At 37.0% G+C, this 72,089-nt stretch overlaps 1 protein-coding gene across 4 annotated transcripts; it reads right to left on the bottom strand.

The window, feature by feature from the left end:
- Nucleotides 1-32,318: 32,318 nt before the first annotated feature.
- On the bottom strand, nt 32,319-68,186 carry LOC126829656 (uncharacterized). Of its 4 annotated transcripts, XM_056102443.1 has the most exons (10): nt 68,080-68,186; nt 66,242-66,321; nt 64,851-65,587; nt 64,480-64,526; nt 63,561-63,703; nt 40,332-40,554; nt 38,996-39,126; nt 37,082-37,292; nt 35,158-35,272; nt 32,320-34,644 (listed from the first exon to the last, which is right to left on the bottom strand). In XM_056102443.1, exons 2-10 carry the CDS (start codon nt 66,305-66,307, stop codon nt 34,638-34,640), a joined length of 1,680 nt encoding a protein of 559 aa, XP_055958418.1. In that variant the 5' UTR covers nt 66,308-66,321; nt 68,080-68,186; the 3' UTR covers nt 32,320-34,637. The 4 variants fall into 4 exon arrangements, with proteins under 4 accessions (XP_055958421.1, XP_055958418.1, XP_055958417.1 ...); XM_056102442.1 differs by lacking the exons at nt 66,242-66,321; nt 68,080-68,186 and having other exon boundaries at nt 64,851-66,233; XM_056102446.1 differs by lacking the exons at nt 40,332-40,554; nt 66,242-66,321; nt 68,080-68,186 and having other exon boundaries at nt 32,319-34,644; nt 64,851-66,233.
- Between the last annotated feature and the right edge of the window lie 3,903 nt (nt 68,187-72,089).

Genomic DNA, 72,089 nt, shown 5'->3' with positions numbered 1-72,089 from the left:
ATTCGAAAGAACCACCATATGTTTGGCGCAATATAGCCCGGTTGGAGCTGACGTCCCATAAAACCACATTTCATTCATTCATTCTACACGTGCTATTGCCAGACACTTCAATTGTCATCAGTCCACTATTGTAAGGTTGGTGGAACGTATTCGAGTTACTGGATCAACACGTGACCGTCAACGTCCTGGTCCACAACGCGTTACAACCCAGGCTCAAGACCGCTACATCCCAGTCACTCATCTGCGTGACAGATTCCGCCCAGCGACTCGAACAGGCGCAGCAGTCGTCGGAAGACAAGGACCAGTAAATGGCAACACCGTAAGACGTCGTCTAAGAGAAGTAGGACTCCGTGCACGACGACCTTATGTTGGAGCTATCCCCAGGGATCATCACTGTCAGCGGCGTTTGATATGGGCTCAAGGACACCAGACATGGAGAAGAGTAGATTGGCAAAGTGTGCTCTTCAGTGATGAGAGTCGCTTTCATCTTTATCACGCTAATGGCCGTCAACGTGTGTGGACACGTCTTGGGAAACGTCTTGCAGACTGCTGCGTCTTCTTAACGAATCGATGGGCTGGGGGAAGTGTAATGGTGTGGGGAGGCTTCACATTTCATCACCGGACCGCCCTACACATTTGTAGGGGTCGCGTTAATGCTGTAGCCTACCGTGATGATGTCTTCCAACCAATTGTTGTTCCGATGTTTCGAGTGCACCCACAACTTCAGTTCTTCCAACAGGATAATGCACGTCCGCATACCACCCGTTTTAGTATGGACTACCTGGCTGCTAACAACATCAATGTCTTGGACTGGCAGCCATGTCTCCGGACATGGCACCGATAGAACATGTCTGGGATGAGATTGGACGCCGTCTGTATCGGAAACCACAGATGCACACCATTGCTGCTTTAGAAGCTTCTCTTGTCGAAGAATGGAACAATTTTCCCCAGGCCTTCTTTCAAACATTGGTAAATTCCATGCGACGTCGCTGCACAGCGTGCGTAAGAGCCCGTGGAGGACACACGCGCTACTTACATCTGTGTCGTACTTTTGGTTTTGACCCCTCTGACTTTGTACCCTTGATTACAGATTAAACATCCATAAGTGTACAAATGTGTTGTTATTGATGTGTTCCCGTTTGAATATTGTTCACAATAAGAAGCAAAATAAATAAGACATATTTACATGATCATTTTGTTATACGAAAAACTAAGTGATGCGTTTTCCATGGCACTCAGTATATAAACCAACTTATATCCTATGAAATGAGATTCCTCACAACCGTGAAATCTCTGGGAATAGCGTAACAGATCAGTAAAATACATTATCCAGAAATATCCCACTCGAACACCTTAATAAAGCCTTGCTGTTCTTTTCACAGGGATATTTTCTTTGAATTGGTTCACAATACAATCAATTCATCTCCTTTGGAGCGGAACAAATCTGGCAAGTGATATAAAAAAGAAAACCACCCCACTTGTAATGTACGGGTTGTAAAACATATCTTCTTCACTCATATTATTCCTGATGTAGTGTGATATATAATGTAAATATAATCCATGAAAATCAATTTTGGAGTTCCCAGCCCATTAAGTTATTGTTCAAAATATCGTGTAACGACGTTCCCTATTATACATGTAACTCAATATTGAACTCGTCGATATTATCAATAAATCTAAAAACATTAGTCCGAGATAAGTTTTGTTCTCGACTGATCTATATAATATCGGCCACGCTGAATCTATTTTGCGCTACTGGATGACTGTCAGTAGTAGCTAATTAATAATTAAACAACTTATTAAATCACATGTATAAATTGACACATGTATGTCGAAATATGCCGCTTTAATAATGGTTTCAAATAATAGCGCGCCCTGAGAAAATTATTATCGTTCATGAAATAAAAACATTTTCCTTGCACATAATATCTACAGGGTGAATTTTAAGGGTTAAGAGGGGTCTGGGCAGCAGACATTTAGTTTTCGTACGTTAGTTACGTACGGTGTTTATTGAAACAAATGTGATTTAATTAGTAATTTAATTAATAATTAGCTATTATTCAAAACCCCACAGACTGACAGTGATCCAGTAGCAAAACATGGATTCAGTGGGTCCAGTTCCATACAGGACCGTCCAGAAAAAAATTATCTCGAAAAATTTGGGTCTCCTTGTTATTTCGTAAACGGAAACTATATGAAACACGTTTTCACTTTAAACTACAACTTGTATGAATATAAATTCAAGTGTACTACATATTTAATATAAACCAATTTAACCATATATGGCCCACCAAGACAATATGCGGTTAAATCGTATTTCATTATTCCCGATGCAAAGTTTGAATAACAAAAAAAATATAGTAATTGACGATGTATAGCGCAATGCAGTGTACACGAATAGTTATTCCGCAGTGTCTTATATAGAAAGTATAGATGCGTCAGCTATTAGGGTGTGACAATTAAAATTTTGCGGTAAGTGTTTCGTATGGACACCGATTTACGTCAACATTATTCTATTTATTTGGACTAATTTGTGCAGGAGATAACTGACGGATAGTATCCTACGTTCAGCAATTGAATCTTACAAAATACCTACTTAGCCCATTTTTCGTTGTCATCAATTTGTTTAACCCCTTGAATATATTAAACAGAACCCCTTTCTTTCATTGAACTAAAATAAACCCTATAGTATTACATCTAGAATTATCATGGTGGTCTCAAGAACCCAGGCGTGTCTAACACAAAATAATCTACATGATGTCTAAAATTATTCTAGCCCAGCTCTCTTATAGACGTAGGGTAATTAGTAATTTTCCACTCAAACAATAAAAACTTATCCTTGAAATTTTTTTACTAAATTATTCCTCTGTTAACGTATCAAAATAACCAGCATACTTTCTATATATTTGGTTATGAACTTAGAATCAATAATTGATAAAGATAATAGACAATAAAATTTATCCTTGGCCTTAGACGTCATGACGTTGCGTCTATTGTGTTACGTAACCTTTCATAAATACAAATGGCCTGAAGATGTTCGGTACGAACAGAAAGCGCTAGCCGTTAAATTTGTATAGTTTAGTTTAATATATACACACACCAAAACATATAAATGTTTTTGAAAAAAGAACTACATTAATTGTTGATTACTAGCACTTTCGCTTATTTTATTTAGCTCTTCAAGGAAACAACATTTAGATAATACAACACAAAGCCGTATATAGATAGGCAGTGTGCAGTTAGCTCGATTTTTGTTTTTCGATATTGGCGAATCGCGAAAAACAAATAGCTCGTTTTTCGATATTCAAACTTGAATCACAGTTTTGTAAAACAAACTAAAGATATCATAAATGAGGATGTCTGAGCAGTGGATTCACGTAAAAAAATATTTTCTCCTTGTTTTTTGAAGTTGGCGAATGTCGAAAAATTTAATGGATGTACATCTACAGAATTTTGTAAAACGAACTAAAGATATCATAAATGGGGATGACTGAGCAGTGGATTAAACAAAAAACTGCTCTTTCTACATGTCATTTGATATTGGCGAATTGAATCTCAAAATAGCAGATTTTAAACATGTATACCGAATGTCTCCAAAACACATTTGATTAAATCAGGTTTCTAAAACGAACTAAAGATATCATAAATGAGGATGCCTGAGCAGTGGATTCACATAAAAAAAGATTTCTCCTTGTTTTTTGATATTGGCGTATGTCGAAAAACCAGCTTCGATATTCAAACTTGAATCTCGAAAAAGCATATATATTGGATGTATACAGAATGTCTCCAAAACACATTTGATTACATAGGTATTCTAAAACGAACTAAAGATATCATAAATGAGGAGGTAATCATTCAGGACACGAGCGCGGTGGGCACGGGCATTATCATCTTGAAAGATGAAACGTTGAGCAAAGGACAGAACTATCGGTGACCCTTCCTTGAACAATATGCAAGTCCGTTCTGCCAGTCATGGTGATTCCTCCCCACACCATAACAGATCCACGCCCGAATCTGTCATGCTGTCTGACGTTAACGTTAGCATGACGCTCATTTTCACGCCTCCAAACGCGAGCACGCCTATCGGTGAAATCCAGAGAAAATCTTGACTCATCTGAGAACATTACACGATTACCCCAATTTCTACGCTGCCTACACCATTGAGGCCAGTTTGCCATGTGCTGGCGAGTTAATGGAGGCACAACACGCGGTCGTCGCGCATGCAAATGGGCTGCATGTAGCCGATTTCTAATCGTTTGGGGGGCCATACTATATACCGGAAAACACCATTTTATACTGAATACCGGAAAAACACTAAATACCGGAAAACATCCTAAATACCGGAAAACACCCAAAATATAGGTAACCCGGAGCCCAAGTTAGCGCCAATGAAGGAAGGTCAAGGTCATTACTATGTTCGTTTTACAAATAGCCCCCCCCCCCCGCCAAGAAAAAAAACAATTCCGATTTTTTTTCTCCAAAATTTTGTTGATGCCTATTATGTTTTGAATGTTTTAAAAGACGCAATCAGTCTACCTCCATCATTGACCATATTTTTTATAATATTTTAATTTTAGTTTTCAGTAAATGTCAGTGTTTCAGTATTTCAGTAGATTAAACACTGCCCTCGGAGGGCCTCATTATATGCCGGTTGCGCCGGTCTCCTGATTCTTACCAGTAACGCTGGCATCAGGGTGGTACGAATTAGTGGAAGGCACGACTAGGCCAACTCCTCCCTAGGTAACAAAAAATCGCATCATAAAAAAGCAAGTATCATCAAAAGCGAGTTAATAAATCTCTGAATAGTTCGGGTTGAAGTTCCAGGTTTAACCGCTATGTGTCCTAATCACCAAACGAAATGGGCAACGTGAAGTTGGCACGTTATTCGGGATTCGTTATTCGCGAATCCCGAATACCGTGCTGGCTCGTTATTCGGGATTCGCCAATAACGAATAACGAGCCAGCACGTTATTCGGGATTCGCCACTAAAACAGAACGACCTACGTTGCATCCGACCATTTCCTCTCTACCCCCGGCCGTAGGGGTAAGTGAACGTTGGGTGACTAACTCACAAGGAGACGACCGTTTGTCGAACGAATAGGGTGTTGGCTGGTTTGTTGGCGTGCACGGGGCTGTCATCTCCAGCAATCACCTGTTGTATTGCCGAATCCCGAATAACGTGGTGGTTCGTTATTCGTGATTCGCGAAACCCGAATAACGAGCCAGCACGTTATTTGGGATTCGGGATTCGCCACTAAAACAGAACGACCTACGTTGCATCCGATCATTTCCTCTCTACCCCCCCGGGGGTGGATGGCCGAATGGTCAAGAACGTGCGCGCTCTATCATTAAGCCTGTCATTAAGTCAACTGGCGTGGTTTCGAATCCCCCCGGTTGTACGTGGCAAGGACTAGGATCGCCTGTCCAACCTCGTGGGTTTTCTCCGGGTCCTCGGGTTTCCTCCCACTGCTAAAGACCCCTACGCGCAAGCGAATTATTGAATTCAAATTAAAACTATATGTTAGTCTCGAAATTACCTAGTTTGACTCAAAGACAGGCTTAATGATACAGGCAGAGAGGAAAATGGTCGGATGCAACGTAGGTCGTTCTGTTTTAGTGGCGAATCCCGAATCCCGAATAACATACTGGCTCGATATTCGGGATTCGGCAATGACACATGTCATCGACATGGCGGAAGCTGCTGTTTTACCAAACATAACATTGACTCGAGTAACCAGCCTCTGATTTGTATCTGTTGTTTGGTCGGCTTTAGCTGCTTTAAATTCAATGAAGACGATTGGTAAAACAATGAACCGGGCACTATGGTATCATAAATCTATCTACTTTCGGCTAAATTTAACGGGTTGATTATTACTTGTTTATTAAACAGTCAGTCAACATCCCCCGACATGGATTGTGCATGTCGCTAAGGAATCGCGCGTCTCCGACGCTCCGTATGAATTCCAGGTACCGGTAGATATTAAAATAATAATTGGATCATACATTTAATGGTTCCGCTGACTAGTTGTTAGTTTAATTCAACTCTTAGTTGAATACAATCCTCGGATAGAACACTGAATACACAGAGAAATAGTCATTAATAATATATTTTTCCGACAGGATATCCAATACCGAATGTCCAGATGACACCTGACATCTGCTGGAATTAGGTCAATAAACCGGCGTTGCTAGTTTTTGTTTTAAATAGCGTTTACCGGGTTTTTTTTATTTTATACACTTGCTGACAGAGGCTTAGTTTTTAAAATATTGTCGCTATTATTATTGAAATTGAGTCGTATGGAATTTAATTTTAAAGCCATTTCAATTATGGGATAAAAACATTTGCAAGTTACGTGATAGACACAAACTACAAATTGTGTTATGGATAAATACCATGGTGCTGTATCAGGTTATATCCATCGAAAAAAAAACAAAGGCAATATTTTATTCATGCCTGAACGTGAATTAAATATGGAAAAGTGTACCATATGGTTTCGAGCGCAATACCAATGATCAAAGAGATACATATCTTAAATTACCACGTGACAGTAAATAGTATTGGCTAATTAATTAAAATAATAATTAAAAAGACCGCGAAGAATGGTCTTATTAGGCGTAAACGATTGTCGTTCAGTTTGGATTGTTCGCGTATTTCACTGAGCATAATTGATTAGAAATTACATTTAAAAAAAACCCAAAAAAACTGAATATAAATCACTTTATATACACTCATATTACATTAATAATGTGCTTTTAGAACCAAAACATAGAGCCATAGGCCCTTTAAGGTCTGATTTTTTATAGATAATTTCCATAGAATCTTAACTGAATTTTACTACATATTTAATGAAGTTAATAAAAGAATTGTATTATACATCTAATAATGTTACACGCAAACAGTTTTTCTTACAATCTAAAAAAGAAATTGCTAATAACAATAATAACGATTTGTTAGAAGCCAAAGAGGCATATTTATTGACAAATATCGATCAGCTTTAAATGCAAAATTGTAGAAGTTTCATTGCCTAGTTATTGTCTGATTTGATATTCTATTTATGTCGAAAAACGAGCTACTCGTTTATTCAAACTTGAATCTCAGTTTTGTAAAATGAACTAAAGATATCATAAATGAGGATGCCTGAGCAGAGGATTCAAATAAAAACTGCTCCTTCTACTTGTTTTTTTTTTATATTTGCGAATGTCGAAAAACGAGCTGCTCGAGACATTGGGGACATTCTATAGATGTACATCCATTAAATCTGCTTTTTTGAGATTCAAGTTTGAATGCCGAAAAACCAGCTACTCGTTTTTCGACATTCAAACTTGAATCTCAATATCAAATCTCGCCAATATTAAAAAACAAGGAGAAAGAGCTTTTTTTATGTGAACCCGCCGCTCAGGCATCCTCATTTATGATATCGTTAAATTAGTACGTTTTAGAAAACGTATTTAATCACATAAAAACTGCTCTTTCTACTTGTTTTTTTTTATATTTGCGAATGTCGAAAAACGAGCTGCTCGAGACATTGGGGACATTCTATAGATGTACATCCATTAAATCTGCTTTTTTGAGATTCGAGTTTGAATGCCGAAAAACCAGCTACTCGTTTTTCGACATTCAAACTTGAATCTCAATATCAAATCTCGCCAATATCAAAAAACAAGGAGAAAGAGCTTTTTTTATGTGAACCCGCCGCTCAGGCATCCTCATTTATGATATCGTTAAATTAGTACGTTTTAGAAAACGTATTGAATCAAATGTGTTTTGGAGACATTCTGTAGATGTACATCCATTAAATCTGCTTTTCTGAGATTTCACAAAACGAGTCGACATTCGCCAATATCAAAAAACAAGGAGAAAGAGCTTTTTTATGTGAATCCACAGCTCAGACTCAGGCATCCTGAATATCGAAAAACGAGTAGGTCAGGCATCCTCATTTATGGTATCTTTAGTTCATTTTAGAATATTTATTTAATCAAATGTGTTTTGGAGACATTCTGTAGATATACATTCATTACTCTTCAAAAACGTAGGGGATATTGAAATGCAAATACCTATGCAGGTTGTACTATGATAAATAGTCATGGACACTTGAGATGCTGTGAGAGTATGTTCACAGATGAAGAACTTATCGCTCCAACAGAACCACTCTGCTGCACGTACGACACGCAATTGCGCCATACACGTGGTATGGGTTCATTGTCAAATTTGACACTTCAAGGAAGGGTTGATGAAAACTGCCGCGTGCTGGTTTATCCTATCCATATTTGCTTTCCTATCGGTTCTTGTATAAGATTTACTGTTTAGCGTATCTTTGCTTTAGTGTCTACCAAGTTACGGGAATTCGAGTTACACCCCAAACCGGCAATAATATATACCGGAAAACACAGGAAAACAACCGGAAAACACCCGGAAAACACCATTTTATACTGAATACCGGAAAACACCGGAAAAACACTAAATACCGGAAAACACCCTAAATAGGTAACCCGGAGGCTGGTCCTCTGTGTGCGGTTTTGGACCAAGTGAGCGCCGATGAAGGAAGGTCAAGCTCATTACGATGTTCGTTTTACAAATAGCCCCCCCCCCCCCATCCCCCCCAAAAAATTTCCGATTATTTTTTCTCCAAAATTGACGAAAAAAAAATTCTGTCACAAAAAAAAAATTCGAATTTTTCCGAAAAATTGGTTTTACAAAAAAAAACATTCGGTAGAAAATAAAATTACAGAGAAAAATACTGGAAAAAAAATTTGAATTTTTTTTGAGAGAAATTTGGGAGAAGAAATTGTTTCAAAAAATCTGAAAAGAAATTTTTCTTTGACTGTAGGCGATCGCTCGCTTGTATGTTAATGAACTTATTTCATCAGCCCTCACCTGGTCCAAAACCACACACGAGGACCAAACTCCTGGAGATGACTGCCCCGTGCACGCCAACAAACCAGGGATTCGGGATTCGGTAATAAAACAGGTGTGTTCAGGAGAGGACTGTCCCGTGCACCCTATTCGCTTGACAAACGGTCGTCTCCTTGATGCAACGAGGTCGTTCTGTTTTTGTGGCGAATCCCGAATAACGTGCTGGCTCCGTTTGTCGAGCGAATAGGGTGCTGACTGGTTTGTTAAAGTGCACGGGGCAGTCATCTCCAGCAATTACCTGTTGTATTGCCGAATAACGAATAACGTTATTCGGGATTCGCCACAAAAACAGAACGACCTCGTTGCATCAGACCATTTCCTCTCTACCCCCGACCGTAGTGGTAAGTGAACGTTGGGTGACCGACTAACAAGGAGACGACCGTTTGTCAAGCGAATAGGGTGCACGGGGCAGTCCTCTCCTGAACACACCTGTTTTATTGCCGAATCCCGAATCCCTGGTTTGTTGGCGTGCACGGGGCAGTCATCTCCAGCAATCACCTGTTGTATTGCCGAATCCCGAATAACGTGCTGGCTTGACAAACGGTCGTCTCCTTGTTAGTCGGTCACCCAACGTACCCTTACCCCTACGGTCAGGGGTTGCGAGGAAATGGTCGGATGCAAGGTAGGTCGGTCTGTTTTAGTAACGAGCCGAATCCCGAAAAACGTGCCAACTTCACGTTGCGCGAAATGGATGCCACGCAATTCTCGGACAGGCTGTAATCTGAAAAGTGTCTATCCTTTCCAAGAGCTATCCATCTCGTTGGAAGGGCTAAAAATCTACTTGTTTCTGAGCTTACTTTCATTCCAGGGTCAAATATAATCACTTGAACCATAATAATATTCAACATATCCCATCATATTCCGAGGGCCGCACACAGGATTTTTTTCTGGATTACTTTTCGAGCTTTTTTCCCCAACTTGTTTACCAGTTTTCCTTGAGAAAACCCCAACTTTCGCCCAATTGTCCATGAGAAAACTACATATTCTATCTTACTGCATTGACGGGAAGTGGTAAGCTGGACGTCTGTGAAAAGGGTTGATCGATAAATTTTCAAGGAAGCAATTGTTGCTTTTGCTTGTGAAATAGAGGACTCTAGCCGATGAGGCTACTTTTCCCCCCGAGAACCTCAGGCAACCAATTTGTTTTATGTACTATACTATTCAAAAAAAGTAGGGGATATTTGATTTTTAAGTGTTGTTAAAGTCACCTAATGAAACTGACGAAGAAACAAATGACAAAATGAAATGAAGTTCACATTCATCGATTTATTCCAAATGATCGTTAGACTAAGTAAGGCACAGACTGACCATTATAAGGGTAAAATGATACCCGGGGTCAAACAGCAAAGTTACCACAGCATCACAACCAAGTCAGTAACGGGTAAATCCTTCTCTGTTTGCCAAACAAGCATTGATCCGACGTGGCATACTCCTAATGAGACGTCTAAGGTCATTTTGGTCCAGATTGTCCCATTCCTGTTGCAACGCAGCAGCAAGTTCTTGGACATTGGCAGGACGTTGTTGACGTTGACGTAACCTCTGTCCAAGCATGTCCCAGACATGCTCGATGGGGGAGAGGTCGGGACTCAGTGCTGGCCAAGGTAATGTGGTGATGTTCTGTTGTTGGAGGTAACCTGTAACGATCCTGGCCCTGTGACATCTTGCGTTGTCATCCTGGAAAATGAAACGGCGGCCATGACGTCGTGCGAACGGCACAACATGGACTGCCAAGATGTTGTCCCGGTAGTACTGGCCTGTAACACGCCCTGCAACAACATGTAAAGCCGTTCTTCCAACAACAGTGATGCCTCCCCACACCATAACAGAACCACCCCCAAATCGATCATGTCTGATGACGTTAACGTCTTGGAAGCGCTCGTTTCGACGACGCCACACCCTCCTACGTCTGTCCAAAAAATCAACAGTGAACCTTGACTCATCTGAAAACATAACATTGCTCCAGCGTCGATTATCCCAGTGTTGACGATCCCTACACCAACGACGTCTTGCCTGAATGTGATGATCTCTCAAACAAGGGATCACGCGAGGACGTCGGGCGCGAAGGTGACCCCTATACAGTCGATTCCGAATCGTCTGGCCACTCACTCTCACACCAGTGTCTGTTTGAAGACGAGCGCTGATCTGATTTGCTGTGATGACAGGATTTCTCAAGGCCAAGGTACGGATAAATCGATCCTGGGCTTGAGTTGTCGCCCTTGGTCGACCTGAGCGTGGTCTGTCCTGTACAGATTGTGTATCACGGTATCTGGACCATAGCCTGCTTATGACAGACTGAGAAACATTCATCGTCCGCGCCACAACCGCCTGTGTTGTGCCGATCTGTAGCATGCCAAGGGCACGTAACCTTTCATTTTGGGTAAGCCAACGCATATCAAAATTTGTTTTCTGGTCACTAAAACAATTAAACTGATGTTTCCACCCTGGAATTCAATGCCACAATTCAAAGTCAGAGTCGTGCAAATCTTGGGTTGGACCCCCATGATGATCCCAAGCATCACCTGCATTCCATGCGGTAGCTATTGGTGCGTTTGGGCGTCACATGTAACTGGAAATGTTTCTTCTGTTAGGTTCTATAGTGACTTTTTTCGTAGTCATTTGCATATTTTAGTATTATGCCCCCAAAATCAAATATCCCCTACTTTTTTTGAATAGTATACTATCGTAATAAAACATTACTATGTTAACCACTTCCTGGTATACAGGTCACAATTCTATGGAATACAATTACCACTTCCTGGTAGCTGAAGACTTACACCGAATGCGTATTCGGAAAAAAAATGTCCCCGAGAAAAAAAATTTTCCGACAATCGATATTCGAGATGTCTTCTGTTGCACAAATTATGCTGCACTGTGTAAGAACTTGCATCCTTTGATCTGAAGATTGTAGATGGAAAAGTATCATTTGCACTATTTCAAAGTAAACCTGCCTTGTCGTATATCATCCTGTAATTTGTGATTAATGACAATGACTGTGGAAATAATATGGTTTGAGGAACGGAAGATTTATGTTCGTCACGTTACTGGACAATTCACCCCCGTCCCACCCTGACGATGGTCCCTTCCGGAGCGGCGCGGCGCGGCGGGCTCTGTAAAAAAATCTCGGGCACAGTTTAATCTTCTAAGTTTTCCGGTAGCTATTTAGTAACCCGGAGTTTGGTCCTCGTGTGTGGTTTTGGACCAGGTGAGGGCTGATGAAATAAGTTCATTAACATACAAGCGAGCGATCGCCTACAGTCAAAGAAAAATTTCTTTTCAGATTTTTTGAAACAATTTCTTCTCCCAAATTTCTCTCAAAAAAAATTCAAATTTTTTTTCCAGTATTTTTCTCTGTAATTTTATTTTCTACCGAATGTTTTTTTTTGTAAAACCAATTTTTCGGAAAAATTCGAATTTTTTTTTGTGACAGAATTTTTTTTTCGTCAATTTTGGAGAAAAAATAATCGGAAATCTTTTTTGGGGGGTGGGGGGGGGCTATTTGTAAAACGAACATCGTAATGAGCTTGACCTTCCTTCATCGGCGCTCACTTGGTCCAAAACCGCACACAGAGGACCAGCCTCCGGGTTACCTATTTAGGGTGTTTTCCGGTATTTAGTGTTTTTCCGGTATTCAGTATAAATGGTGTTTTCCGGTTGTTTTCCGGTATATAGTAACTTGGTAGACACTAAAGCAAAGATACGCTAAACAGTAAATCTTATACAAGAACCGATAGGAAAGCAAATATGGATAGGATAAACCAGCACGCGGCAGTTTTCATCAACCCTTCCTTGAAGTGTCAAATTTGACAATGAACCCATACCACGTGTATGGCGCTATTGCGTGTCGTACGTGCAGCAGAGTGGTTCTGTTGGAGCGATAAGTTCTTCAACTATGAACATACTCTCACAGCATCTCAAGTGTCCATGACTATTTATCATAGTACAACCTGCATAGGTATTTGCATTTCAATATCCCCTACGTTTTTGAAGAGTAATGAATGTATATCTACAGCATGTCTCCAAAACACATTTGATTAAATAAATATTCTAAAATGAACTAAAGATACCATAAATGAGGATGCCTGACCTACTCGTTTTCCGATATTCAGGATGCCTGAGTCTGAGCAGTGGATTCACATAAAAAAGCTCTTTCTCCTTGTTTTTTGATATTGGCGAATGTCGACTCGTTTTTTGATATTCAGACTTGAATCTCAAAAATACAGATTTTAATCATGTATATCTACAGAATGTCTTCAAAACACATTTGATTAAATCAGTGATCTAAACCAAACTAAATATATCGTAATAGAGGGTGCCTGAGCAGTGGATTGACATAAAAACTGCAGTTTCTCCTTGTTTTTTGATATTGGCGAATCTCGAAAAACGAGCTACTCGTTTTTCCATATTCAAATTTGAAATCTCAGAATAGCAGATTTAATGGATGTACATCTACAGAATGTCTCCAAAACACATTTGATTCAATACGTTTTCTAAAACGTACTAATTTAACGATATCATAAATGAGGATGCCTGAGCGGCGGGTTCACATAAAAAAAAGCTCTTTCTCCTTGTTTTTTGATATTGGCGAGATTTGATATTGAGATTCAAGTTTGAATATCGAAAAACGAGTAGCTGGTTTTTCGGCATTCAAACTTGAATCTCAAAAAAGCAGATTTAATGGATGTACATCTATAGAATGTCCCCAATGTCTCGAGCAGCTCGTTTTTCGACATTCGCAAATATAAAAAAAAACAAGTAGAAAGAGCAGTTTTTATGTGAATCCTCTGCTCAGGCATCTTCATTTATGATATCTTTAGTTCATTTTACAAAAATAGAGATTCAAGTTTGAATAAACGAGTAGCTCGTTTTTCGACATTCGACAAGGGACATAAATAGAATATCAAATCAGACAATAACTAGGCCTGTATGCAATGAAACTTATGCAATGAAACTTCTACAATTTTGCATTTAAAGCTGATCGATATTTGTCAATAAATATGCCTCTTTGGCTTCTAACAAATCGTTATTATTGTTATTAGCAATTTCTTTTTTAGATTGTAAGAAAAACTGTTTGCGTGTAACATTATTAGATATACCGTATACGTGTATAATACTATGTTTTTATTAACTTCATTAAATATGTAGTAAAATTCAGTTAAGATTCTATGGAAATTATCTATAAAAAATCAGACCTTAAAGGGCCTATGGCTCTATGTTTTGGGTCTAAAAGCACATTATTAATGTAATATGAGTGTATATAAAGTGATTTATATTCAGTTTTTTGGGGGTTTTTTTAAATGTAATTTCTAATCAATTATGCTCAGTGAAATACGCGAACAATCCAAACCGAACGACAATCGTTTACGCCTAATAAGACCATTCTTCGCGGTCTTTTTAATTATTATTTTAATTAATTAGCCAATACTATTTACTGTCACGTGGTAATTTAAGATATGTATCTCTTTGATCATTGGTATTGCGCTCGAAACCATATGGTACACTTTTCCATATTTAATTCACGTTCAGGCATGAATAAAATATTGCCTTTATTTTTTTTTTCGATGGATATAACCTGATACAGCACCATGGTATTTATCCATAACACAATTTGTAGTTTGTGTCTATCACGTAACTTGCAAATGTTTTTATCCCATAATTGAAATGGCTTTAAAATTAAATTCCATACGACTCAATTTCAATAATAATAGCGACAATATTTTAAAAACTAAGCCTCTGTCAGCAAGTGTATAAAATAAAAAAAACCCCGGTAAACGCTATTTAAAACAAAAACTAGCAACGCCGGTTTATTGACCTAATTCCAGCAGATGTCAGGTGTCATCTGGACATTCGGTATTGGATATCCTGTCGGAAAAATATATTATTAATGACTATTTCTCTGTGTATTCAGTGTTCTATCCGAGGATTGTATTCAACTAAGAGTTCAATTAAACTAACAACTAGTCAGCGGAACCATTAAATGTATGATCCAATTATTATTTTAATATCTACCGGTACCTGGAATTCATACGGAGCATCGGAGACGCGCGATTCCTTAGCGAGATGCACAATCCATGTCGGGGGATGCTGACTGACTGTTTAATAAACAAGTAATAATCATCCCGTTTAATTTAGCCGAAAGTAGATAGATTTATGATACCATAGTGCCCGGTTCATTGTTTTACCAATCGTCTTCATTGAATTTAAAGCAGCTAAAGCCGACCAAACAACAGATACAAATCAGAGGCTGGTTACTCGAGTCAATGTTATGTTTGGTAAAACAGCAGCTTCTGCCATGTCGATGACAAGTAAACAATAAGCGCCAACTATCGGAGACTCGAGGGTTGCGTTTCTATGACAGTTCTACCACTTCGAGAAATGTCGTATGTTGACACTAACTATGCGAGATAACAAGGCGAATAAATCAGTCGGCCTCGGTCCTACGGACCGACGTTTGTGTCGAACACTGTACACGACCCGTGTACCATATTTTAAAACGTTCATTGTGTCTTAAATATTGGATATTAGAATCTGACAATTTTATGGTAACATAACAACATCAATATGGATTGAAATGGACCAATATCGAATGCAATTTTTTATTTTAATTTGGAATATTGTGGAAAATATTGAGTTAGAGACTCGGCTCCTTTAATAAATAGACTCAGCATTTTGCCAATTTCAAATGTGCTACTGATATTTTAAAAAGATATGTATGCACACTGAAATTTCGGGGTAAATGTCTGTTTCTAAGCCCTGATTTAATATTCAAAACATTATCATATTCATTCTAATCCAGTTGTATTGGTTTATTGTCAAGAGGCATAGTAAATACTCGAAAGTAGGCTTAATAGCTCAATGTAAAATGTTTCGTTATACTTTCAAGCCGGATATAGTGTGTTCGGACTTTTTTTATGCAAGTTAAATATTGATCGTATTGACATTATGAAATTTGCATAAATGTAAGTCTAAATATCAGATAGCGACGCTATTTCTGTCTTCTGACAATATTTATTTAAGATACATAATTAATGGACCTAAAAACAAGCCAGAGCTTATATATATAAGTTCATCGCCTGATGTCTGTTAGGATTAGTGTGAATACTAAAAAAAAATCCTCAATTTTCTGTATGAACATGTTGATACCTCTTTACCTGCTACACCCACCATGAATAACAGAGTGCAAAAAGATTTTATTGCATGTCACAAGTAAAATCGTATGTTACTATTATTTAATCGAAAGAATCAAACAATTTCAAATATATTAAGCTGTTGCCATGCAAGATAAGCCCATACTTTGCAAGAGATGGACATGGACAGGGTAAATCAATAGAGCTCATCCCCCCATTGTCTCAATTTTTCACACTAAATTTTGGGAGCCGCAGGGGTCTGGGGTTCAATCCCGGTGGTGGTCGAGGCAGTTCTCCAATATTTCCAAGCGTGGTTTCCCCTTGTCAGTAGTTCCGGACGGAGGGTCTGACAAGGACATTGACTATTCGATTCGTTGGAGGTTATGTAAAAGAATCCTAGCAGAATTCGAAATAAGAGTAGGTAATTACTCTGTTGTGTGCTGTCATCATTAGCTCAGCAATGCAGAAAAATAGGAGATAAACCCCATTTCATTCTATTTTCACATTCTGTACCAATCGGGCTATTGAAGATGCCGAGATCAACCTTGTCGTCTATAAGATCTAGCCGTCTATAAAGATTCTAGTCAACGATAAGCAGAATTCAAGCTAGCCAACTATAAGAAATTCGCTGGACGACCGTGACTTCAATGAAATCACGTCATTGGTATGGCTAATCCGTCCCTTCGACAAATAAGATAAATTGAAAGTATAGTCTATTTTTAGTAATTAGGTTACTGTTGGACAGCGAACTATTTCTGTCGACAAAACAACGAGCATTTTTCTCTTCTAAAGTACGTAATCATGAATGTGCCATGAAATAACTGATAGATCCAAAGAGCGATAGAAACACAATTTCCAGTGATGTATGACACGGTAACTGGAATTTCGTATTAAGATCCGTATTTTAACACTTTAAACACTCGCCACCACCCCCTCTCTCTCTCTGTACACATAACTAGAGTTTAGTAGGCCTAGAGGCTAATTAACTTTGATCAATTTTGAAACAAAAAGTATATATGCATTGTGCGCAACAAGTAATAGATATAATTAAAGAGACTATACTTTTCAGTAAAGATATACGGAATTTTGGATTAAGCCCTGCGCCCCCGCCCTCCCTTCTCACCCCACCCATTCCTTCACCACTTCAAGTTATGAAAATATGAATGTGCCAGAAAATTATTTACATATTTGAACGTGCTTTTCATACTTTTTGTTTCAAAATTGATCAAAGTTAATTAGCCTCTAGGCCTACTAAACTCTAGTTATGTGTACAGAGAGAGAGAGGGGGTGGTGGCGTGTGTTTAAAGTGTTAAAATACGGATCTTAATACGAAATTCCAGTTACCGTGTCATACATCACTGGAAATTGTGTTTCTATCGCTCTTTGGATCTATCAGTTATTTCATGGCACATTCATGATTACGTACTTTAGAAGAGAAAAATGCTCGTTGTTTTGTCGACAGAAATAGTTCGCTGTCCAACAGTAACCTAATTACTAAAAATAGACTATACTTTCAATTCATCTTATTTGTCGAAGGCACGGATAAGCCATACCAATCACGTGATTTCATTGCAGTCACGGTCGTCCAGCGAATTTCTGATAGTTGGCTAGCTTGAATTCTGCTTATCGTTGGCTAGAATCCTTATAGACGGCTAGATCTTATAGACGGTTGATCTCGGCATTGAAGATGGACATACGCTATGCAATGTACTATGAGGAAAATTATATTGTGATGGATATTTTTTCTTTGGAAAAATTTGTAATAATCAATTTGAATTAAAAAGCTCAAGTATGACAAAACGAAATGAAATGAAATGGGGTTTAACGTCCTACTGTTCTGCTCCTAAACTGGACTAGTGCAGACGGGCATGTGCCATACAGTGTGCTACGAGGGAAATTTTACCCGGGCAGCGGCACTTCGGCCTACTCTTATATCGAATTCCAACTGCCAAGGGATCTTTTATGTGCACGCCAATTGTGTACACGGGACCTCGGTTTTTCGTCCCATCCGAACGACTAGAAAGCTGTCCTTGTCAGGCCCTCCGTCCTGCATGCGCACGCTGAAAAATCGGGATGAACTTTCTCGGCCAATGCAGGGATCGAACACCCGACCTCCTGGATAGCGAGCCAGCGTCTTAGCCACGTGACCCCCTTCAAGTATGACAACACATAATCCTAATATCAAGAATTTTGAATGCATCTTTTATTTTCTTTGAAAATAGTTTTGAGGAATCAGTTTGATTACAAAAATACACATGGTGTTTACATCTTTAAATATAATAATAGGCCCAAAACCATATAGTGGTTTTGGTTTTTTTCATGAAAATCTGTATTTAAATATAAGTAATAAAGTAAAAGATGCGGTCTTCGTGTTATTATATTAACCTCGTAATTATTGGAAGGTTGTCTCAAAATTTCCAGTTGCTATCTCAGTTACAATTATATCAGTTCATACGACTCTCTTTCGTAATTGATAGCCATGCCTTCTACCGGAACATTTACTTCGCGCATGCGATATACAGCATAATGCATCGTCCAATGACGGCTACAACGGGGTCAGTTATCCATATTATATACGATCTATGAGACCAGAATCGCCCAAACTCATCTATATTTATCAACCCATACAAACAATGAAATGAAATGGGGTTTAACGTCCTACTGTTCTGCTCCTATACTGGGCTAATGAAGACGGGCATACGCCATAAAGGGAAATTTTGCCCGGGCAGCGGCACTATCTCCTACTCTTATATCGAATTCCAACTGCCAAGGGATCTTTTACGTGCATTCCAATGTATACACGGGACCTCGGTTTTCTGTCTCATCCGAAGGACTAGACCAGTACAAACCAACGCTGCATGTATAAAATGGAAGTAGCATATATTAATTATATACCGTACAAAATTAATTATTAGGATTACCGTACAAAATTCTTAGCATCTAACTACATATATTCTAAAAGTTAATTGTGTAAGCTTTCCAAATATTTTTAATAGCAGTTGACACAATAATTTTAAAGGGGCGCGCTCTCAACATTAAACATTAACACGGCCAATTTTTCAAAATTCTAAATGCAAAGATCCATAGACCGGTATTTTTCGAAGTTTTAATTCGGATCATGGTAAAGCTTTCCAAATATTATGAAGCTGCGTTCACACTAGGGGTTTAATCTGAATTGAATTCAGAATAAAGCCTTATTCCGGACTTTGGCGTCACACTCAATTCGATAAAAACCGAATTAAATCTAAATTAACGAATCCGTATATTTTTCCGAATTCAACTCGGAACAATTATTCCGAATCGAGTTATTCGCAGTCAAGATTTGAGTGTGACACGCTTGATTCAGATCAACAGTTTTACCGGGAACGATAACTTTTTTGCGCATGATGGGGTGTAGCCTACATAGATGCAGCCCTTCGTCATTGAAACAAATGCTGCGTTAACATAACCAACTAATAATAGGTTGTCAGGCAACGAAACATACGCCCTCAGCAGCTAAGTCCTCCGAGCAATCAACAAGGGTTGTGGCATACTTTTCCTTTTGTTAGTAATGCAAACATTTACAGTACACTAAATTCTGATTACGAGTTCTGCCCTATACTAACATTTAATATCATAGGCCATAACTCTGGCAGCAATTATCGTAAATCGTTCAAATTCAATTTGATTCTTCATCCATGACCTTAAACACTGTGCATAAATTTAAAGTCAATCAGATATTTACATTAGCCTCTAGCGCGTGGGGCGGGTACGAGACAATATACGACCACATTTCAAATACAAAGATAGGTGTGTTCAGATCACAGCTGACCATTCACGGTATAGACCTTGGGGGCAGGGCAAGTAAACTTAAGTCCTCTCGAGTCTAGTGGAGCCTAGTCTCTAGCATGTATTGCATATGACAACAAAATGTATTGCTTTACATTATGTATGTTTAGTGCTGAAAGGATTTGAATTATGAAATGGGAGCCACGATGGTTCAGTGAGTAAGAAGCTGACTCCTGACTCCCTAGTCTGGTGGTCGAGAGTTCGCTCCCGGTGTTGACCGAGAACGTTCATCGTGATTTTCCGGCGTGGTTTCCTCATGTCAGTGTTGCAGGGCGGAAGACCTGACAAGGAGAGCTGTTCCCGTGTACACATTGATGTGGACGTAAAAAATCCCTTGATAGTTGGAATTCGATAAAAGCGTAGGCCGTAGCGCCGCTGTACTGGGAAAATGGTCTATGCCCGTCTTTATAAGCCCAGTCGGACCAGAACAGTAGGAAGTTTGACCCCATTTCAAAACATGTCAATTATGAAATGTATCTTCGCTAGTACAGAGTCAAGAGTGAAGTACATGTACATACGTGTTGATGTATAGCAAACGCTACCAAAAGAGTAATCATCCTCATTCGCATTTGATTTTGGTGCCAACGAATTAAACATAAGCAACACAAGATCACGAATGTCTGGCGCATCCATCTTGGCTATGAATGACCTTCACTGCGCTTTCAGTGTGGCGTTTTTCATTCTGAATTCAATCCGAATAAACTTTAATGTGAAGCACCCCTTTTAATCCTGGAAAAACCAATCCGGTCTCCGGAATTAGCATTGAATGCGCATGCAGTGTGAACGCAGCTTTAGTAAACGATGGCACAATCATATTAAAGGGAAGCGCTCCCAACCTCAATATTGCCAAATTGTTTAATGTTTCAAAGGGGTAGACCGTTAATATTCGGATCAAAATTCGGTCATCGTGCAAAATTCTGAACATCCAACTAAATATATTCCGAAAGGTAAGTAAATACGCTTTGCAAATATAATCAGTAAAAGTTAGCAAATTCATATTAAAGGGGCGCCCTCAACATTGACATTTTTTTCAATTTCTAAAAGTAAAGATAGGTATTTTCGAAGCTCTAATTCGGATCATCGTTCAAAATTCTAAGCATCCATCTATATATTTTCTGAAAGTTAATTTATCGCACTTTCCATATATAATTAGTAAAAGTTAGCATAAGTCAAACACGTTAAAGCGGTGCACTGTCATCGTAAAAGTAGCCATTTTCAATATTTTAAATGTAAAGATAGACCGGTATATTCGGGATATCGCACAATTCTCAACATTCAACTAAATATATTCTGAAAGGTAATTGTGTAAGCTTTCCAAATATTTTTAATAGCAATTGGCACAATAATTTTAAGGGCGCGCTCTCTCAACATTAACACGGCCAATTTTGTAATATTCTAAATGCAAAGATAGACCGGTAATTTTCAACGTTTATATTTGGGACATCGCACAAAATTCTGAACATTCAACTAAATATATTCTGAAAGGTATTGAGATACGTTTTCCAAATATTATTTAAAGATGGCAGAATCATATTAAAGATGTGCGCTTTCATCCCTAACATAGCTAAATTGTTTTAAGTATTTGAAAGGGAAATACCGTTAATATTCCTTGTCAAAATGCGGACCACGGTATCAATTCTGAGTATCCATCTAAATATATTCCGAAATGTAAATGAATACACTTTTCAAATATATTTAGTAAAAGTTGGCATAATCATATTAAAGGGGCGCTCTCTCAACCTAACCATGGCCATATTTTTGCAATATTCTAATTTAGAGTTTCCAAAAGACGGTATGTTGATTTAAAAGGAGTAACCTGAAGGTCCTGTGTTGACCAAAAAAAAACCCTTGTCAGTGTTGCAGTATGGAGGTTTTGGCAATCAACAGTGTCATTCGTCGGGTACACATTTGTGTACATATAGAAGAACCATTGAAAGTTGGCATTCTAAATAAGACTAGGCCGTAGTGCCCCCGTCCGGGCACAATTGCCCTCATAGCACACTGTGTGGGGTATGCTCGGGCTTCATTATCCCAGTCGGTGCAGAACAGTAGGACGTTTTTTATACAAGTCATATAATATTATTCATTGATTTTAACACAGTATGTACATAAGTTATATCTATGCTATAAAGATGCTATATCTTTTAAACACAAATTATTCAAAACAGATATTTCTGATCGGCCAGTTCAGTTAATGTTATGGATAATTTATCTATATTATTATGTCATCTTTTAATTCTTTACCAATGGTATTCCTTGATCTGACTAGACAGAATTTAAAAGCTTGACTTAACAATATGGACTTCGCCATCATACAAATATATGGTCCACAGCTACTGTTATCTTTTTGGATTTCAAACTCGTTTCTTTTATGAAAATACTCAATTTTCCATTCTGGTATATCCACTCTTCTAAAAATTCATTATAAAACTGTTGAGATAGAAAGCGTAATAGTTGCACAATCATCTGATCATACACTATTCCAGTTGAATTGCAATAGGTAATTACATTCTCTATTGTATTTATGAGAATCCAGTGATTTCGGTAAATATTGTCTGATGTTGTTCCTGTTTATTTGTGTGTGTTTGTGCATACTTTATTTATTTATTTACTAATTATTTTAATTGTGAAAAGGTTGGTCCCAGTAGAATACACACCTGAGGTATTTCGGCTACCTTGTTATGAGTGGCTTATCTTGTTCAATGGACGGACAAGGTCACTTTAATTAGTACATTGTCTTGTTCTATTGAAGGTGGACACACATAAAAAAAAGGTTTGGTATGATATATTCGTGTAATCCGGTGTTGTGGAATTTTATGTTATTGTTTCTGTCAGAAATAGATTGATAGAGGATGACTTGTTTACAACTGCGACTACCAATATAAGTGAAGATCTCTTCTTCATTCGAGAGCTGATTTTGGTCTGTCTTCTCAGGTGTCAAGACGTAGTACCCGTTTCTTTAGGCAAACGGAGATTATCTACCGAAGTAATTCTACTGGAAGCCACCTCGAATAATTCAACAGTAATAAAGTTTACATAGAAGATATACTGTGTTAGTCGTACAAAATCAACGTGAAGTCCAGATCAAATACCATAGACGATCACAGGTCAAAACAGAGAAAACCTGGGATAATTAATAGACAATTTGTTGGACAATCTGTCACAACAACAACCGCTCTCTGTTACATGTCTTAGAAATATCAAGTCATATTAATTTTTGTTTTTTTATGGGGGGGGGGGGGGATCAAATTGTCAAATTGGTATTCAACAAACCAGCCTGGGTCAATGCAGATGGCATTCTGATTTTTCATATCCATTATTTTTCTTGATAAAAATAACATGTAAGTGTGAATAATCTCCGAATTAAACCACGAATCTCTACGCAAGATGCCTTTCAACAAATCGACACTTGTGGTTCTACCTCCATAAAATTTCTGTAAAATATAGTAATGGTACATGGTCTTCTTTAAAAGAAATTTGGTTGGTCATTAAAGGCATAATCTCTATTTCTTTTATGTGTGTTATATATGTAAAAAAAAAAAAAAAAATCTGTCTAATCTTAGAATACATTGTTTTGATGCATTCCACGCGTCTTTTAATGAATCCGTGTATACATCTTCCTGTGAAATTAACTATCTGGTGTTCTCTAAGTTCTGGTAAATAAATCTGTTTGAGTCCGATATCAATAAAATACTTTTAACTTCAAATAATTCTTTCTGATACTCACATAGCGAATGTCTTTATTTACCGTTGCTTTTGGTAATTCAAATTCTTTTTCAGATGCAATATTTCTGTGTTCACATTTAATAAATGGTAGAATTGTTGGTGCAAGTTTAATTATTAAATTTCTTTTATTTTCATCATAATTTTGTTTTTTGCTGAACTCTTCTAAATTTTCATGAAATTTTATCATACAAAATTATATAGCTATTTCTTCAGTAATTTATGGGCAAGTGTTACAATAACGGGAAAACTTTTATTAACTGATCCTCGATCGCATGTAACAATGTAATTGATATCATTGATCTCCTTTAAAATATGAGCCGTGTAATGGCCACCACAGTCCATTTGTCCTAAATGGCACACAAATGTTCTTAGTCTAAACTCTTCGCCGTTTATTATCAAAGTTTCATCAGGAATTATATTAGCCGTTAAAGTTGTGATGGAAAGGCTGCTCACGAACATGATTTAGATATTGATAATATTCTTAGTACTGTGGTTAATATGGAGGGTACTAGCCGTCCAAATTTTGATTTGAAATTTAATATATACTCTGATATAAGTGACAGGACACGGGATCAAAGGAACAAATCAATTCACGAAATTCGAACTCAGCTGTCATTATGGTGTAGCGGTGATATATTTGAACGGATTTTCAAATCGGATAAAATTGTGACCTGTTTTTTTGTTCACTCAGGGGCCATAATCCAGGACGTTGCGGTCCGGTATGCGCCAATATCGCAAGGAATTAGTTTCATCAAAATGGGCTAAAAATTGTGACCTCCAGAGTGTACAATCAGGGGTCACAATCCATGAAGTTACGGTTCAATACAAGCTAATGTCGAAAGGAACCGAGATCTTTGGGATACCTATATTTCAAGTTATGACCTGTAGAGTGTCCATAAAGAAGGTGTGAAAATGTGGGCGTATAAAAACGTATCATCGATCTAATGCCGAACGTACCATTAAACGGACAAGTGACATATAACGGACAGATTTAAGTGGAATTCATTATGTACACAAACACGTGAAATCAACATTAAATTTGGTCATGTTACATTTTGGTAACTATGAGGTTTTAAAGTAATTTCATGTACTGTAATTTAATTTATTCAGAGAATAAATTATCCTAAAATACATCTTCATTTTTTAGATAAGTGTCTATTATTTTCAATAAATAATGGACAGTTTTATAAATAATAGACGATTGTTTAAGAAAAGCGTACATTCTCCTATATAATGGTTAAAAACATCAAAGGTGACGTCATATCTTGGTTAAAAACATCAAAGGGTGACGTCATATCTATGTTTTAACGATCGCTAAATGCCACTGAAAGATTACATTCCAATACTACAATTCCCCACGGATGATCATAGATTTATTATTATTCGAGTGAAGGTATTAAAATATGTCTACACCGAAAGAAACTGAAATGGAAGATCAGTTTAATAATATGGGCTAGCAGCCCGACACACTTGGGGAAGAAGGTCCAAGTGAAACAAAAGAGGTGAATATATAACTATTTCACCTTTCTAAAGTACCAACAACAAAAGCAAAATATGGTTAACGCGAGGGCGGCTTCAAATATTCACTTGCAGTGAATTAAATACACATTCCTTTGATGTTTCAAGGAACATAAATTCATGTTTTCTTCTCCTTATAGTTTCAGACCATGGCCGCCTCCTCAACACATGATTTGAAAGGTATGTATTTTATAATATAACTAGTGATAATATGTATCAGATGTAACATAAGTTCGTGTGTGAAAATTATTCTACACAAATTTGTGTTGTGTTTTTTTATTGCATTAACACAAACTTTTTAATGCATTAACACAAACTTGTGTAGATTTATAAAATCTTGTGGGTTTTTTTCCATATAATTAACACAATTAATGTGTGCTGTCAACAAATATTTTGTGTTTTTAAAAATTGAACTCCGTACAAAGTCTTAATTCGGAGGCCCGTAAGAAAAAGAAAGTGTATTTTTACTCAGACAATATAGCCTGACAGACTTGAATACTAATTGGTGTTTAGATGCCCAATAAACTGGTAGATCAAAGGAGGACACCTCACTTTCCCTACATCTATTGTTTAGAGTCTAGGTCCACCCAGCCATGACTAATTAACCAACAAAGAGGGTTTAGGGGGATTGATATTATAGTCTGTAACAAGTTTGTAACATTTTAACATAGTAAATAAATAAATACATAAATACATTTTTATAGTATAAATATTTATAAACAGTTTGATATATAATAAGTACAAATATATAAATAAATACATTTTTATAGTATAAATATTTATAAACAGTTTGATAAACATGACAATTCACTGTCCAACAAAATTCATAACAGTGTTGAGGTATTCAATGGGCGTCTTGGCATCAGTTATTAATAAATTCTTCTCTTCTACGATTCTCTCATCAAGGCAACGGTACTTTCTTCTTTTGGGAGCAAGTCTGTCCCCAGATTCTATTTGTCTGATGGTTAGTTCTACATCTTCCTGTTCAGTCTTAATCAAGTCTAGGAACTTGTATATATTTGGATGGCCCGGACCAAGCTTCTTTAGTTTACTGATAGTGGAAAGTATTTACCAGTAACATTAATTAGAGTGAGAAGTTTACACCAGTGATACTAATTAATTGAAACAGACTATAGTCCTACACCCATGGTCTGCTAACCTCCTAATCCTTTATCAAAACAATCAAATGTGGGGGAAGTGAGGTTAAACCGATCAAAGGCATACATGGTAAACATGCCCAGTGTGAGTTTACCAATTGACTCCATATGCGTTGGGAAGATAATAGGTACTGATCTTTCTTTTTGTAAATGTTTTTAACAAGTTTAGACACAGCATTTCCTCTAACAGTAAGGAAAATATCTATAATGTCATCTAATAAACATGTGTAATCCTGATCTGTGTCAACAATTTTATCCCAATAAAATTTTACCATAAAATTTGAAATTAAACAATCTTTAAGATTAGGTAAGAAAAGAGTAAAGGCATTTAAATTTTTTAAGTCTACATGTTTTCGAAGTTCAGTTTCAATATTTCTTATGAGTAAATAAAAATCATCTAATGGTGTCTTAAGTCCCCCCCCCCCCCCGGTCAATCTTTTCACTCCAAGATTTAAATTTTTGTAGATAAGTTTCTTTATGACCAGTTGATATTAATTTTTCTATAATATTAGTATATAAATCTCCTTTTATAGAAAGGGCATGTATAATAAAACCAGAAATATAAAAAAGAACACTTTGATCATTGAAAGACATTGAAGATTCAGTAATGCAATTCTCTTTTTCAATATAACTGGTGGTAACATTTAATAGAAATGGTAAAAGTTTATGTATAAAAGATTGTATAAAAGCATTACTGATGATATCTGATGGTGCTATCATCCGGGGTTTATGGACCTGCTTATGGTCCAACCTTCGACGATGGGTTGTATGTTCAATCTAGTTGGGGGTATACGATTGAACATACAATAATTCAATAACTCACTTCTCTTAGTATAATCTTATATTCTGTAACAATATTTAACAATGATAATATATATACATAATACTGACCCACAGGCTAAGTAACTTAATAAGGAACAGCATCTAAGAAATAACTTATCAGAGACCTGCCCTTCAGTATGTCCCTTGCCTGCCTGTGGGGTTCTACTTATGATCTACAATCTTTCCTCTGATATACTAGAGGTTACTTGGTAACAATACATAGTAATTATATATATTTAAACTTAAGAATATTTTATAGTTGTTAATGGGTAGTATTGAAGTGACATCCATTCATTCATTTACTAAGTTGACTAATGTTTATAGATGGATTATCTCATTACTACGATTGTCTCTAATCTCTATCATAGCTGACCATTGATAACTTACTATAGATAATCCATCTTGGGAGCCAAGTTGTGATGTAAGTCTAGCCCTGTATTGGGTGAATGGCTGTATTAAATACTACCTGGTCATATATATGACCAGGCATAATGACCAGTCAGTTTTACATAGTATTTAATTTCTCATGGTTAATATAAATCAGGATAGAAGCTAATTAGTTAAGTATTTAATCCATTTTTGTTTATTTATGTTAATGTCTCTAGTGATAATCCTGTATAGTATATGTTATGATGTCAACACTTCAGCTTATCCAATTACAATTAGAATATAAAATGAAATGAAATGAAATGGGGTTTATTGTCTACGATATCACCTTAGGTGGAAGTGGACGTAAAACTCCAGAAACGAACGAACGACCGAATTGGGTTTAACGTCCTACTGTTCTGCTCCTAACCTGGGCTAATGAAGACGGGCATACGCCATACAGTGTGCTATGAGGGAAATTTTGCCCGGGAAGCGGCACTATCGCCTACTCTTATATCGAATTCCAACTGCCAGGGGATCTTTTACGTGCATTCCAATATATACACGGGACCTCGGTTTTTAAGGCTAATGTACATCAATAGGAAAGTCATTAGGTCACCCGACTTAGTAGCAGCTACGTCGGTCATCCACTGTGCTGTAAGTGTACATTGTATGTATTGAATTATTGCCATTTGTAAGAGATAAGTTCCAGTAATTAAAAGATTGAAGAACCATTCCAGACTTATTAGTTATTGAAGAACCTAGCGGTTACATATGGTGCAGATTGGGGCAAGATCCTAGAAACCTTTCAACAAGCCAAGCGAGTAGCCAATCCCCAACCAAAGATGGAACCAGTGATCCCAAGTAAACTAGCGGAAATACTTAAGGTAATGGATTTATATTCAGAAGCACATCTGTGGAGATGTGAAAATGGAAATAATCATTTCTCAGTTACCTTGACATGGAAATAAACAAATGCTCAAAAGGACAACCAAAAATCTTCTAGTAGAAAGACAAGAGATATTCTTAGATGCCAGAAGTTTAAAGAAAGATGTGCCTTACTCAATAAAGAGAATACTTCAACTCACATTAATAAGAGCCACAACCTAAATGATTCATAATGTTATGTAATGGTTTCTCAATACACTTGATTAGTTCAGCCTTACTATTATTCAAATAAGAGTTTACTTTCTCTGCAATACTTTTAATTTCTTCTTGTATTTTTGATAAGCTTTTGTACTTTATTAATTGATTCAATGTTAAATCTGTTCCTTCTGATAATATAAGTTTGAAATATATAAAATCAGCTAAAACTGATGATTTGGTATCTTTACAAGCTGAAGTTGATGGTGCCTTGTTTTTGTTATGAGCTGAAATATATTTGTGCAAGTAATATTAATTGTATTAACAACACGATAAAACTTGTGGGGTTGTGAGTAAGTGTATTTAAACTTCCTCAGTGGCAAGTGGGACTTAATTGTTGTCATTGATAATTCTACTACTAGTCATACACTAGAGATAATGTGTGTTTGCTAAGGGGTCTTTTGGGTGCATTGACTGAAGATGTACAATGAAAAGCCTTAAGTTAAATACGCACTGTAAGTAATTAATTGATGCGTGCGCTTAACCTCAAAAGATCTGCAATAGAGTTGAGAAACTAACACATGGTTCAATTTTATTTTAATAATGCGCATATGGGTCTTTAGCTGTGGGAGGAGAAGCTGGAGAACCCGAAGAAAACCCACGAGGTTGGTCAGGTGACGCTACTCCTTGTACCATCAAAAAATATTCATAAATATAAATAGTTGCTGAGATATGAATTTTATGATCAAAGTGAAAAAGAAAAATAATAATAAGAATAATAATCTGAACAAAAACAATCTAGTGTTTCACAAATTGTAAATATATTTTTAATGAAACGGTACTAAATTAAAGATACATTATGGGAGATAAGATAAGGAGATGGCAGTTCTCACTATAATAGTGAAAAACTAAATAATGTAAAGGGAATTTGCTGAAAATTTCAGTCAAATTGATCCACTATGAACCATGAATTTAGCGATTGAATTGTCAGTTTAGCCTTGATCATCATTACTAAAGTCGGTACGATAAAAAACATAGTCGGATCATAATCCAGTAAATACCGCAGGCTAGCGATGACATGGAGAGTTGATTATGGTCTGGATAAGTTAAATGTCTTATTAATAATGGCAGATTTAGCTCTTGCATAATGATAATGTATGTTTAATTATTTATTAATTACACAATTGTAAATATATATTTAATGAAATGCTACTATATTAATTACATAATTGTAAATATATTTTTAATGAAATGGTTCGGTATTATTTATTAATTACACAATTGATATTGTAAATATATTTAGGCCTAATTTAAATTATTAATTAATCACACAACAAATGTAAATATTTTATGCTGAGTTTTAATTTATGGATGATTGCAAATTCAGCTTTCATTTAGGGAATAACCATTTTTTAAAATATTCTTGTTGTATAATTTATTTGTATTGTCCAAACTTCATTACCAGAAGAAAGCTATTTATGTACCTGTACAAAGTTTTGTTTGTTGGGCTAATAAAACAGTACATATAAATGATATATTTTGGCAATGAATATCCTTGCAGATATTTGTTGGGCTAATAAAACGGTACATATAAAATGATATATTTTGGCAATGAATCGAATATCCTTGCAGAATCAACGCGCACGCGGCACACGGCACACGCCCAGTGAATTTCTGGATAAAATGCTACCCGTTTGTTTTCACGATAATGCTATTTGTTTTTGTTTTATTTATTGTTTTGTTTTTTCAAATTGCCAGTAAACCTTGTAACTCGACCGGTATATCGATGTTCTTGTGGTCCCATTCAATGTCGATCAAGTCGTCCATTATCCGAGTTGACAGATAGTGGATGATCGCGCATCGCAAGTAAAGTAATGCGCATGCGTTGTTGCTACGGTAAACACGAGGGGAAGTAATTCTTTTTTTAGTCAGGATTGTCAAGACTTCTTTTAGCCGCGGCACAGAATTCTGAAGGCTACGCGGGTGTTGCCTGGTCATCTATATACGGTCCATGCCTTGACTATGTTCGATGGTGCGAATTGTCTGCTTAGGCTAAGGAGTGATAAGCAATTTGGAACATAACAACTCTGCTTTTAATTGGGGTAGAATGTTTAAAGTTGATGTAGATGTGCATTAGGTGAATGTCTTGACTGGGTTCGATGATTAACATTTCGAGCTAAAGCTAAGTAGAGCTAATCAATTTCATTGGTCGCTGCTTTAGGACAAGATAATCTTGATTCTATCTGATAGAGAGTGATGATACTTAGTGTGTAGTTTGATTGCTCGATGCTTTTGAAAAAAATAAATGTGCGATTAATTAACATGTGTCATCTATTTATTTTGCTACAATAACCATGATCACGGCTTCCTCGGTGTTCCTTTGATAATAATAATCATGGATGTATAGCTAAGAATGAAAAGAACATATTTTGAAATAAATAATGAGAACTGTTAAAACGTTTCAGAAATAAAGGCTAAAATAATTTGAACTAGTTCAGAATTGTCAGGGAATAGTCCAGAAGGGAGAAATAAAATTTTGCATCTAGAAAATAAAATCGATATGTGAATTCAAATAACACTTGACTGTCATTAAAAGCTGTCAAATTCCAAAAATGAGTTTTGTCTGCAATAGCGAATGAACCAGATGCCCCCCCCCCCTATCAATATGGGGTTCACCTATTACATAGTGTTACTAAAATTCGGATTTTATCTTTTGTTAAAATTTTGAGAAACAGGACCCAGGCTTTTACTATTTCATTTACTCAGTCTTAGGTTCTGTTTCAAATGATTTAATTTAAACCTTATTACCATTTGTTATTGATATATAGTTTAACTGTGGTTGTCTTAATAACATCATTGTGGGATTTTAATATGCCACACATTCCTTCCATGCAAGATACGCCAACATTTTGAAACAGACGGAGAACAGGAAACATCTCAAAAGACGCATTCACTCGTTGTCAGAATGTGGCACATCGATTTACAAAGCATATGTTATAAACTGTAGCTTCTATTGCGTTCACTATTTTTTTTATAAACAGAGGTGACTTTGGAAATGAATGTCACAGATCGACGGGGTCGTCCTCTTGTGGGTATTGCTTTATACATTTATGCATTGTACATATCTTTAATAACTTTACGGTAATATGTTAAGATGACGTGTGGCGTTCCACTGTTGGACAGCTATGGCGGAGTACTGGGGAAGACAGCGTTCGCCGTTTGTCAGCCTTTATCTTATATATCATGTGTGTCATGAACTGTTGATAACTGGTAATCTGTTTGTCAGATGTTTGATATTATTATAATATACTTTCTCATTTGATGACCATGTTGTCGATGTTGTTTGTTCGGCGAAAACCCTGCACTCTCATGATCCCAATGATCCCATTTGAAATAAAAACTTTATTCTATCTACCATTCATGTTTTCGTCATGCAATCAGCGCATGCGTTGTAAACCGAAAACCACCTATTCACTTTGATTGTTACTATATTTGGGATTGGGGCTATTCAATTCCGGAACGTTCAATAGGGTATCCCCAAAGTTGTCGGAAAAGGGGGCATAAATCCTGAACAGAAGGTTAGATGCGTACCACAATCGACCCCATTCAAGTAATTTTGATCCTTAACCCATATATTAAGTTTAATCTAAATTCTCTCCCCTGGAGAGTCACAAAACTTGGTACATACTTCACATTTTGCAGGGGGCATAACTCAGACACGCAATTTTTAACCAATCCTAAAACATATATTTCTGTTATAATAATATTTTATTAAACTTATATAGCCCCAAAATCCAGCTGGAAACAGCTGCTCTATGGCGCTTTTACAATTCGAAAAAACGAATAGATTCTATAGAAATAAAAAAGCGAAGGTTTAGCAAAGAAAACCATAACATATAATAGACATATAAAAACAGTATATCAGTAAACTACCATAACATATAATAGATGTAAAAGTTTATTAGTAAGATACCATATAAGACATGTAAAAGCATATTAGTAAACTTATAAGATACCATCATCTATAAAAGACAAGTAAAAGTATTTCAGTAAACTTATAAAGAAACCACAACATTAAATCTGATAAAAACTGTAGGGGATCCAAAATCTAAAAATGCGACATATGTCAAATCGGATAAAACCAGGTCATTTTGGGACTAACATATGGTTCTATTTTGTTTCAATAATTCGCTTGCCCGTAGGGGTCTTTAGCGGTGGAAGGAAACCGAAGGACCCGGAGAAAATCCACGAGGTTGGACAGGCGACACTACTCCTTGTCACATACATCCGGGAAATCGAAACCACGCAAGTTGACTGAATAACAGACCTTATAATTCAGCGCGCTATCTATTTGCCCCCCCCCCCCTCCCGAAAAAAATATTATGAACAACAGATGTTTTTAATTGATAATGAAAGGTACCACTTCAGCAAGATAAAAAAACCACTTAAATAAGTGTCTACAGGAAAAAAAAACTTGAACAATTTAGTTTGTCAGTGGCTGTGGAAATCCTGGAAAAAAGTGAATAGTTTATTTGTTCCACATTTGTGGCACGAACTGTGTGAATCGCACATTGTGTGTGGTGCTAAATTCATAATCTACACCAAAAGTTGTCTTAGATTACGAAGTTAGGGAGTTCTACTCCTATTAGAAATGTGAGTTTAATGCATTCGAAAACCTGAAAAAAAATATAGAATTTATGATCCGTTTCAGTACCCTGATTTCAAATGGCCATTTCTCAGTGAGTTTCCAACCTAGAGGGGTAAAATTTCGAATTTCTTAGTTTAAGGCAATATACTATGACATATATTTTTTATAATGTTTTGGGAGGGGGTCATGTTCCCACAATTGGTCCAGTTGATATGGAATGACTCAAAAGTGTATTTCTTTTAGTATCAAATTAATTATATTCCATAAAATAACACTTATTGTTTTTGTTAAAGTTATATAATCATTAGTACTATTATTATTATTACAGGTGGTGACTTTGGAATGAATATATTTTCAAAACGTTTTACGAATCCGAAATCACCGAAATGACCTACATAGGTATTCTTCTAAAAAAAACTGTTCTGTGCGTACTTTGAAATATTTACTTTAAATCTGCTATTTCCGAATTTCGAAAATTACGTCGCATCTCATCCCGGAAGTAAAAACCAATTTTGCATCTTCCGCCTTCTATTCCCGTAATTAAAACATTTCTGGATATAGTCGGGTCATAATCCCTAGATCCGTAACTTTTTCTCTGGGAACAAGGTTTCACAGTGGTTTCTGATAGAAACGACACTAGTGAAGATATTTGTAGTTTGTTATACCTCTGAAATCTACTGGCTAACTCCTGGGTAGCCGAAAATCCAAGATGACTGCCCAAAATGGTCTGAAATTGACATTGACAAACATTACTGGCAAAATCACCCGTGTATTATATCATTTTTTAGATATTGTTGATCACCCGACTCATTTTGGTTTCATATTCATTTCACAAACGGTTGATCCAATATTGCCGCCAAACTCCAAAATGGCGACAGAAATTGGCTCGAAAAGTATTCTGTAAATACCAATAGCAACATACATGTGTGATATGTCGTTTCAGAGGTTGTGGGTGGACGAGAAACGCGAACTAATTAGAAAGGAGATAGTGAGTTCTGACCAATTTTTATAATTATAATTTCTTTTTGATATGTTAACCTATGAGAGGAAGTGACCATGAATATGAAATCTTTTATATCTGCCTGACAGATCTAGTTATTATTAATATTATAATAGGTTGTATCAAACGAGCTCCTAGTTGTTGTATATTTTAGCTTTCTTTTTTACTCCATTGACAATATCAAGATTATTGTGGGAATTAATAATATCCATTTGAATATCGACGCATTTTAAAATTGGAGACTTCTGAATTTGTTTGTTAGAGAATATTACGGGCCTTAAACGTAATGACACCGGATGCTTTTTTCTAACGGCCAGTGAGAGCTAGTATAGTTTTGCTTTTGTGAAATTGTTAAACTATGAAAGTAAACATTGATTGGCAAAGAAATAGTGATCCCGTAAAAAAAAGGATCGTAAGATCAAAAAAATAGAAAAATCACTAGCTCTTCCTGCTAAATCCTGAAATATGAAAAGAAAAATATCAGACCGTGTTTTGTTTCAAATGCCCTTTCACTTTTAACATAGAATATGCAAATATTATTATTACATTTATGTTCAAGAAACAAAAGGCTTACAAATGGACAAAGTATTTCATTTCAACAAAATTGGGTGGCAATGGCCCTGGGAGAAAGATGAAGATACGGAGATTCCGGTATAAAAATCATTTCTATGGCAAAAAGAGTTTATATTATGATCTTGGTTAACTGTAGTGAGAGTATCATTACAGTCCAGTACCATCAGTTGAGCGAATGATCGCCTTTTTGGAATTCACAGGACAGTATTGTGAATATATGCACCCAATCAAACGCCTCCCTACGACTTTGGAGAATAAAAACAAGCATCAAAACTCCAAAGATAAAACAAATATTTGGTCTCTTTTTTTAATCTTTAACGCTGCGACGTATAACTCGGGTTGGCCAATAAATGACGAGGCAGTGTCTAGAATAAGATTTCTCATACCAAAATACTTACCAGTTTTTCATATAAGAGATGATAGAAGCCACAGCAACAGTTAATATGGTACAGAAACCCACTGATGATCTTGTTGCTGCAGCGGTTTCAAATTCTAATACATATTCTTCACGTTCTATAGATAAAAATGTACAATTGGTCTGAATTCTATCAAATATAAAATAGAGGTATGTGAAATTAGACCTCTTTTAACATGAAATATTTTATGGAAGACCAAACAGCTCGTTATTCAATGTTCTTAATTCATAGTCCTTAATTTTTATTTCTTAATTTGTTTTCGTATTTCGACATTTGTACACTAAAATTAACATTTTTTATCTTAAAATAACCATTTGTCCTATCAGATTTGTAAATTGTAACTTTTTAAAATTTAATATAATGATCACATTTCTTTTAGAAAATCAAACAATTACATTTAGATTTCATCACAAACATAAACGAAAATGTAATGTAAATGTAATTATTTGTTTTTCTAAAAGAAATATTTTATCATTATATTAAGCAAAGACACAACTTAAAAATCTGATAAGAAAAATGTCTAATTTGTGATATAAATACTGATTTTAAGATATATATTTTAATTTTGTTATACAAACGTATAACTAAGAAATAAGAACATCGAATGAAGAACTGTTTGGTCTTACATAGCATTTTACATAGCATCAAACATTACAAGATACAAGAGCAATGTGTTAGGATTGTGAACCCCTCGAATGAGAACTGATAACAGGTATTATAGCAGAATTAAATATATTCATCACAGTTCACGACACTAGTTATAACTTTAGTTTCCAACTATTGATCAATCTTATCTTTGACTCTCAATATGTAAGAGCGTGATTTCTGCTTGGGTAATGCTTATGCCCGATTTGCAAAGACCCTTTGTTCATCCTTTATACCCAGCAATATAAAATATATCAGAATTCTACGGAACATATGTAATGCTAAACAAGAAAACAATCGGTTGTCATGCAAAATACTTCCACATTTTGGGAAAATTCGGGATCATCCTCTAGAGCGTCCACAGGCCACAAACACGATTTTTCGTACAATCAGGGGCCACAATCCAGGTATGCGCCAAAGGTATAAAAATCGGATAAAAATTGTGACTCTAGAGAGCCCACCACCTTTGTATTACATACTCTTACTCTATTTGTGTAAGGGGGTCGATTCAAATTCAAACTGAACCGTAATATATTCGAAATCAAATAAAAATCAGGAGCCATAATCCACGAAGTTACGGTCTGATAAGCACCAATATTGAAAGGACTGACTGTCTCTGAGAAACTGGTAAGGTTTCGTTTTGAATGAAATAAGTACACTGATCCTTGCAATTGGCCAGTACTTTCTGTAAAATTCAACATTAAGCAGTCCGACATTACCCGGTGCTTTATTGTTTTTGAATGACATGAGAGCAGTTTTGATATGCATAATCAATGCCCCGTGCGGGCTACATGATCGTCAATTACTGTGAATTTATTATTTATTATAAAAATAGTTTGTGGCGTTATATATTTACCTGTGTGTAAAAACAATTTACTTCTTTCTTTTTTTTTCTATTTTGAGGGAAAAGTTTGTATTTTTTTCTGATTCAGTACCATTCAAATTTAGCTTGTAGGATAGGCCCTATAGTTTCATTATCATAGATATCATTCAGTTTTAAATATGCTTTTTTATATCATATTTAATTAAATACATGTTGAATTGTCATCAATTGTGTATGATCTTTAAGAATTATTATTTAGTCCTAAACTCTAGTCAAAATCAGATAACAATTGTGCATGTACATCGTCCACAAACAAATGTGAACGGGAGTCCCGACGGACAGGGGCGACGTGAAATTGTAGGCGTATAAAAAAAGAATACGACAGTTCAGCACATCATTAAAATTTTAATATACATTATTTGAATTCCATATAATTACGTGTTAATCTTGTTACAGTAGATGATTGTTCTCCATCACCCAGAATGAGTTTACATGTGTAGTCCCATCCGAAATCTTCTTGGGAGACGTTTGCCAACGTCAGATGGATTCTCTCAACATTGTCTTTCATTGGCATCTTGTTCAAGGTGACCTTGTTGAGCAACAGGTTGCTTGGTGTAAACTCTCCGTTGTACCAAAAGCCTAGTTCCTCCTGGTGAATAAATTAACAAATAGTTTTGTTATTAATCTGAAGCCAAGCACATAATACTACACGAAATGTCCAAGACATTTAGATGGAGAAAACGATTATATACTTTATTATCCGGATGGTACCCTCCCATTTCGACTACATCGCATTTTGCCTACAGCTTATAACAACAGATTATACGGCCTGGTGGTTTTATTATTCCTACTTATATACCCTCTCCTTATTTAAAATAGATTCTTCCATAAAAACACCCAATTTTCATTACAACTTATAACAAAATAAATTTTAATAGATAGAAAACAAAGCAATGATTTAGACAGAAGACAAAAAAAATAAAATTTATATTTACATATAGATATAAACGCAAAAACACAGATTAAAAAGTAATTTACATAACAATCATATAGAAAAGCACTAGTAGTCAAAATAAAATATTTACATAGCACTCCCAATAGAATATTAACATAAAACCCTAATATTAGCAAATGTCCTATAGCATCCAAATACTGAATTTATGTCTTTTTGCAAATAGTATGGGTCTGCGGTTTTTGTAGTGTATTGTCTATTTCCTTATACACCTGTTTTCGTTTTGGTGGTGTCTCTCCCAAGGTAGGAGCAAAAGAGTAGAACGTTAAACCCCCTTTCATTCCATTTCTCTCCCAAGATCAATTGAACATATAAAGATCATTCGCACATCTCAATATTTAAATAAATTTACAGACGTATCGTTTGATTCAATCTTGAATGGAAGTAATATTTTTCTACTTCAGTAGTCTCGAAAATAAAAAATACACAATATTTATTATATAGCAATTCTAAAAAGAATAGATAGTGAACTCGAAGTAGGGATGTACAAAATTCGAAACAATTCATCCCATACAGTATAAGCAAGTATTAAATTCAATGTAATCTCAAAATATAATAAATATTATATCAGTATTGTACTCAAAATTGTGTTTAAACCAATAAGCTTTTTCATTAATTATCATTACATTAATTACATCTCTTAAAGATACATTATGGGAGATTATATAAAGACCTGACAGTTCTCACTGTAATAGTTAAAAACTAGATAGTGTAAAGGCAATTTGCTGAAAATTTCAGTCACATTGATTCACTCTGAACCTAGAATTCAGCGATTTACGAAAGTCGGTAGGATAACAAACATAGTCTCGATTATCCACTTTTTGATTTAATCATGAATGAGCGTTGAGCAGCAGATCGGATTATAAGCCAGTAAATATCGTAGGCTAGCGATGACATTGAGAGTTGATTATGGTCTGGATAAGTTAATTAAGTAATGTCTGATTAATAATTTAGATAACATTCCAGGCCTAAAGAAAGTCCTGCAATTTTCAGATTTAACTCTTGCATAATGTATGTTTAATCAGTGGAACAGTTCAGTGCTGATACGCTGGGGTTCATGATTTGGGGGTTAATACAAATTATAGTCAAAATGGGAGTGAACCGTCCTCTAGACTTAAAGAGCTGTAATTGTGGTGGTCCCGACCATATCTCTACTAATTCTAGGGTTCAAACCATTTGTACTCGTGATAGTAATTAAATGTTTGCTCCCTCCAGGCAGTATTCGTATATTCTTTAGATATACTGAAAACATATTAGCGAAGATAAATAAATATATACTATGAGATGATTAGATGAATTTTCAGAAAGACTTTAAACTAAACAATGTACCAGATACTCACTAGTTCTCCATCTTTCTGTCTGGTGATAATTACGGCTTCTGATGTGAAAGGATAAGTATTTTCCCACATAAATTTAGCAGCTTGTCCCAATCGTGAATACACTTCCTTTTTTCTGACGGTCCATTTTGGTCCTTTAACAATTTATAAAATTTAGAATATCAAAAGTTTGAATTTACTTTGGTGTGATTACATTTTTGCTATGGACAAAACACTTACCCAATGCCGGGGCATCAATTCGAAGACACCATAACCAGGCGTTGTAATTTATTATTGTTTTGATTTTCACTCCTCGGGTGGGACCGATAATCACACCATAGGTTACACGCATTGGTTACAATAAAGTCATTCTCTCAAACCCACCAACTTGCAAAGCGGGCTTGCTGATACAAATCCCTACATCCTTTCTCTCCCAAAAACCAGCTGTTTCTCCCAACGGACCCACATGGTATCTGCTCTGTCAAGAACCTAATGCTTGTCTGATCTCTATAGCATCAAAGTAACATTATTCAATTGGAAAAATATTACGTCATTACTTATGATGATTGGCCTTTATGCCACATGGCGTCGAGGACTCCCCCCCCCCCCTTACATAGACAGTGGAAATTTTCTACCAGGAGTGTCAGACGTCTTATTTGTTTTTCACCCAGAATTCAATGTTGACCAAATTGTAGCTGATTTTATGTATCAGTTTAACAGTATGTCTACGTGAGATATGCCTTGTCTATGAATATGGAACATAATATTAATATAATGCTCATATTCGCCTAACGTTATTTTACATATTAAGACAAATCTCCCAATATTATTACAGATTGGAATGATGATGATAGCAGTGATCACCTCCACTGAGGGTAAGAGAGTTAGTTAGTGCTACGTTTTTGGGGTAAACAGTTAAAAGTTCCTTTTTAAGTTAAATATTGTTTCCCGACAAATAATGTAATATTAGAATTGAATAATTAATTGGTGAGATTGACAAAGTGTATCAATGTTAAAATTAAATATATATTCCAAAGTATAATCCTTTTGCTAATCATCAGATTAACAGACTCCGAGCACTAAATGAAAATAAAATATGATTACGAAGCCGAGGTCCGGGTTCACATGTGAAATTTACTTTATCAAAATAAATGAATTGAGACCAAGACAAATTAAAATAAACCCATCTCTTTCCCCACCGCACATGGAATACAATTGCTGCTTATTATTGATTGTAACTTGTATATTACACTTTCAATTACACAAGATGCTATTGAAACAGTTTTTCGCCCACAGATTCCTATCATATTGGAATGACTACCCCAAAAATGGTCAAACTAGATAATATTTATTTATTTACCCAATGCTTTGAATTCTATTATTGCTGAACTCGTTTCTGTTGAATCTGTGCATTTTATTTCACATTCATATAGGAGATCATAGTCTATATGAATTGGGTTTTCCAACGTCAAACATAGAACACGCACCCCCATATTCACATCCTTAAAATTAAGGTGTAATATAGTTGATATAAAAGGGTCAGACTTGAACCCCTTTTCCTGTGTCCATTCTCCTACAGGCACCTGGAATTAGATATCTTTATATCTACAATTATCATGACTATATATACAATTATCACCTAGGTTCCTAACCCTAACCCTAACCCTAACCCAACCTCGGACAAAAGGGGTTGTATGCGAATACCGAAAGGTGGAATAACTTTAGTCTTAAGCAGATATAGATGCTCATGATATGGTCTAAATATGGTGTTAAATGAAATATGATTTGGTAAAGATGCTATTTTCGTAGCATACTGCAGGGCCAGTTTATCACGTCTGTTCCGCAATGAGGGCTCCTTGGTTGTGTATGGTGTCGAGCTCTTTGAGATAAGACTCTCGGGCAGACCAATACATAATACAAGCATAATCCAGTTTTGATCTTATTAAAGCTCGATATAATCGGAGCAAGACGTTACGGTCTGCTCCCCAGTCAGTATTTGATAAGACTCTCAATATTTTGAGGGCTTTCAGACATTTCTTTTTTAGGTTTTTAATGTGGGGTATAAATGATAATTTCTTATTAAATATCAGCCCCAGAAATTTGGTTTCATCCACAACTGGAAGGCGATTGTCATCCAAAAATAGTTCTCAATTTTTTTAGGGCTTTCAAACATTTCTTTTTTAGGTTTTTAATGTGGGGTATAAATGATAATTTCTTATTAAATATCAGCCCCAGAAATTTGGTTTCATCCACAACTGGAAGGCGATTGTCATCCAAAAATAGTTCTCAATTTTTTTAGGGCTTTCAAACATTTCTTTTTTAGGTTTTTAATGTGGGGTATAAATGATAATTTCTTATTAAATATCAGCCCCAGAAATTTGGTTTCATCCACAACTGGAAGGCGATTGTCATCCAAAAATAGTTCTCAATTTTTTTAGGGCTTTCAAACATTTCTTTTTTAGGTTTTTAATGTGGGGTATAAATGATAATTTCTTATTAAATATCAGCCCCAGAAATTTGGTTTCATCCACAACTGGAAGGCGATTGTCATCCAAAAATAGTTCTCAATTTTTTTAGGGCTTTCAAACATTTCTTTTTTAGGTTTTTAATGTGGGGTATAAATGATAATTTCTTATTAAATATCAGCCCCAGAAATTTGGTTTCATCCACAACTGGAAGGCGATTGTCATCCAAAAATAGTTCTGGATCAGGATGCAAAACTCGTTTCTGACAGAAATGCATGCAGGCAGTGTTGGATCAAGTAAAATTAAGAGAGTGGAAAAGGGTAAATGTTTTTGAATTTGGTAGTGTATTTCATCTGGACCAGTTGCAGTATCCCGAGCTCGCTTTAGCGAATCCCGAAGCTCCGCAATGGAAAATGTATCATTGTAGCATTCATCATTGCGGGAGTTGAAATTAAGTCGCCCTTTCTCCTGTTGAGCTTTAATGCCTTGAAAGGCACCAGAGGAGAACATGGATGATGAAGGTGGTATTATCAACATTTAGATGGTTAACTGATAATGCACTACTTTTACCTTTAATCCTACGAAAGAAAGAAAGAAATGTAGTTTTATGGCACGTCAGCTCAAACCGGGCTATAATGCGCCAAACATATGGTGAATATTACGAGACAGGCTAAATTATATCACAGTAAAACATTATATGCAAAAATAAAACAATATCACAGTTAGTAAAATTAAAAATAAAATACAACTTTTATGCATATAAATACTAAATACAAAAATGAAATATATATATATATATATATATATATATATATATATATATATATATATAAACAATTTAAATTGATGATAAAATCCTGTCTCTTTTAAAAAGTCTAAAACTCGGTTGGGCAAATATGTGATGTAATGACTGGCAACGGTAAAAATGCGATTTAACATCCTTGAGATGCTTGAACTCAAGCAAAATGTGCTTCACTGTGAGTTAAAAAAAAACTCTGACCAATACGAGAGCGACACAAAACAACCTCATCTCTCCTGTTAGACCTGTAGGAGCTAGGCCAATCTCCAAGGAGGGGCTTGTTGTGATGGAGTTTATTTGTGTCTGCAAGATCCCAAAATGGTTGATAAAAGATTTAAAATCTGTATAGGGTAAAGGAAGTTGTGATATGGGAAGACCTACAGCAGACTTGGCAGCTAAGTCTGCTTGATCATTCCCTTTAATATCAACATGACTGGGGAGCTAGCAAAGGACTGTGCCCTTGCCGATAAACTCGTGTGATAGTAACTGGGTGTACAAACTGTTTATTGTTTATTGTTTATTGCTCGCAAAGAGGACAGGGAATCATTAAATACGACGTGTTTTAAATTAGAAGATGACTGAAGATGGAGCTCGGCAGTAAATATGGAAGCAGTAGGTGGAAGTCTGTCAGACATGATTCCAGATGGTGTGACGTTAGCCGAAGCTACCCGATCACCATCTTTGGAACCATCTGTGTAAATGGGAGCATATTTACCATATTTAGACCTCAGCTCTCGAAAGAGAGTTTGAAACACCGTTAGATCGTTAGATCTAAATCGATCTTTGGAAGCGATATAGTCCAGGGGGGAGTACTAAACAAAGGGGTATTGCAATACTGGCGTTAGGTGCAAATACCGAATGATGGAATAACATAAATACAGATGTTCATGATATGGTCTAAATATGGTGTTATATGAAATATAACGAGGCAGAGATGCAATTTTTGTAGCATACTGCAGGGCTCATGTGTAAAGAGGGCGCATGAGCCTCGACGTGTAAACTGTACACTGGAGACGTACGAAATGCTCCTAAACTGATTCCAAGTCCTTGGTTGTGTATGGTGTCGAGCTCTTTGAGATAAGACTCGCGGGCAGACCCATACGCAATTCACCCATAATCGAGTTCAAATCTTATTAAAACTCGATATAATCTGAGCAAGACCTTGCGGTCCCCTCCCCAGTCAGTGTTTGATAAGACTCTCAATATGTTGAGGGCTTTCAGACATTTCGTCTTCAGGGTTTTAATATGAACGATAAATGATAATTTCTTATAAAATATCAAACCCAAGAATTTCGTTTCATCTACAACTGGAATGGAGCTTCCATCCAGTGTAAGTTCCGTATCAGGATGTAAACCTGAACACAGTCTTGGATTTCGAAAATCGAAATCCATTGTCAGTTGCCCATCGTTGAATAGAATTCAAGCAAAGCCGCAACTGACGTTCGATTGAAAGTCATCAACATATAGAGAGCCGTCGACCCCACGTTTAAGGCTCGTTGGCATGGTATTTATTTTGATAGAATAAGAGTGGGAGATAATATACTTCCCTGAGGAACTCCCATTTCCTAGAATTTGGTGGTGTATTTCATCTGGACCAGTTGCAGTATCCCGAGCTCGCTTTAGCGAATCACGAAGTTCTGCAATGGAACAAGTATCATTGTAGCATTCATCATTGCGGGACTTGAAATTAAGTCGCCCTTTCTCCTGTTGAGCTTTAATGCCTGTCCACGTATAAACTGTCCACTGGAGATGTACGAAATGCTCCTAAACTGATTCTAAGTCCCTGGTTGTGTATGGTGTCGAGCTCCTTGAGATAAGACTCGCGGGCAGACCCATACACAATATACCCATAATCGAGTTTTGATCTTATTAAAGCTCGATATAATCGGAGCAAGACCTTACGGTCTGCTCCCCAGTCAGTATTTGATAAGATTCTCAATATGTTGAGGGCTTTCAGACATTTCTTTTTTAGGCTTTTAATGTGGGGTATAAATGATAATTTCTTATTAAATATCAGCCCCAGAAATTTGGTTTCATCCACAACTGGAAGGCGATTGTCATCCAAAAATAGTTCTGGATCAGGATGCAAAACTCGTTTCTGACAGAAATGCATGCAGGCAGTGTTGGATCAAGTAAAATTAAGAGAGTGGAAAAGGGTAAATGTTTTTGAATTTGGTAGTGTATTTCATCTGGACCAGTTGCAGTATCCCGAGCTCGCTTTAGCGAATCCCGAAGCTCCGCAATGGAAAATGTATCATTGTAGCATTCATCATTGCGGGAGTTGAAATTAAGTCGCCCTTTCTCCTATTGAGCTTTAATGCCTTGAAAGGCACCAGAGGAGAACATGGATGATGAAGGTGGTATTATATATATATATATATATATATAAACAATTTAAATTGATGATAAAATCCTGTCTCTTTTAAAAAGTCTAAAACTCGGTTGGGCAAATATGTGATGTAATGACTGGCAACGGTAAAAATGCGATTTAACATCCTTGAGATGCTTGAATTAAAGCAAAATGTGCTTCACTGTGAGTTAAAAAAAACTCTGACCAATACGAGAGCGACACAAAACAACCTCATCTCTCCTGTTAGACCCGTAGGAGCTAGGCCAATCTCCAAGGAGGGGCTTGTTGTGATGGAGTTTATTTGTGTCTGCAAGATCCTAAAATGGTTGATAAAAGATTTAAAATCTGTATAGGGTAAAGGAAGTTGTGATATGGGAAGATCTACAGCAGACTTGGCAGCTAAGTCTGCTTGATCATTCCCTTTAATATCAACATGACTGGGGAGCTAGCAAAGGACTATGCCCTTGCCGATAAACTCGTGTGATAGTAACTGGGTGTACAAACTGTTTATTGTTTATTGCTCGCAAAGAGGACAGGGAATCATTAAATACGACGTGTTTTAAATTAGAAGATGACTGAAGATGGAGCTCGGCAGTAAATATGGAAGCAGTAGGTGGAAGTCTGTCAGACATGATTCCAGATGGTGTGACGTTAGCCGAAGCTACCCGATCACCATCTTTGGAACCATCTGTGTAAATGGGAGCATATTTACCATATTTAGACCTCAGCTCTCGAAAGAGAGTTTGAAACACCGTTATATCGTTAGATCTAAATCGATCTTTGGAAGCGATATAGTCCAGGGGGGAGTACTAAACAAAGGGGTATTGCAATACTGGCGTTAGGTGCAAATACCGAATGATGGAATAACATAAATACAGATGTTCATGATATGGTCTAAATATGGTGTTATATGAAATATAACAAGGCAGAGATGCAATTTTTGTAGCATACTGCAGGGCTCATGTGTAAAGAGGGCGCATGAGCCTCGACGTGTAAACTGTACACTGGAGACGTACGAAATGCTCCTAAACTGATTCCAAGTCCTTGGTTGTGTATGGTGTCGAGCTCTTTGAGATAAGACTCGCGGGCAGACCCATACGCAATTCACCCATAATCGAGTTCAAATCTTATTAAAACTCGATATAATCTGAGCAAGACCTTGCGGTCCCCTCCCCAGTCAGTGTTTGATAAGACTCTCAATATGTTGAGGGCTTTCAGACATTTCGTCTTCAGGGTTTTAATATGAACGATAAATGATAATTTCTTATAAAATATCAAACCCAAGAATTTCGTTTCATCTACAACTGGAATGGAGCTTCCATCCAGTGTAAGTTCCGTATCAGGATGTAAACCTGAACACAGTCTTGGATTTCGAAAATCGAAATCCATTGTCAGTTGCCCATCGTTGAATAGAATTCAAGCAAAGCCGCAACTGACGTTCGATTGAAAGTCATCAACATATAGAGAGCCGTCGACCCCACGTTTAAGGCTCGTTGGCATGGTATTTATTTTGATAGAATAAGAGTGGGAGATAATATACTTCCCTGAGGAACTCCCATTTCCTAGAATTTGGTGGTGTATTTCATCTGGACCAGTTGCAGTATCCCGAGCTCGCTTTAGCGAATCACGAAGTTCTGCAATGGAACAAGTATCATTGTAGCATTCATCATTGCGGGACTTGAAATTAAGTCGCCCTTTCTCCTGTTGAGCTTTAATGCCTGTCCACGTATAAACTGTCCACTGGAGATGTACGAAATGCTCCTAAACTGATTCTAAGTCCCTGGTTGTGTATGGTGTCGAGCTCCTTGAGATAAGACTCGCGGGCAGACCCATACACAATACACCCATAATCGAGTTTTGATCTTATTAAAGCTCGATATAATCGGAGCAAGACCTTACGGTCTGCTCCCCAGTCAGTATTTGATAAGATTCTCAATATGTTGAGGGCTTTCAGACATTTCTTTTTTAGGCTTTTAATGTGGGGTATAAATGATAATTTCTTATTAAATATCAGCCCCAGAAATTTGGTTTCATCCACAACTGGAAGGCGATTGTCATCCAAAAATAGTTCTGGATCAGGATGCAAAACTCGTTTCTGACAGAAATGCATGCAGGCAGTGTTGGATCAAGTAAAATTAAGAGAGTGGAAAAGGGTAAATGTTTTTGAATTTGGTAGTGTATTTCATCTGGACCAGTTGCAGTATCCCGAGCTCGCTTTAGCGAATCCCGAAGCTCCGCAATGGAAAATGTATCATTGTAGCATTCATCATTGCGGGAGTTGAAATTAAGTCGCCCTTTCTCCTATTGAGCTTTAATGCCTTGAAAGGCACCAGAGGAGAACATGGATGATGAAGGTGGTATTATATATATATATATATATATATATATAAACAATTTAAATTGATGATAAAATCCTGTCTCTTTTAAAAAGTCTAAAACTCGGTTGGGCAAATATGTGATGTAATGACTGGCAACGGTAAAAATGCGATTTAACATCCTTGAGATGCTTGAATTAAAGCAAAATGTGCTTCACTGTGAGTTAAAAAAAACTCTGACCAATACGAGAGCGACACAAAACAACCTCATCTCTCCTGTTAGACCCGTAGGAGCTAGGCCAATCTCCAAGGAGGGGCTTGTTGTGATGGAGTTTATTTGTGTCTGCAAGATCCTAAAATGGTTGATAAAAGATTTAAAATCTGTATAGGGTAAAGGAAGTTGTGATATGGGAAGATCTACAGCAGACTTGGCAGCTAAGTCTGCTTGATCATTCCCTTTAATATCAACATGACTGGGGAGCTAGCAAAGGACTATGCCCTTGCCGATAAACTCGTGTGATAGTAACTGGGTGTACAAACTGTTTATTGTTTATTGCTCGCAAAGAGGACAGGGAATCATTAAATACGACGTGTTTTAAATTAGAAGATGACTGAAGATGGAGCTCGGCAGTAAATATGGAAGCAGTAGGTGGAAGTCTGTCAGACATGATTCCAGATGGTGTGACGTTAGCCGAAGCTACCCGATCACCATCTTTGGAACCATCTGTGTAAATGGGAGCATATTTACCATATTTAGACCTCAGCTCTCGAAAGAGAGTTTGAAACACCGTTAGATCGTTAGATCTAAATCGATCTTTGGAAGCGATATAGTCCAGGGGGGAGTACTAAACAAAGGGGTATTGCAATACTGGCGTTAGGTGCAAATACCGAATGATGGAATAACATAAATACAGATGTTCATGATATGGTCTAAATATGGTGTTATATGAAATATAACGAGGCAGAGATGCAATTTTTGTAGCATACTGCAGGGCTCATGTGTAAAGAGGGCGCATGAGCCTCGACGTGTAAACTGTACACTGGAGACGTACGAAATGCTCCTAAACTGATTCCAAGTCCTTGGTTGTGTATGGTGTCGAGCTCTTTGAGATAAGACTCGCGGGCAGACCCATACGCAATTCACCCATAATCGAGTTCAAATCTTATTAAAACTCGATATAATCTGAGCAAGACCTTGCGGTCCCCTCCCCAGTCAGTGTTTGATAAGACTCTCAATATGTTGAGGGCTTTCAGACATTTCGTCTTCAGGGTTTTAATATGAACGATAAATGATAATTTCTTATAAAATATCAAACCCAAGAATTTCGTTTCATCTACAACTGGAATGGAGCTTCCATCCAGTGTAAGTTCCGTATCAGGATGTAAACCTGAACACAGTCTTGGATTTCGAAAATCGAAATCCATTGTCAGTTGCTCATCGTTGAATAGAATTCAAGCAAAGCCGCAACTGACGTTCGATTGAAAGTCATCAACATATAGAGAGCCGTCGACCCCACGTTTAAGGCTCGTTGGCATGGTATTTATTTTGATAGAATAAGAGTGGGAGATAATATACTTCCCTGAGGAACTCCCATTTCCTAGAATTTGGTGGTGTATTTCATCTGGACCAGTTGCAGTATCCCGAGCTCGCTTTAGCGAATCACGAAGTTCTGCAATGGAACAAGTATCATTGTAGCATTCATCATTGCGGGACTTGAAATTAAGTCGCCCTTTCTCCTGTTGAGCTTTAATGCCTGTCCACGTATAAACTGTCCACTGGAGATGTACGAAATGCTCCTAAACTGATTCTAAGTCCCTGGTTGTGTATGGTGTCGAGCTCCTTGAGATAAGACTCGCGGGCAGACCCATACACAATACACCCATAATCGAGTTTTGATCTTATTAAAGCTCGATATAATCGGAGCAAGACCTTACGGTCTGCTCCCCAGTCAGTATTTGATAAGATTCTCAATATGTTGAGGGCTTTCAGACATTTCTTTTTTAGGCTTTTAATGTGGGGTATAAATGATAATTTCTTATTAAATATCAGCCCCAGAAATTTGGTTTCATCCACAACTGGAAGGCGATTGTCATCCAAAAATAGTTCTGGATCAGGATGCAAAACTCGTTTCTGACAGAAATGCATGCAGGCAGTGTTGGATCAAGTAAAATTAAGAGAGTGGAAAAGGGTAAATGTTTTTGAATTTGGTAGTGTATTTCATCTGGACCAGTTGCAGTATCCCGAGCTCGCTTTAGCGAATCCCGAAGCCCCGCAATGGAAAATGTATCATTGTAGCATTCATCATTGCGGGAGTTGAAATTAAGTCGCCCTTTCTCCTATTGAGCTTTAATGCCTTGAAAGGCACCAGAGGAGAACATGGATGATGAAGGTGGTATTATATATATATATATATATAAACAATTTAAATTGATGATAAAATCCTGTCTCTTTTAAAAAGTCTAAAACTCGGTTGGGCAAATATGTGATGTAATGACTGGCAACGGTAAAAATGCGATTTAACATCCTTGAGATGCTTGAATTAAAGCAAAATGTGCTTCACTGTGAGTTAAAAAAAACTCTGACCAATACGAGAGCGACACAAAACAACCTCATCTCTCCTGTTAGACCCGTAGGAGCTAGGCCAATCTCCAAGGAGGGGCTTGTTGTGATGGAGTTTATTTGTGTCTGCAAGATCCTAAAATGGTTGATAAAAGATTTAAAATCTGTATAGGGTAAAGGAAGTTGTGATATGGGAAGATCTACAGCAGACTTGGCAGCTAAGTCTGCTTGATCATTCCCTTTAATATCAACATGACTGGGGAGCTAGCAAAGGACTATGCCCTTGCCGATAAACTCGTGTGATAGTAACTGGGTGTACAAACTGTTTATTGTTTATTGTTTATTGCTCGCAAAGAGGACAGGGAATCATTAAATACGACGTGTTTTAAATTAGAAGATGACTGAAGATGGAGCTCGGCAGTAAATATGGAAGCAGTAGGTGGAAGTCTGTCAGACATGATTCCAGATGGTGTGACGTTAGCCGAAGCTACCCGATCACCATCTTTGGAACCATCTGTGTAAATGGGAGCATATTTACCATATTTAGACCTCAGCTCTCGAAAAGAGTTTGAAACACCGTTAGATCGTTAGATCTAAATCGATCTTTGGAAGCGATATAGTCCAGGGGGGAGTACTAAACAAAGGGGTATTGCAATACTGGCGTTAGGTGCAAATACCGAATGATGGAATAACATAAATACAGATGTTCATGATATGGTCTAAATATGGTGTTATATGAAATATAACAAGGCAGAGATGCAATTTTTGTAGCATACTGCAGGGCTCATGTGTAAAGAGGGCGCATGAGCCTCGACGTGTAAACTGTACACTGGAGACGTACGAAATGCTCCTAAACTGATTCCAAGTCCTTGGTTGTGTATGGTGTCGAGCTCTTTGAGATAAGACTCGCGGGCAGACCCATACGCAATTCACCCATAATCGAGTTCAAATCTTATTAAAACTCGATATAATCTGAGCAAGACCTTGCGGTCCCCTCCCCAGTCAGTGTTTGATAAGACTCTCAATATGTTGAGGGCTTTCAGACATTTCGTCTTCAGGGTTTTAATATGAACGATAAATGATAATTTCTTATAAAATATCAAACCCAAGAATTTCGTTTCATCTACAACTGGAATGGAGCTTCCATCCAGTGTAAGTTCCGTATCAGGATGTAAACCTGAACACAGTCTTGGATTTCGAAAATCGAAATCCATTGTCAGTTGCCCATCGTTGAATAGAATTCAAGCAAAGCCGCAACTGACGTTCGATTGAAAGTCATCAACATATAGAGAGCCGTCGACCCCACGTTTAAGGCTCGTTGGCATGGTATTTATTTTGATAGAATAAGAGTGGGAGATAATATACTTCCCTGAGGAACTCCCATTTCCTAGAATTTGGTGGTGTATTTCATCTGGACCAGTTGCAGTATCCCGAGCTCGCTTTAGCGAATCACGAAGTTCTGCAATGGAACAAGTATCATTGTAGCATTCATCATTGCGGGACTTGAAATTAAGTCGCCCTTTCTCCTGTTGAGCTTTAATGCCTGTCCACGTATAAACTGTCCACTGGAGATGTACGAAATGCTCCTAAACTGATTCTAAGTCCCTGGTTGTGTATGGTGTCGAGCTCCTTGAGATAAGACTCGCGGGCAGACCCATACACAATACACCCATAATCGAGTTTTGATCTTATTAAAGCTCGATATAATCGGAGCAAGACCTTACGGTCTGCTCCCCAGTCAGTATTTGATAAGATTCTCAATATGTTGAGGGCTTTCAGACATTTCTTTTTTAGGCTTTTAATGTGGGGTATAAATGATAATTTCTTATTAAATATCAGCCCCAGAAATTTGGTTTCATCCACAACTGGAAGGCGATTGTCATCCAAAAATAGTTCTGGATCAGGATGCAAAACTCGTTTCTGACAGAAATGCATGCAGGCAGTGTTGGATCAAGTAAAATTAAGAGAGTGGAAAAGGGTAAATGTTTTTGAATTTGGTAGTGTATTTCATCTGGACCAGTTGCAGTATCCCGAGCTCGCTTTAGCGAATCCCGAAGCTCCGCAATGGAAAATGTATCATTGTAGCATTCATCATTGCGGGAGTTGAAATTAAGTCGCCCTTTCTCCTGTTGAGCTTTAATGCCTTGAAAGGCACCAGAGGAGAACATGGATGATGAAGGTGGTATTATATATATATATATATAAACAATTTAAATTGATGATAAAATCCTGTCTCTTTTAAAAACGACCAAAGCCGATTGATCAGAGTGGGCCACTCTGACCTCCCGTCTAGGTGAACCATGGGCCAAAGTAATGTGTTGCAGAGAAAGGGCTCGCAAACCAAATCCCCACTCAATTACCAGGATTCCACTCTCCACCTACACGGGTCGCAACGCACGGCAAACACGTTGCCCCATTACGGGGATCGTTTTAGTCGCCTTTTACGACACGCAGGACATACGAAGGGTATATTCTTATCACCCCCTACACCCCAGGGGGACAATAACCTAGAGAAAAGTACTTGCCGCCAAATTATTGGGTGCGGGGGGTGGTCTTAACCGATATGTATGAGTTTAACCACATGATAGTAATTGTATAATTTGCTCACTGTGAATTATTCTTCTATTTTTTTTTGTTTCTATTTACACAACAATTAACATGCACTCTGTGGCTATCTGTATAGGGAATTCCCCCATTTTTTACGGCTGTAAAGCTGATTGGATAATATGATATTATTTATACTTGTTATTAATATAACCATAGTGATGACTCACATAAACAGGTTTTATTCTTTGTTTAGTTTTATTTGAAGTGGATATAATCGACAATTGACAACGTTTTATAGAATAGAATAAACTTTGTATGATGTTTTGTTGTAACTACACTATTGAAGAGTATTTGATATTGACTTCTATTCAGTTTACTTCTAGGAGAAGATTTCTCACGCTATTACGAACAAAAGGTCAACATTAATGTATTAACACCAGTGTGATTAGTAATACATGTATATATAAAATAGGACTATGGCCGTATATTAGATTCAAAATTCTAAATTTGTTAATGTCGTGCTATCGTGTAATTTCTAAATTAAGGCAATGTATTATCCGATTTCTTAATTTGTTCATGGTTCAGAGTAAACATTAATTGTATTTTATTTCATTTCTATAATTAATACGAAAAATGTCTTCTTCATTGAGGCCTTACATGTTTAGCATGAACTTCGAAAAAATGAGTCATTGGCCGTGAAAGTTCATCCAGATTTATCGGCATGGTTCCCCCTTGTCAGTGATGCAGGACAGCTGTCTAGTCGTTCGGATGGGACGAAAAACAGAGGTCCCGTGTAGACTTTGACGTGCACGTAAAAGATCCCTTGACAGTTGGAATTCGGTATAAGAGTAGACGCTAGTGCCGCTGTCCGGGCAAAATTTCCCTCATAGCAGCACACTGTATGGCGTATGGCCGTCTTCATTAGCCCAGTTCGGAGCAGAACAGTAGGACGTTAAACCTCATTTCATTTCATTTCGAAAAATTGAGTAGAAATGCGACATCTATTAGTAGTAATGTGACCTAGCAACTATCATTATGAGGTCGTTTGGTGTCGCCACTGCTTGCTCATGACTGAACGCCTTATCGGGAACAATGCGTACATATAAGCGAATCACATCGGCCATAATAGAACATATGAATGACCCTCTTAAGACACAAAATAGATTGGGACAATGAAGAAACTCTGGCTCCAAACCAACACAATAAGAAAATTAGAAAACTAGTAGTACTGACGTATTTCGGTATGTCACGCCAGGTCACGCCTTGTCACGTTAATAATCACGTAACACGTTAAACCCCATTTCTCTCTCTCTCTCATTACCGTTATACATGGATACACTTATCATCAACGCCGTACAGGTGTTATCATGATCACTGTCCAGATGTTACACATGAATACAACCATCATACTCTATCATCATCACTGTCCAGATGATAAATAAGTGAATACAGTCATCTTACACTATCATCGTCACCGTCCAGATGGTATATATGTGTATATCATCTAGGTCTAAATTAAATCTAGGAAAGCTGACGTCATCACCATCATCACCAGCAGCAGCTACAATAGAAGCAATGTAACTTCATCTCCAAGAGGTACATTACAATACAAAGTCCTCCTGTATTCAGTAACCAAGTCGGTTTAACAACCATCTTGTCATCACCACCATTAACATCCGTATCTTTATCATTCCCATCTATAACGACATCATCCGTCTTGTCATCATCACTAACATCACCACCATTAACATCCGTATCTTTATCATTCCCATCTATAACGACATCATCCGTCTTGTCATCATCACTAACATCCGTATGATCATCATCCATCTTGTCATCACTAACACCCTTATCTATAACAACATCATCCTTCAAATTCCATCTCGTCATCACCGTCACTAACATCCGTACCTGTAACATCCTCATCTATATCAACATCAACCTTCAAGATATATCTTCATCACCATCTTCACCCTCGTCATCTAGGTTAGAGGATTAACCCACCCTCAAACGGATATAGCTCAGTAAATTATATAGTTTAATATCAGTTATATATTTTTATAAAGCAACCGAACTGCAGTCGCCTTGACACCAAAGGTTTTCCAATATGAACCCTGATTAAGCTCACGCACGCTTTTACATGTATACAAAGAATTGTTACTTTGATCAAGAATGCGTTACTTGATTGCTGACCCCGTGCTCTGCACGAACAATTCGTGAAACAGTAAGACGCGAAGTCTGAAATAGTCGGGTTGACGTTTGAATTATATGGGTTGTTTTTTTTTTTATCAGGAATCGGGTTATATGGTGTAAATCTGACGCTACCAATAATAATGTATATAGATATTCACACGATTGTTCAGTGCTCAGAATTTCAGCTTGTATCTATGCATTTTTTTTGTAACTTATTTATTCAATTTTAAAGTCTTATAGCAATTATATAAAGAGTAGTATATAGTATTAGTAACAATTTAACAGTTGATGTTCAATATTTCCATTCATTTTAGTTAATATACTGTGTGGATAAACATGTGAATATACTAAACTGTATTTATAACAGTGGACCCTTAAGTGTTATATTATCTTCGTTATATGTAAAGTAGTTGTTATTCTTTGTAAATATTTTATTAGAGACACTCATAGAATGTGTTTTAATATTGTGGGCCCATAGGGTTGTGTCCGGGGAAGCCGACCCGTGGGATTAAACTCCAACTTAATACCCTAAGCACCCACTGGGGTGTCAAAATTCCCCTCCCCCGGGATAAAGAAGTTGACAAATATATCTACACCAAAGCTACTATCGGTCCCAGCCCGACACACCGTGAATTTCAGATCGATACTCGTTAGGGTTCCAGAGATATGGCGTCTGCACGAATTTGAGTCCATGTTAAATTTTGGACTTAAAATAATTTAGCTTAATTTGTCTTGAACATTTGCTTTTTTGAGATAAATCTTTTATTTTACGCCTTACAGCTTTGAGACTCCGGCTACCCCCACTAAATCGACCACGGCGAACCAGAAAATGACCTTGTTTTTTACCTCAGTGGTCAAGGTCATGTCAAACTTAAAAATTGTCAAAAAATTGAAAATAAAAATGAGGTTCTTGACCTTACTGTGACTGCTGTGATCAAGTCCCGCAATTGGCTTTTTGATATGTTAAAACCCACGCAATTATCTACCGAAAAGTTATCTTGACCTTCCCCAAAGCTTTAAAGGGGATGTCACAACAAGCCAATTTGCGTTTGGCTTAATTTCTAAATTAAGTTGGGAATTTTGGTCAAGTTCAAGGTTACAGTTCAAAAGAACATTAAACGACCTTCAAATATTGTTATGTGGTTCAAGATCCTAGGTCAAGGTCAAATAGGTGAAAAATGGCTCTAAACTAAAACTTCTTCTTCAAGGTCAATTTTCGACCCTTTGACCTTGACCTAGGCCTTTGACCCCGGAATTAAAAATTAAGGTAAATACAATGACCTTTCATATGTGACCTTGAACTTGGACCTCAGTCTCATATTAACTTGGTCACAGATCAAAACGCAAAGGCCCTTGTAGAAAGATGTTCAAGAGGTCAAGGTCAAAGTTATTGTGTTGACTAAGTAGATAATTGTCAGTGTTTCAATATATCAAAAAATGGTGGCTACAAATGCAACATCAAGATCACAGTGAGGCACAAAAACCCAAAATACCCATTAAAAATGCCTTTTAAAAAATATGCTACAGCAAAAGAGCAGCCATTTTGGAAAAAAATATGGTAGTCCAAATTTAAGCCCAAATTAGTTTACGGTGTACCTTGCCGGGCTACTTTTGAAAATTTTGAACTTTTACGCAGGAAATTTCTGTCCGGCAAGCTAAAAAAGATAATAGGTACGCATGTTGCGCAAAGTAAAGCGTCTTGCAGGTGGCCATTTTGTAGCATAAATTTGTCGCCACGTCTTTTATTCTTCAAAACTTCTTCGAATAGATAGACTGGGGTAGCCGGTGAATTTTTTTTTTATTTCACTCCAACATGTCAAAATTTTTCCCTCAGCGAGTCAGAAAAAAATGAACTATAACAATAAAATTCATTTTCGTAGTCCTTGACCCCATTTTATTCATTGACCATAAATTTCAAGGTCATCAGAGGTCAAACAAAAAAAATAAAGGCCAAAAAAGTTGTATTTGCATGAAAATGTTTTGTTTGACCTAAGATGACCTTGAAGTTTTCTTGTTTGAATAATATAGAGGGCAAGGTATACGGGAATGTCTTCGACTTTGAATTTGGAATAACCTGGACTGCAACAGTAATTTCCGAAAAAATTAAAGTTGGTCGAATGCCAAGGTCATATACATTTTCGGAATCCCTGACCCCGGGTTTATTCTCTAAAAAAAAATATCAAGGTCATCAGAGGTCAAATTCATCACTTAAATGAACCAAATATCATTTCCCATCTTCAACGGCTCGCCATTTTTTAACTCCAACTCCTTTGACCTTGATTTTTTTTTTACATGAACAAAGTCAAGGTCAAAGATTTCAAAGATGTGAACTTTTTTTGTCGTGGACCTTGACCTTTAAGAGGTCGAAAAACGCTAATTAGGGTTATTGTGGGCCCCTAGGGTTGTGTCCGGGGAAGCCGACCCGTGGGATTAAACTCCAACTTAATACCCTAAGCACCCACTGGGGTGTCAAATTCCCCTCCCCCGGGATAAAGAAGTTGACAAATATATCTACACCAAAGCTACTATCGGGATATGGTCGACTAGGGCGCTGAACAAGTTCTGAAACGGAATCTTTCAATTTTTGTCTTTGCGGCCCCCTAGCGGCAAAACTATTTGGACGATCGGCTTGAACTTTTCAGGGCACCCGTCCGGGGGTCCCAGCCCGACACACCGTGAATTTCAGATCGATACTCGTTAGGGTTCCAGAGATATGGCGTCTGCACGAATTTGAGTCCATGTTAAATTTTGGACTTAAAATAATTTAGCTTAATTTGTCTTGAACATTTGCTTTTTTGAGATAAATCTTTTATTTTACGCTTTACAGCTTTGAGACTCCGGCTACCCCCACTAAATCGACCACGGCGAACCAGAAAATGACCTTGTTTTTTACCTCAGTGGTCAAGGTCATGTCAAACTTAAAAATTGTCAAAAAATTGAAAATAAAAATGAGGTTCTTGATCTTACTGTGACTCCTGTGATCAAGTCCCGCAATTGGCTTTTTGATATGTTAAAACCCACGCAATTATCTACCGAAAAATTATCTTGACCTTCCCCAAAGCTTTAAAGGGGATGTCACAACAAGCCAATTTGCGTTTGACTTAATTTCTAAATTAAGTTGGGAATTTTGGTCAAGTTCAAGGTTACAGTTCAAAAGAACATTAGATGACCTTCAAATATTGTTATGTGGTTCAAGATCCTAGGTCAAGGTCAAATAGGTGAAAAATGGCTCTAAACTAAAACTTCTTCTTCAAGGTCAATTTTCGACCCTTTGACCTTGACCTTTGACCCCGGAATTAAAAATTAAGGTAAATACAATGACCTTTCATATGTGGCCTTGAACTTGGACCTCAGTCTCATATTAACTTGGTCACAGATCAAAACGCAAAGGCCCTTGTAGAAAGATGTTCAAGAGGTCAAGGTCAAAGTTATTGTGTTGACTAAGTAGATAATTGTCAGTGTTTCAATATATCAAAAAATGGTGGCTACAAATGCAACATCAAGATCACAGTGAGGCACAAAAACCCAAAATACCTAAAAAAAATGCCTTTTAAAAATATGCTACAGCAAAAGAGCAGCCATTTTGGAAAAAAAGATGGTAGTCCAAATTAAGGCCCAAATTAGTTTACGGCGTACCTTGTCGGGCTACTTCTGAAAATTTTGAACTTTTACGCAGGAAATTTCTGTCCGGCAAGCTAAAAAAGATAATAGATACGCATGTCGCGCAAAGTAAAGCGTCTTGCAGGTGGCCATTTTTTAGCATAAATTTGTCGCCACGTCTTTTATTCTTCAAAACTTCTTCGAATAGATAGTCCGGGGTAGCCGGTGAAATTTTTTTTATTTCACTCCAACATGTCAATTTTTTTCCCTCAACGAGTCAGAAAAAAATGAACTATAACATCAAGTTCATTTTCGTAGTCCTTGACCACATTTTATTCAATAACCATAAATTTCAAGGTCATCAGAGGTCAAACAAAAAAATAAAGGCCAAAAAAGTTATATTTGCATGAAAATGTTTTGTTTGACCTAAGATGACCTTGAAGTTTTCTTGCTTGAATAATATAGAGGGCAAGGTATACGGGAATGTCTTCGACTTTGAATGAATGAATGAAATATGGTTTTATGGCACGTCAGCTCCAACCGGGCTATATTGCGCCAAACATATGGTGAATCTGAGACAAATTAAAACAATATCACATAAATGAATTTATATATGTAAATAAAAACAAATATCACAGAAAATATATTAATTAAAAATAAATGTAACAAATCTTTTACATATATAAATATTTAAAACGATATACATGATTAAATATATACAATTAAAATTGATTATAAAAGTTTGTCTCTTTTAAAAATGTTAGCACTTTGTCATATAGCTCCGGTTGAGCAAATAGCTGACGTACTGACTGGCAACGGTAATATTTAGATCTAATGTTCTTGAGATGTTTGCACTCAATCAAGATGTGTTTCACTGTCAAAGGAACATGACAGTGAACACATTCCGGTTGAGGCTCTCGCTTCAAAATGAAAATATGAGTTAAAAAAGTATGACCAATGCGAGAGCGACACAAAACAACTTCATCCCTCCTGTTGGTTCTATAGGAGTTGGGCCAATCTCCTAGGAGAGGCTTAATGTGATGAAGTTTATTTGTGCCTGCAAAATCCCAAGACCGTTGCCAGCGGTCATAAATAAAATGATTTATACACGAATTAAAATCTTTATATGGTATTAAAAAGGGTGATTGGGGAAGATCTAAAGCAGCTTTGGCAGCAAAATCTGCTTGATCATTCCCCCTTATATCTACGTGACTGGGGAGCCAGCAAAAGACGACGTCTTTACTGTTGAACTCGTATGATAATAGCAGATGATAAACATCTGCTACTAATGGGTGTTCAAGCTGTTTGTTGTTAATTGCTTGAAGCGAGGACAGAGAATCAGTAAAGATGATATACTTTAAAGATGAAGAGGATTGTATGAACTCCAAGGCCTGAAGAATGGCCTGGAGCTCAGCTGTAAATATTGAAGCAGCAGGTGGAAGACACACAGAAATGGTCTCAGATGGCGTCACGGTAGCCGAGGCTACCCGATCACCATCTTTAGAACCATCTGTGTAAATAGGAGCATAATCACCATACTTAGACCTTAACTCTCTAAAGAGAGATTGGAACACCGTAGAGCTAGTATCTCTCTTTTTATGTTGAGTTAGATCGAAATCGATCTTTGGGGGAGATATAGCCCACGGTGGAGTCCTAAAGACAGGGGTATTCGCAATACTGTCAAGGCTGATACCAGCCTCAGACAAAAGGGGTTGTATGCGAATACCGAATGATGGAATAACATTAGTCTTCACCAGATACAAATGCTCATAAAGAGGTCTAAATATGGTGTTAAATGAAATGTGATTCGGAAGTGATGCTATTTTCGTAGCATACTGCAGGGCCAGTTTATCACGTCTGTTGTGCAATGAGGGCTCATGCGCCTCGACGTATAAACTGTCCACTGGAGATGTACGAAATGCTCCTAAACTGATTCTAAGTCCCTGGTTGTGTATGGTGTCGAGCTCTTTGAGATAAGACTCGCGGGCAGACCCATACACAATACACCCATAATCGAGTTTTGATCTTATTAAAGCTCGATATAATCGGAGCAAGACCTTACGGTCTGCTCCCCAGTCAGTATTTGATAAGACTCTCAATATGTTGAGGGCTTTCAGACATTTCTTTTTTAGGCTTTTAATGTGGGGGATAAATGATAATTTCTTATCAAATATCAGCCCCAGAAATTTGGTTTCATCCACAACTGGAAGGCGGTTGCCATCCAAATAAAGTTCTGGATCTGGATGCAAACCTCGTTTCTGACAGAAATGCATGCAGACAGTCTTGGATTTCGAAAAACGAAATCCATTTTCGGTTGCCCATTGTTGAAGTGAATTCAAACAAAGCTGCAACTTACGTTCGATTATCCGCATGTCTGTAGAACCATAGCACATCTGAAAGTCATCAACATAAAGAGCGCCGTTTGTACCTGGTTTAAGGCACGCTGGGATAGTATTAATTTTAATTGCAAACAATGTTGGAGATAAAATACTTCCCTGTGGAACTCCCATTTCCTGAGGAAATGGGTCAGAGAATATTGATCCCAGTCGTACCTTCGACTTTGAATTCGGAATAACCTGGACTGCAACAGTAATTTCTGAAAAAATTAAAATTGGTCGAATGCCAAGGTCATATACATTTTCGGAATCCTTGACCCCGGGTTTATTCTCTAAAAAAATTTATCAAGGTCGTCTGAGGTCAAATTCATCACTTAAATGAACCAATTATCATTTCCCATCTTCAACGGCCCGCCATTTTTTAATTTCATCTCCTTTGACCTTTGATTTTATTTTACATGAACAAAGTCAAGGTTAAGGAGTTCAAAGATAAAAACTTTTTTTGTCGTCGACCTTGACCTTTAAGAGGTCGAAAAAACCCAGCTCAAGAGGTAGAATTTTTGGATGACCTCAGATGACCTTGAACTTTTTTTTTCTTGAACAAGGTGGATGTCAAGGATTTAAAAAAAGTACATGTCATGAACTTTTGTAGTACTTCGAATTGCAGTTGCATTTCGGACTTAGCCGAAATCTTATATATAGAATAAATTGAAGAGGTAGAATTTTTGGATGACCTCAGATGATGTTGAACTTTTTTTTTCTTGAACAAATTCAAGGTCAAGGATGCCAATAAAGTTAATGTTATTGACCTTTGACATACTTAAAATCGGGTCTGTAGACTCGGCCTTTGGTATCACTACTCTTTGAATTTTTAAAAATCAGCTAAAAGGGGGACATGCCCGATACCTGTATGGGCACATCCCCCAAGTTCACAGGAATACGCTGAATCGATTTTGTACCTCCCCAACCCCCGGGCGTGGCTGTTAGGGCTATTGCTTTATGTCCCTGGCCTTAAGTCCCACGTGGCCTTAGGTCCCATGGTCTTAAGTCCCACGATTTGGCCTTATGTCCCCAAAAGTATATAGACAATAGACTCAAAATGTAGAATTTTTGGATGACCTCCGATGACCTTGAACTTTTTTATTCTTGAACAAAGTCGAGGTCAAGGATTTCAAAAAAGTACATGTCATGAACTTTTGTAGTACTTCGAATTGCAGTTGCATTTCTGACTTAGCCGAAATCTTATATATAGAATAAATTGAGGAGGTAGAATTTTTGGATGACCTCAGATGACCTTGAACTTTTTTTTCTTGAACAAAGTCAAGGTCAAGGGTTCCAATAAAATTAATGTTATTGACCTTTGACATACTTAAAATCGGGTCTGTAGGCTTGGCCTTTGGTCCCACTACTCTTTGAATTTTTAAAAATCAGCTAAAAGGCGGACATGCCCGATACCTGTATGGGCACATCCCCCAAGGTCACAGGAATACGCTGAATTGATTTTGTACCTCGTCCATCCACGGGCGTGGCTGTTAGGGCTATTGCTTTATGTCCCAGGCCTTAAGTCCCACATGGCCTTAGGTCCCTTGGTCTTAAGTCCCACGATTTGACCTTATGTCCCCAAAGGTATATAGGCAATAGACTCAAGAGGTAGATTTTTGGATGACCTCCGATGACCTTGAACTTTTTTTTTCTTGAACAAAGTCGAGGTCAAGGATTTCAAAAAAGTACATGTCATGAACTTTTGTAGTACTTCGAATTGCAGTTGCATTTCGGACTTAGCCGAAATCTTATATATAGAATAAATTGAGGAGGTAGAATTTTTGGATGACCTCAGATGACCTTGAACTTTTTTTTTCTTGAACAAAGTCAAGGTCAAGGGTTCCAATAAAATTAATGTTATTGACCTTTGACATACTTAAAATCGGATCTGTAGGCTCGGCCTTTGGTCCCACTACTCTTTGAATTTTTAAAAAAAAGCTAAAAGGGGGACATGCCCGATACCTGTATGGGCACATCCCCCAAGGTCACAGGAATACGCTGAATCGATTTTGTACCTCGTCCATCCACGGGCGTGGATGTTAGGGCTATTGCTTTATGTCCCTGGCCTTAAGTCCCACGTGGCCTTAGGTCCCTTGGTCTTAAGTCCCACGATTTGGCCTTATGTCCCCAAAGGTATATAGGCAATAGACTCAAGAGGTAGAATTTTTGGATGACCTCCGATGACCTTGAACGTTTTTTTTCTTGAACAAAGTCGAGGTCAAGGATTTCAAAAAAGTACATGTCATGAACTTTTGTAGTACTTCGAATTGCAGTTGCATTTCTGACTTAGCCGAAATTTTATATATATAATAAATTGAGGAGGTAGAATTTTTGGATGACCTCCGATGACTTTGAACTTTTTTTTTCTTGAACAAAGTCAAGGTCAAGGATTTCAAAAAAGGACATGTCATGAACTTTTGTAGTACTTCGAATTGCATTCGCATTTCAAACTAAGCCGGAATTCGGAAAAATGTTTATATAGGGGAAATACTCATGAGGCAGAATTTTTTGATGAATTGGAAATGTTCCTAAAAGATCTCGCTGTGAAGCCAAATGATGTAGCTTGCGGGAACGGATGTCATAGATGCAATGAAATCAAATTCGCGTGGGTACGCAGTCTTATAATAAGCAATAAACACTGTGGGACTTAAGGCCAGAATGGTGGTCTTTAGTCCCACTACTCTTCGATTTTTTAAAAATCAGCCCCACGGGCAACAATCCCGATACCTATGTGGGCATGTCCCTTTGGGTCCCGCGGATACGCGAAAAAAAAAATTGTATCTCCCCCACCCCCTGGGCATGACTTATGGGCGTTTCGCCTTATGTCCCAGAGCTTGGTCTTATGTCCCTGGCCTAATGTCCCACAATTTTGGCCTTAAGTCCCACGGGGGACATGAGGCCAGGGACATAAGACCAAGTGGGACTTGAGGCCAGGGACATAAGACCAAGTTGGCCTCAAGTCCCTTTCAAAATGGGACTTGAGGCCAAGTTGGTGTTATGGACCCAGACTTATGTTCCATATCTGGCCCTATGTACCTGAGGAATATAGCCTAATGGTTTATTCGGGTACCTTGAAATGGGGGTCGAAATTTTTTTTATCTAATTCATAGACTTCATTTTGAAAATAGTATAAATATCAGAAATCATTGGAACAGACATATTGCTTCCGGTTACATGGCGGGCGATTTGATGATTTACCAAAAAGTATATTTACCAGTTAACAGTGTTTTATTAAGTCATTATTAAACGGAACCTTGCAAATCACTTTACTAAACTCCTTCTGGTATAAAAACGTCTCTAGAATTCCCGACCAGTGCAGCCGAGTGAAATATCTTTTGAGGAGACTCATAGTGTGTTTTGTTATATTATAATTCATTCTTACCTTAGGATCGGCGGTGTTTCTATAACGCGTAAAAATTATACTTTGGAGAGAATGGTTAGTTTCATATATCCATTCCAAATCAATCCTTTGACGTAATGTACTGATCACTGGATTCTTGGTGTAGTTCAACTTAACATGTGGTTCTAAAAGAGATAAACAACACAGATAAGCTGATAGCGTTTAGTAATGACAATTATTGTCATCAAATCATACAAATGGTCATTATTCTAAACTAATGTTTAGTATGTATAGAAAGTGGTTAGAAATAATATTTGTGTAAAAGCGTTACTATTTATAACACACATCACTACTGAATACACAAACCCGGACAATATCATTCGATAGTCACGGATTTAACACCTTAGTGACATAATTATGTTTCGGCTTATGCTGCCAAGATTTAGCAAACATCCCGTGTTTGATTTATTTCTGGTCAAATCTGGGAGCCACGAGGACTCGGTTTCATCCTCGTGTTTACTGAATTTTCCAGCCCATTTCTCAGTGTAGCAGAACCTGGCAAGGAACAGCGTATATTCATTCGTAATGTACGAATCTCCGCTTACAACATTCATGGTTGGAATCCCTCTCCATTTGGCCGGCTGGTGCAGAACTTTAGGACGTTAAACCCCATTTCATTACAACGGTCATTAAATAATCTTAGTAGACAGGCAGAACTAATCTTAGTAATACGACCAGACGGAGGACCAGACGGAAACGAGGTTGGATAGGCGACCTTATTCCTCGTCACGTACAAGCTGGAAATCGAAGCCACGCCACGTAATTCAAAGAAAGACCTTAGACCACCCACCCCAATTGTCAAGAGTGTTCATGATAATTTGAGAGAGCTTTTAACATCAAAGAGTTTTCACTGCAGATTTAATGTTTTCTTCCAAAAGACGACATATAAATAGATACTTACCCGATGCTACTGAACTTAATGTCATCAACAATAACAGGACGATATAACTGAAATATATATAAACTCATTATTATTAAGTGTTTGTGAAGCATAAATTCTTGCAGATATGCAACTACAATGTCGGAAGTATCTTATACTAACACACTTAATGCATTATTCGCGATGAGAAGTAAAATCAGAGCCGGACTAAAGAACCAGGCAAAATAAAGTTGAAAACAATATAATTCTAGGGGGGCTCATCTCCTAACAAGCGAGTCGTCAACTAGGATTTGAAGATTTTGTATCAGAAATTTTGCGTGATAAGATGTCCAATGTCACTGATGCGACGAAAGTAACATGATTCCCACCGCTTATGTGTTAAAAATACTTACGGTTTTCGTTGGTAGACCGTAAAAATTGAGTTAAAACTAGAACAAATGGATGACAATAGAGGTGTACCGTTTTCTCCAGATTTCACAACTTCACTTTTTTCTGTTCCAGTCACACGTCTTCTAAAAATATCAGACGTGAGACTGATGCTTCGAAACATTTTTTGGTTTCTTCTCCCTTTTTCCTTTGTGTGCCATTGCCCTGGGGATGTTGCAGCGCTTCCAAACCACCCGGGTGTATCTACTATACACCCAGATACAAACGCGTTATACTGTAGAAATCTGTTTACAACTTCATCTCTTCCTACCCCAGTTCCAACTACCACTACTATTCGCAGCCTTATTGGTTCTACTACCCTTTCCACTTTAAGTCCCTTGTTCTTTTCCTCCAACTCCCGCGTTTTTCCTTCAGCTTCAGCTTGGAGACGTTTCTTCGGGGCTTCCACGGTCGTTTTCTGCCTTTCTCTGCACTCCTCATTGAGTCTTCTATACTGTTCCACCATCTCACGCATTCTTCTCTGGTTTTCTATTATCCGCTGTTCTATTCCAATCCACTGCTGTTTTCTTACCATTTCAAACACCTGTGTTTGGAACTTGAGTTCCCCCTCTAGCCGATTCTGTCCTATTTTTTGTTCTTCTATTTTCCCATCTAAATCAATACGTTTCTTATGGTTCTCCACGGCTAATTTCTTCCTTTTTTTATTCTTCTCGTCAAGTCTCCTTTTCCGGTCTTCTATCTCTTTGTTTTTTCTTTCTTTTTCTCGCTCTATCTCTAGTCGCCTTTCTTCTAATTTTCGTTTATTTCGTTGATTTTCCTCGTCCTTCAATCGTTGTTTTTCCGCTTCTTTCTCAACCTTCTGTGTTTTTTCTTTCATTTCGTCTTCGAGTTTCCGTTCTTTCTCATCGAGCTCCCTTTCTCTCTTATGTTTCTCCTCCTCTATTTTCTGCATCTTTTCTTTAAAGATTTCTTCAGCGGCTTCATACATGGTCCCTGTATAGTATTTACCATTATTACTTTGAATGGATCCCCTAAACACTTTCAGCACATCTTCGACATCTTTTGCCAGATTTACAGGATCGGCATAATTATTAATGGCAACACAACGACCTTTACATTCGTCTATGATTGATTTTATTTCTTCTGGACATTGGTCTAAATACTGTTCTAGCGTAACATCTCCACAATCCAATTTATTTTTACATGTAAAAACTACAAAAACGTGTGGTCCTGGAGATGTCAGACCGATACAGCGAACCATTTCTGTTACAGTTTCCTTATTAGATTTCCTTGTATTGAATAAGCCTGGTGTATCCACCAGTTTGGATCCATCTTCTAATATTTTAGCGCCAAACGCACATTTCGATGCTACAGACTTTCCAAATGAGGCAGACTCAAACGCCTCATATTGTAGCAGGCTGTTTCCGACCTTACTTATACCCACTCCAGTTTTACCGACCATTGCAATTCTTATTTCTGGAAATTAAAAAAATAATCAAAACTGACCCTATCCAAAAAGTTAATTTGGATCACATACCAACCAAAATGAAACGAAAACTGTCACGCCTTTGAAGACTCTGAACATTTTCTTTTAATTTGTCCCTTACGTTCAGATGTCCGAGAATTGCTTGGCATCCATTTCGTTTGGTGATTAGGACACATAGCGGTTAAACCTGGAACTTCAACTCGAACTATTCAGAGATTTATTAACTCGCTTTTGATGATACTTGCTGTTTTATGATGCGATTTTTTGTTACCTAGGGAGGAGTTGGCCTAGTCGTGCCTTCCACTAATTCGTACCACCCTGATGCCAGCGTTACTGGTAAGAACCAGGAGACCGGCGCAACCGGCATATAATGGGGCCCTCCGAGGGCAGTGTTTAATCTAATGAAATACTGAAATCTACTGAAATTTACTGAAAACTAAAATTAAAATACAAAATAAAATATGGTCAATGATGGAGGTAGACTGATTGCGTCTTTTAAAACATTCAAAACATAATAGGCATCAACAAAATTTTAGAGAAAAAAAATTGATCCAAAACCAGGCTCCGGGTTACCTATTTAGGGTGTTTTCCGGTATTTAGGATGTTTTCCGGTATTTAGTGTTTTTCTGGTGTTTTCCGGTATATAGTATGGCCCGGCGATAGTGTCGCTGCCCGGGCTATCGCCGGGCCATACTATATACCGGAAAACAACCGGAAAACACACTGTATTGCGTATGCCCGTCTTCATTAGCCCAGTATAGGAGCAGAACAGTAGGACGTTAAACCCCATTTCATTTCGATTGCGGTCCCAATTTCGCCGTTAGCAATGGCGTCACTGAGTGCACTAAACTGGAAGCGGAAAGACCTCATGTAAGAAATTAAATGGAAAAAGTTAACTTCAATATACCTTATAATATTTCATTTAAGATTTATGACGCTATTTAAAAAACAATCGAAGAAGAACCGGAAATTACCTGTTAAGTTAGCCGTGGAAAATAGAGCACAATATTAACCATGATTTATTCTTTTAAATGTTTAAATTGTTATATTCAGGAACTTTATCTGGAGAGAGTCATCCCCAACAAAAATGTTTTTAAATGGACTATAGACTGTTTTAACTTTAACTCTACTGAACTCTCAAACATATTTTAATTAGAAATACTTGCAAAAAACGACTAGTATGTAGTTTTTACTATGAGAACATCGCTTTTCCACCAAGCAGGCGAATTTTTTTACCCACTGATAATTTTCTATCCGTATTGACGTTACCAAAATCATTTAGCTCATTGAGTCAACTGGCGTGGTTTCGATTCGCCGGTTGAACGTGACAAGGGGTAGGGTCACTTATCCAACCTCGAGGGTTTTCTCCGGGCACCCCAGTTTCCTCCCACTGCGAAAGACCCATACGCAAAAGCAAATTATTGAAATGAAAATGAATAATATGTTAGTCACGAAATGACCTAGTTTTTGTCGAGTGGGCGTTAAAAGTCCCCCTGTGTTCTCACAACAGCAAAGTTTTAACACTTTGTTTGTTCTTAAAATGGAATTTGTTTATACCAATAAATTGTTTTAAGTTATTATCCCAGTTTTATTACCCCCTCCTTCTTCTGTACATAACCTCAATTAAATCAACCTGTTGCGATTTTTTGTGTCAAAGCTTCAATCAATTGTTTTAGCCTCCTTATTTTTAAAATTTCACAACATCTTTAAAATATAGGTTTACATACTGTAATTAGGAATTTACCCACCTTTATGCTGCTACGATGAAATATAATTCTAACCAAGGGTACGTTTACTGAAGAACGCTGTCAGTGACAAACTTCCTTGGGTTAAGGTGTCTCTGCGCATATAGCTGAGCAAATGACAGGCCCGCAGCAAAAGCCAAATTATATATTAGTCGGTATTGTATGCAATAATTGACATGTGGTTATTTTTAAATGTATTTCGCTACGGGTGGGTAAATAGCATATCAATAAGTACAGCGTAGAAATTTAGGTAGGAATATTTAAGCATGACTACACACAACAATATATTAAAATTATATCGTGCTATGCAAGTCGTTATGCAAGTCACGTTGTGGTATTGCTTGGTAAAATATGATGTACTGACACAGTAAACTTATACTGTATATTTATACTATTAATCTTAATTCTCAGTTAACATTAAATTTGGTGCCAATTTTATTTGGCAGTGGAAGGTAAACTGGGGGACTCGGAGAAAACCTACGGTGATGTACATGTGGCCCAACTCCTTGCCACGCACAAGCTAAAAATCGAAAGCACGCCACTTGACTCAATGATCCGAAACGCAAAATCATCTTCTTTACATTAACAACTATGTTTTTGTTAGAATTTCACGAAAGGGAAGGGGGGGGGGTACAATGAACAAATATATATGTCTAGATTCCGCGTCCTCAAAGCAACGGTTCTATTCAATTCCAAAGTTCCTACCAATGTTTTTCACAAATGGCCGGGCAGCTCGAAAACAATCAAAACCGGTTTTCACCTGAACAGAAGACAATATACCAGTCACCCTGCCATTTTCATATTTTCAAAAGATATTGCCACCTAACTGATTTCGTGCGAGTGATGGAATATAAGGCAATGACCATTTCTGTATTTCCATTAAGGTATACCTAGTGACAATTGTCAATGCCTTAGAATAATGGTTAACACTGAAACTCTTGTATGGAATGAGATATGTGCCACAATCAAAACACCACAGAGTATAGAGAACGCCAACCTCTAAATCGATATTATCAAGTCTTCGGCATTGCAAACACGAATTATTAGTTCAATATTGATATATTTATCATTTAAAAACGTAATAAATGCAATCAATTACAATGGATATATTAGCTCATGAATAACGTTAACATGGTTACGCCTAAAGGTGATTATTATAAAATAAAGACCAGATTATTTAAATGGGGGGTCAACATGTGTGTTACACATGAAAGGGCGATTCTGTATATATTGGGTGTTCTGTATGCTATACAATAGTTTTACTTTTATAATAACTTGTATTTATAACTGTTTGTGTATAATAAATATTATAGATCTGTCTGCCTATAGTATAACTAAGAAATTACGTTGTAAGGGGATTTGGGAGTACTACAACCTATGATTACTTAGAATTTCAACTGTCAAGGGTTCTTTTACGTGCACACAACCTCGATTTTTTTTATCCAAACAACTAGACATGTTTCATGGATGGCCTCAGTCATAAGCCACTGAAGAGGGGAAAACTACGTTATATTGTGGTCATCTGTACCCAGTAGATGTTTGGAATGAATATTATCTAGTTGGAACATGAAGACGTAATAACATGTACTAGTGTAAACACCCATTGATTTATATCACTAAATAACTAGAACTGCGATGCAGTAATGAAGGGTTTCACCGATGCCATGTTACCCTTGAACTTATGTCACTTCCGGTACCAATGACAGATTTCCACATAAGCATTGCACACGTGTTATAAAATGGACGCAGAATAAACCAAATCCAGCAACATCAATTCCATTTATTACCATGTGTTACATATGTTAAAAAAGTATTCCTGACAAAATTTGTTACTAAATTTTAAAAAGTGACCCTGACAAAATTGGTTATTTCTCAGTAACGGAAGAAGTTTGAAGCAATTTGTTGATATCCATAGTATCTTATTAAATCATTCTATATGTTGGATGAAATATCATAATTTTAAAGGAATATTGAATAACACTCATTTGAAGAAGATATTTGTTTTGAAGGCTAAAAATACAGTTTTTGTAAAAATTTGTCATTTTCAGTAAAAATAAATTTTTGAAATTAGTTTTGTGAAATCACAAATGGCATTAGGCATCAAATTTTAAAACGTTTATGAAAATCAAATAATAATTAACACTTTTATGGACCCAAAACTGTTAAAAGTGACTTGCAGAAAATCGGCTATTTCTTCACACAACTGAACAATTTAGAAACCATTTTGTGATATCTATATGACGGCATGGTTTCATTCTAGTTTTTGAATCGAATTAAATATCATAATTTTAAACACATAAATTGCACTCAAATGAATAAAATATATGTTTTGAAAGCCAAAAATACACTTTTTGAAAACATGGCGTCACTTCCAATGTCAATTTTTAATTCTGCTCAAATTGATATAATGCACATTTGCTTTATGCATCGAATGGTGTCACTTTTGTGAAGATCCAATAACAATTGGCTCTTTTACAAGCAAAATAACGTGAAAATGATACGTGCAAAATGCACATTTCTCGGCAACCGCTCATATTACAAACTAATTTCGATATAGATTGTCTTCGTATAGATAGATGCTACAAGTTTATGAACATTAAATCGAAATATTTTAAAATATGAAAAGCCAGAATGGGTTGTAAATTGCTTAATTTTACTCGCTTTTTCAGTTTAAATCGAAATGGCGCAAAGACAAAACCCAAATTAAAAAAAATTGATTTCTACATTTTTTGCGCTTGTCATAGGGGCATTCTTCTTGATCTATCAGATTTGGGGCATTCTTCTTGGTCTATTAGATTTGTAAAATATTAACATTTGCTTGCGAAAAGACCGGCAAAAATTGTAAATTCTTGCAAAATCTAGTCACTTCCGGTGCCTACAGAAAACTTTTATCGGTAACCAAAAAGTTGAGAATGTGCACGATGAAATATACAAACTTTGTTTTATACATATCGAGCAATAAATAATAAACCTAGAATCCATAAACTGAAATTAAAATGCGAAAAGTGAACCTGACAAAATTGGTTATTTCTCGGCAAGGAAAGATGATCGTATTGATCCAATTTATATGTGCATTGGAATTAAGTATCATAATTTCAAACAAATAATAAATATAACTTATTACAACAAAATATCACTTCCGGTGATAATGAAAATGTTAAATTAGTTCTATGAAATCATAAATGGCATAAGGCATCACATAGTGAAAATTATATGAACATCGACTAATAACTGACACTTTTATAGACCAAAAACCTTGAAAAGTGACTTGTAGAAAATCGTCTATTTCTCTGCGACCGTACAAGTTAGAAACTATTTTGTGGTGTCTGTATGATCGTATAGGTTCGTTCTATTTGTTAATTGGAATCAAAAATCATCATTTTAAAAACATTACAAATAAGACGCATTTGAATAAAATATCTGTTTGTAAGGCTAAAAATACAGTTTTTGACCAAATGACGTCATTTCCGGTGACATTGAAAATGTTAAATTTATTTGACCTTGTCAAAATTGGCATTAGGCATCAAAAGATGAAAGAAAATTGAAAACCGAAGAATAATAATAATAATAATCGAATAATAATATTACACATACATTCTCTTCGTATGGATATGCAGGCAGGATATCTTGCACCGAGTGGGCTGGGCTAATGAAGGCGGTCTAGACTTCAATTAATAGATAAACACTTCCTGTTTAGCATTTAGAGGGGTGTTATTGTCCAATATACATGTCCTGAGATCCTTAGGACCCAAGACGTGATAGCACTACTCATATAGTGTTCTTGTCCTTCTTGTTCTAGTGATGGCCCTCTTCGAAAAAGCCCAAGGCTCCATCCATTGGTATGCTTCTTCATTGTACAGTTCTGCATCGATTTGATGAATTAGATGCGTGAAGTTCACCAAATAACATGGTCAGTTCCTGCTCCACAAACCGATCGTACTTGTTTGATTGACGGATAACAATTTCTCCGACAAACAGCACATTTCAAAAATACATGATCTGCATTTGTGATG

Source organism: Patella vulgata, chromosome 1 (assembly GCF_932274485.2).
Source record: "Patella vulgata chromosome 1, xgPatVulg1.2, whole genome shotgun sequence".
NCBI lineage: Eukaryota > Metazoa > Mollusca > Gastropoda > Patellidae > Patella > Patella vulgata.
This window is presented reverse-complemented; position numbering and strand designations above follow the sequence as displayed.

What these genes read in the sequence shown, in the direction of transcription:
- LOC126829656 (XM_056102442.1), bottom strand. Translation starts at nt 66,106, where the DNA reads ATGGTTCGCTGTATCGGTCTGACATCTCCAGGACCACACGTTTTTGTA. An exon ending in ACGGTCTACCAACGAAAACC is followed by an intron (nt 64,527 to 64,850) that starts GTAAGTATTTTT and finishes TATATATTTCAG; the next exon opens with TTATATCGTCCTGTTATTGT. An exon ending in AATAGAATTCAAAGCATTGG is followed by an intron (nt 39,127 to 40,331) that starts GTAAATAAATAA and finishes AAATTGTTAAAG; the next exon opens with GACCAAAATGGACCGTCAGA.